This window comes from Coturnix japonica, chromosome 32, assembly GCF_054131305.1.
Source record: "Coturnix japonica strain WE chromosome 32, WE-NBRP24, whole genome shotgun sequence".
Lineage (NCBI taxonomy): Eukaryota > Metazoa > Chordata > Aves > Galliformes > Phasianidae > Coturnix > Coturnix japonica.
This window is the reverse complement of record NC_140694.1, coordinates 4388811-4458907: the sequence shown is the minus strand read 5'-3', so window position 1 is coordinate 4458907 and position 70097 is coordinate 4388811. Positions and strand designations below refer to the sequence as shown.

Genomic DNA, 70097 nt, shown 5'->3' with positions numbered 1-70097 from the left:
CGAGCCTCTCCTGCGAGCACATCCACCATGTGGGCAGCCAGCTGGGTGCTGTGGAGGCTCGGTGCTTTCATGCTCTCAATGGCTGTGAGTAAAATGTTGACCTTTTCAGGGTACAGGAGGTATTTCAGAAGGACCTGTGGGAGGGAGGAGAGGAGGGATGACTTATCCTCTGCTTGGCTGCTCAGCTGTGCAGGTGTCCCAGGAGAACTGGGAGCAGAGGCTGTGCTGGGTGATGCCAGGGATATGAAGCGTGAGGGCCCCAAAGGCACCAGGGCTGCTCGGGGACAGTGCGTGCACTCTTCCTGACACTGCAGGCCTGGGTTCTCCTGTGGGCTCAGGGTTTGCTCTTTGTACCTCGAAGATATTTCTGGCTCTGTCCTCACGGGAAACCTCCTGGTGGAGCGAAGTTTGGCTGTCCCAGAGCTGTGGTACTGTGCGCTCCTCCGGTTGCCATGGCAGTCCTGGACAGGAGCACACACGGTGTCAGTGAGGGGTCTGGGCATCTGGAGGGACCTAGCCCAACACAACTCCTCTCACTTGGGGCAGCGATGAAGATGAAAAGCTGATGAACAGCATTAATCGCCTCATCTCTGGTCCTGTCATCCGTGGAAGTGCAGGACAGGATGAGGTGTCCGACCAGCTTTCCCAGCACGGGGAAGCGTTGGTTCTCCTGGCACTTGTGCTGGAACACCGCGGTTCCAACGAAGCAGGTGCACAGCTGGGGAGAGAGGCAGCACGGCTGAGTGGGCAGCAGGGCCCAGCCCAGGCTCTGTGCAAGCCTGGACACAGGTGGGCTCTGGCTGGGGAGCCAGGATGTGGTCCCAGAGCTGAGCGCGCCGGGACTCCCTACCTCAGGCAAGACGCAGGTGTTGCTGAAGGTGAGCAGCCTGGCAATGCACACCACAGCCCTCTCCTCCACGGCCGCCAGCTGGCACGTGGTGAAGGGCAGCAGGAGCTGTGGAGAGAAAAGTTGCTGTTGTGCCCACAGCACGGGGCACTCGTCCTTCCCCTTGCTCCCCAGCTGCAGCGGGGTGGGTGGTTGCGTCCCTGTCCTGCTGCAGCCCTGCCATCTTCCCGCTGCTCCCCACCCATCCCTCTAACACCACACGGGCTAGTTTTGGGCCAGCACCCCCTGCCCGCAGCAGGCCCTGGGGGGACCTCGTGTGGATCCCTCCTTTGTGGCCTTGAACCATCCCCGCAAACCCCAGCGTTGCCACATCCAAACCTCCATGATGTTCTGCAGCTCCACGAGGACAAAGCGGCCAGCGCTGCTCACCAGCACCTGCAGCAGGTGGTGCAGGGCTTCCATGGTCTGCAAAGGAGGACAGGGGTCAGGGCGGCCTGCCCTGCTGCGTCCTGCTGGCAGCAGAGGGGCATCCCGGGTGCTGGTGCCCAGGAAGCGTCCCCAGGGCTCAGCTGATGCACACCTCCACGTAGAGTGCCGCATCCAGGTCCGCGTCGTCCTCGTAGCGAGGGAGGTGGAGGACGCTGCCGAGGCAGGCACGCAGGAGACCGTTCTTCTCCTCTGGAAGCAGCCATGCTCCACTGCGAGGGGAGAGAGGGCAGAGGTGTGATGCTCCGCTCAGCACCCTGTGCCCTGCAGCCTGTCCCGCTCAGGGCCCCGGCTGGGACCAATGCCTCCACGCTGGCAAAGCCGTGCTGGGGCAGTACCTCATGGCGGCGATGGTGCTCATGGCCTGCTGCCGGAGCTCCGTGTCCAGGTGCTCGGCGGGCTCCTCCTGCAGCAGCGCCTGTGGGCACAGCGGGATGGGATGGGATGGGATGGGATGGGATGGGATGGGATGGGATGGGATGGGATGGGATGGGATGGGATGGGATGGGATGGTGCAGTGTGCCCTGCTTTGTGTGCAGAGCCCAAGCACCCCATCCAGGCCCCCAGTCCTGGCCCTCGTTCAGGGCTCCCCAGTGACCCTGCAGTGGAAGGGCTGTGCCCTCAGCCCAGCCCTGCAGTGCTCCATTACCTCAATGCACAGCACCACCTTCAGCACGTAGTCACACAGCTGGCTGTGGACCACGCTGTCTGTGATGGCAGCTGTGCAGGCAGTGCGGACGCAGGCCAGAAAGCGCAGCTTCTGTTCCTGTGTCTGAGACAGGAGGGGAGTTACAGGGGTTGGCATCGGGGGACCCCGGCACCCTCTGGGCACAGCCGGGCAGGGGCAGCCATGGAAGCACAGAGTGCACACTACCTGCGGTCTGCATGCACAGCAGGCGTCGATGTAGCTCAGGGGATCCTCGTCCTGAGGTGACACGACGGAGGCAAAAGGATCCTCAGCTGAGCCCACGGGCCCCTGCTGGGGCTGCACCCCATGCACCTCGCCGGGCCCCTGCGGGGCCGTGGGGGTGCGGGATGCTCCGCGCCTCTCTGGCCAAGCCTCTCGAACTCGGAGTGGGGGTCTCTGCTCCATCTCGCAGCGAGGAACAGCGGCGAATGAGCCTCGTGTTCCAGCTCTGCCTCCTGGTGGTCAAAGCCCATTGTAACGGGGCTGTGATCTCACCCCGTTCCATCCGCCTCCACATAGAACCCCTCCTCTTGCCCTGGGCTCGCCCCAGAGCCCCACAGCCGTCCCTGTCCTTGGGCAGGTTCGGTCTGGAAGGAGCCCTTGTATTCACTGTGTGTGTTTGCCACAGCTGCAGTGTTGGGATCCGGGAGTCCTTCTTCAGTCCATCCCCGCATCCCCCCCTGTCAAATTAAACCATGTTCTGGTCTCCATTGGGACGGAGTTGATTTTCCCTTCTTGACATCTGGTGCTCTGTTTCGGCTTTAGGAGAAAAACAGTGTTGGTAACGCAGCAGTGTTTCTAGCTGTTGCTGAGCTAGATGGGATGGGATGGGATGCGATGGGATGGGATGGGATGGGATGGGATGGGATGAGATGGGATGGGATGGGATGGGATGGGATGGGATGGTGCAGTGTGCCCTGCTTGGTGTGCAGAGCCCAAGCACCCCATCCAGGCCCCCAGTCCTGGCCCTCGTTCAGGGCTCCCCAGTGACCTTGCAGTGGAAGGGCTGTGCCCTCAGCCCAGCCCTGCAGTGCTCCATCCCTGCAGGCATTCAAAGGCAGGCTGGATGTGGCTCTGGGCAGCCTGGTCTGGTGGTTGGCGACCCTGCACATAGCAGGGGGTTGGAACTGGATGATCTTTGAGATCCTTTTCAACCCAGGCCATTCTATGGCTGTACAGTTCCATACTGGAACAAATATAAAATGCTAACTATGTAAAACATGGAGTCAAACCTGTGTGATTTGTCCACACCAGGAGGTGATTAGAAAACAATTTGTAAGCTACAAAGCTGCTTGCATGAAAGGAAAAGAAAATAAAACTACAAGAATAAGGGAAAACCTTTCTTCCTGAAAATAGGAAGAATAATGGACCTGACATGAAATTTGGGTGAAGCTGCCTGATTTTATGAAGCTATTCCCATTATTTTCTTGGTGCTGTGTTTCCCAAATGAGTGGTTTCTGGCTGTGCTGCAGCACCAGTCTGCATGTGAACATCAACTCTATTCACAATCTGGGAAGATTAGGACTTCCCTTCTCCCACCAGCACCACTGAATTACAGTTACTCAGTGGTTAAACAAAGGAATCCTTAAAGAAGGGTTTACAGCTGTCGTGTTATCTGAAGTGCTTGGGGCATTCTGATGCTATTAAGCTCTATGTATTAACAAGTTCAAAAAGAAAAGGTAGGCATCTGATTGTTGTGACAGTTTCTAAGTTATTTGGAAAGCTGTACCACCCAACCACTCCTTCTGTTTGATGGAGGTGACAAAGCTCAGTTTAATTTCTGACTGCTGTTTAAATCCTGAAGCTGGAGCTGGTTCCTGGAGCAGAAAAAGCTCGGAAGCTGTCCCTCCTACAAGCAGGCACCTCTGAGCAAAATATGACATCTCGATTTCTGATGGTAAGGTCAGGAGATCTGATTCCAGCGTCTAGCTTTCGGATTCATGCTATGTTAGTGGGACCTTTGGCATCTAGCACTGACCAACAGCAACTGACAGGCTGGTAACAGTGCACCCCAAAACAGTTACGTTTCTATTTATGTTATGAGGGAAAATTGTATCGCATTGAGATTTCCAGTTTTTACTCTTTGCAGATCTAACTCGATGCTGGAAGAATCCTGTACGTCATGTTCACACCATTTTCAATGAGCTGGATGAGTCTGTTGTTGGCATTTTAATACCACTGACCAGGCAGGCAATATGTATGGAGTATTTGGCTCTCTCTACAGTCATGAATGTTTGAGTATCTTCAACATGTGGCTCATTGCTTCCATTTCAGGCTGCCCAGAGAAGCTGTGGGTGCCTGTCCTTGGTGTTGAAGGCGAGGTTGGATGGGTGATGGGCAGCCTGAGCTGGTTAGTGGGCAGCCAGCCCATGGCAGGGTGTTTAGAACTGGATGATCTTGAAGGTTTCTTCCAATCCAAGCCCTCCCGTGATCCTATGATTCTGTGATTTCATTCAGGTTTATTGAGATGAGATGAGTTCTCCTAAATGTGCTGTTCTCCATATGATGATAATTGGAGTCTAGATGGATGACTTAAACCAGACACCAAACTTTCTGATGGCCAAAATGAAATGAACTCAATCCTTTACTGTGTCAGTAGTCTGTAACTAGAGCCCATCAGGTAATTCCCAGCCTCCTGCCTGTATCAGTGGCTGCACACAGTGAAAAAGTCTGATGGGATTTTAACCTCTAAAATGTTCAGAATCAGCCAGAGGGTGAATATATTCACTATGCAAATACCTGCAGGAATAAGCTTGTCATGTATGTCCTCAGGTACCACAGTAGTTAATGGTGGGACTCAGTAGGTCATGCTGAAAGTTGAGTCTGCTGATCTTGAAGGCCTTTTCCAGCCTAAATGACCTTATGCTAATATTTCTGTATTTATTTCTGTTCAGCTCCCAGAAAACCTCCCACCCAGCCCCCAGCTGACTCCGTGGTGAAAAATAAAACAGAAACGTCAGTGACGCTGGCACGGTCCCCTCCGAAGATGCAACGCCCCATTCCAATCGATGGCTACATTGTGGAAGGCAATAAACTAACTGGCTTCACGTGGGTGAGGTGCCACGAGTCTCATGTCCCTGTCCCAGAGTTCACGGTGAGCAATCTGTCTGAAGAGGCTGATGATCAGTTCCGAGTGTCTGCAGTCAATGCACATGGACAGAGCCCGTCTCTGGAATTCCCAGGGAGCGTGCACCTTGGTAAGCACAAAAACCCCAATGGAAATGGGTCAGTGTGAGCTGAGCAGCTGTGTTGGTTCCCTAAAGATGTTTCCTTTGACTTTAAGGATAGTAGTGCATTAACACACCAAAGGCTTTCCCTTCTTCCTAGTTCTCCTATCAACCTCCAGCTACCACTAAAGTGATACAAGTTCTGTTTCTGTGACAGAGACATGAATATCCTTATCTTTTGATATCTCACATATGCAAGAGGCAGAACTTTCTGTAACAGATTTGAAGCATAGAAGTTCTTCTTCCAGCACTCATGCAAAGGGAGAAGAAGAAATGTCCCTATGATTTAAACTTCCATCTCTAAATGAGATCCCAGACTTGCATCTAAAGAGCATGAAGACATCCATGTTGTTCTTCCTCAGAACCAGTCCTGGCTGTGAAATCCCCCCTAACAACTGGTGAAGCTGTACCTGGAGGGGACGCCATGTTTACTATTGACCTTATAACAACGTGTTGCAGCACTTGGTACCTCTATGGTAAAGTCTTACAAGAAAGTGAGACCTGCATCATCAAGAGAACCCAAACTACTCACAGCCTAATGATAAAGAACGTCACCAAGAACGATGATGGAGCAGAAGTGAAATTTGTTGCCGAAAATGTTGATGTCAGCAGCAAGATGAGAGTGAGAGGTATTTGCTTTGATCCTTCTCCTTTCATCTTACAGTCAAGGCATAGTTGCTGTGATCTGATGATTAGAACTGGGGCTGCAGGCATTCACTGACTGTACCAAATACCTGAAATTGCATCCCATGGACTGACGTGAGTCCTGGTAATGACCTAAACATGATAGCACTGAGTGTAGGGTAAGCCAGTCTACCCAGCTGCTTGGTATCTGAACCAGATTGCTTCATGCCAGCTGATGAATGTCTGCAGTTCACAGCTATTGGACAGTGCATTCAGTCAGCAGGTTTACCACTGCATCACCATAGAGCAGTACTTTCAGCTCCAGGTTCAGACAGCCTTTCTGATTGCACTGGAATAGTTTAGAAGTAGGGGAGCAATCATTCCAATAATATCTCTATCAATCAGCTTTGCATGACAAAATAGAACAAATAAACATTCATGATGGGAGGACCTGTTTGTCATTGGGTGGAAACCTCTGCAGAAGCATGTTTAGAGCATTCTTAATCAGTAGAAGGAGATGTTTGGTTGATTTTTACTTAGTAAATCCGGCAAGAAGACCAAATGAAATATCTTGAATTGCTCAGCAGTGACACAATGATGAGTGCAGGAACAGAAGGTGATACTTTTTCAGAGATGTTGAAGGAAACATTGACCACGTTAGCCTGATATCAATTGAAATAACGAGGCCTTTGCTCCTTACAGGTGCTGCAGTGAGATTTACCAATAAGAGCAAAGATGTAGAAAAGATCTCCGCTCGGCTGCATGAGGAAGCCAAATTGCAGGCTGAGCTTTCAGACACAGGCGCTACTGTGGAGTGGATGAAGGATGGGAAGGAGCTCAAGGCCAGTGAAAATTATGAACTGCAAATTGTGGGGAAGAAACACACCCTGAAAATTCACAGCGTCTCAATGGATGATGCTGGAAGTTGTCAGTGCATCTGTGAGGGGGATAAAATGCTCTATCAGCTTTCAGTGAAAGGTATGTGACAGTCTGGGCTGTCCTCTTCCTGCCCAGGGCCAGCAGACTGCATTCACCTGACTCCCCGACAGTCCAGCTGTTGTCAGACAGCATGTGGGGTGTTTTCAGTGGCTGTTTTGACTTGAACTGGCCAATCTGCTTTGTAGAGCCATTTGATTTCTGTGTTCTGTCCTGTGATTCGTCCCTAAGATATAGAGGAAATCAAGGGAAAGATAGGAAAAAGAGCATCCCAGCCTTCCTGCTCTTCTCTCAGGTTGGCCACGAGAGATGATGTCAACTGCTCTTTTTGTAGCAGTGATCCCAAGTGTAGAAGAGACCTGTGAAGAGTCACAGGGATGTTTACTTAGCTGTCATTCCATGGTGGGATTTTTCTTACACAGATGTAGAGAGAAACTGAACTTTCCCACGCAGGTCTCTGTTTTGCTGCAGGGTGTAGGTCTGATCTCTGAGATCCACACGCTGGGCCTTGATTGCAATAAATGAGAGCCCTTTGTTTGCTCCAGTGGAAGACTTTCTATTTCTGCAGTACCCTCTGCAGATGACACAAATGCAAATGCACCTTCTTCCCAGCAACAATTGCCTTTTTTTTTTTTTTACACTGAGTATGCATGAGGCTCTTCATCATATTCTGCTGGCTTGTCACCCTTGTTGATCCATGGAGAGACGAGAAAGCCCTAGAGTAGTGTATGCACTTTGGCATTGGAGAGCTTACTTAATTGCTTCTTCTCAAAGAACAAACTCCAGAGAGGCATGGAGACAGCTCCAAAGAGAATTGAATAATGGGTATAAATTTAAGGAGAGCAAAACCCCCTGCCAAGGCTTGTCAGCTAGTCTTAATTTTGCTTTTCTTCTCTTTCTTTGTCACGATAGCATAATATTTCATACTGGCAGTTCTGCCCACAGAATTAACTGGCACAGGCTGCCCGGGGAGGTGGTGGGATCCCTGGAGGTGTTCAGGACCAGTTCTTGGGACCAGTGCTTTTTTACATGGTTATCAGTGACACCAATGATGCAATGGAGTGCACCCTCTGCTGTTTGCTGAGTGGTGCGGCTGATGCAGTGGAAGGAAGGGATGCCATTCAGAGGGAGCTCAACCGAGAGGTTGGCCTAGGTGAATCTAATGAGGTGGAACACAGCAAAGTGCAAGTTTTGCACTTGGGCTGGAGGAATCCCAGGCATTTCTACAGCCTGGGAGGAGCAGTCCTTAAGAGAAGCCCCGCAGAGAAGGACCTGGGGGTCCTGGTGGATGAAAAACAGAACGTGAGCCATCAGCGTGCTCTTGCAGCTCAGAGAGCAAATGGTCCCCTGGGCTCCATCAGAAGAGGGGATGGCCAGCAGGGACAGGGAGGTGATTGATCTTCATGATCCTTGAGGTCCCTTCCAACCCGGGCCATTCTATGTTTCTGTGATTACACTCGCTGTCAGAAATAACGGCAGCTGTACAGAAGCTGGATATATTGTGGGACAGTTCTTGTAACCAGCTGATTTTAAGACCCTGCCAGAGTTGAGAGTCTAAATTGCATGTCAGAAGAAAACTGGGAAAGTGGTTATTGCTCATTCTTTCTCATTTGCTGATTCTTTCTTTAGTGTTCCTTTTCCATAGGAGATTCTCGTGATGGAAGCAATTGAAGAAAGAACAAAAGCAGCTCTTGCCAAGAGTGCTTGAAGTCCCTGTGGAGAGAAGCAAAGAACTTGGGCTTCCTCTGGGATGCTCCCCACCATGTCTCAGGAAGGAGACAACTGCTGTTCCACTTTCTGCTCTGTGTGTGGAAAGGTACGTCTGGGTTTCTTCTGCTTGTTTTTTCTTTCTTTTTCTGGCTTTGAAGGAGAAGGGGTGGAGCAAGGGGAGACCCACTGGTCATTTGTTACCTCAAGAACAGGATGGATTCTGCATTGACTGTGAAAAACCTGGGCTAGTAGCATGGGCATGTTTCAGGCTGGACTCTTCTTTGGCTGCTTGGTTTCCTTTTGGCTACAGGGAGACAGCTGTCTAAAGGTGTGTTTTCAAACCCACTCTCCAAAACCATGTTTCACTGTTGCAGGTGGTTCAGTGAGCTCTTGCAGTGCAGATGCTGTAGTTTGCTGTAGAATCTGAATGGTTTCTGTTCCTAGGGGAGGACTGGGAGGAGGTAGTGAGAAGAGAATTCAATGCCTAAGGGGAGGGGAGATCGGGGATTGGTGGGAGAGGGAGCCAATAGGAGGGAGAGAGAAGTTGGGCGCAGGGTGATGGTAACATCCCTTTGTGACGTCATAATGCTCCTTTGTGACATCATAATGCTCCTTTGTGACGTCATAATGCCCCTTTGTGACATCATAATGCCCCGTTGTGACATCACAATGCCCCTTTGTGGCGTCACAATGCCCCTTTGTGACATCATAATGCTTCTTTGTGACATCACAATGCTTCTTTGTGATGTCATAATGCTCCTTTGTGATATCACAATGCCCCTTTGTGATGACATAATGTCTCCCCTTTGTGACGTCACAATGCCCCTTTGTGACATCATAATGCTTCTTTGTGATGTCATAATGCCCTTTGTGATGTCATAATGCTCCTTTGTGATATCACAATGCCCCTTTATGACGTCACAATACCCCTTTGTGATGTCATAATGCCTCTTCGTGACATCATAACTATCCTTTGTGACGTCATAATACCCCTTTGTGACGTCATAATGCTTATTTGTGATGTCATAATGCCCCTTTTTGACATCATAATGCCCCTTTGTTACATCATAATGCCCCTTTGTGACATCATAATGCTTATTTGTGACATCATAATGCCCCTTTGTGACATCATATCACCCCTTTGTGATGTCATACTACCCCATATGAAGTCCAGGCAGAGTCAAAACTTATGGACCTGCACGAGGATCACTTTCAAGACAGTGGCTCTGTTGCTTCAAGCTTATTTGCTTCGTCCTGCCGCCACTCTATTACCAAGTATCAGCAACCTCTTGCATGATTCAACTTGCAAACGTTTGACACTAACCCTTGTGTTTCTGTGCCTTCCTAGATAATTCGAGCCCTTGTCAACCCCAAAGATCCAAACCAAGTAGTGATGTGCAGTGTGTTTCCATCAATGGAGAGTTCTTATTAAGCACAAATCGCTGCAATTCGGATGACAGCCTTCCACATGGTAACAGTGATGGACACAAGGGGCTCATCCACGTTCATGCTCTCATATCTCCTGGCTCTGCTGAAGCTCCTGACCTGAGCCTGCCAGACACCACAGTCACCTGCCTGGATTGTGACCCAGCGCCTTTGCAGTGCTGCCCATCCCAAGCACAGCCCGAGTGCCCCAACAGCAGCACCACCATGCAGGAGCAGGGCAGCATCAGTGAGGTGAAGCTGAGCATCTTAGATGGGGACTTAGAGTCAGGCTGCCAGTCCCAGGCACCAGGCAGCAGCACCAGCTCTGAGCCACTCACATCTTGACAAGAGGAGTCCTATCTTCACCCTTGACCTCTCAAGTCCTCCTGTCTTTTATTGAATAAAGTCACTCTCATGCTCAATCATCGCCTTGGCTGCATTCCGAGTCTTCATTCACAGGGATTGGGATGAATGCAACAAACAGCAAGGCAGCTCAGCTTGCAATGCTATGGCTGTGGGGTTCGTGCAGGCAGAGCTCTGGGTTCCCATTTTGCCTGGCTTTAGGATGTCTGCAGCATTTTGTATGGGAGCAAATAATCTCTAGCATCCAGGTTGCTGCTCATGATAATCCCAGTCTTCCTGGCTGTCGCTTTGTGATACCTTTCAAAGCCTTTTGATACTCTTTGATGCCTTGGCTGCTCCCTAACACCTCTGTCCTCCTGCCATGTTGACTCATGTCTCCCACTTTGAAGCTGGCTTTGCAGATCATCTCCAGCCCTGTCATCATCACGCTGCAGCAGGAGGTGCTCACCTGGCCCAGTGTCTGGCAGTGCTGCTTGTTCTGCAGATGAGCAGCTGCCTCCTCATCTCTTCAGCTACAGTAGTTTTTCTCAGGGCAGTTAGATGCAGTCATGCTCCTCTGGATTTGGTGTGTTAAATCCATGCTGCATGGCAGCAGTCAGTGCAATACAAAGGTGTTCTGTGTGCCACAGCAATTCTCCAGGGGCTGCCAAAGGTAGAAGCACAACACAGCACCATCCTTCTGACAGTAATGTCTGTGAGTGTTAGACATGTGAGCACTGCATCATCCCCAGCGTGTCAGTGCTTTTCCACACCAACCTGACTCTCACACTCTGCACTGAATGTAACTCTGCTCTTGTGGAGACAAATGCTTTCTGTCACATCCTCCATCCCTGCAACCATTTGCCGGTAGGCAGCTCTTGCAGAAGAATCAAGCAGCAGAACCTTTTGCTCACCCTACAGCATGCAAATGCTATGAAAGCAGAAATAACCTGGCGTGCTCTGGGTCTGCAAGGCTGCACAGATGGGAGAGGTAGATTGTGTTTTTGCAGTGGAAGTTTCCAGTATTTTCAGTACATAGTGTAGGCCCTAACTGAATGTATAACCCTCTTGTAAAACAGCTGTATAAGTAGTTTTTCCATCAAGAAAGTTGCTGAACAGAGTTAAGTTCAGACTGGGGGCATTCTGACATGGGTAGAATTGAGACAAGCACAAGATAAATACACAGGGTGGGTAGAGCCCAGCACAGCACAGAATGAATGTACTGACTGTTGGAAACATTGCCCTTCTCTCTCCGCAGAAAAGTACAAGGCAGACCTAAAAACAAGAGGTTGGTAATTGACCTTCTATGGAAATGAATCCTAGCAACAGTCTGGAGGAGACTGTGAGCCTGAGATGCTCAACCAATGAGAGCCATGAGAGCATCACCTGCATTGGGTTTAGGGCATAGAACAGAATTGATTTCACTGACTGGTGTGCAGTTTCTCCCTTGCCAACAGGGGATGTGTGCGCAGTATTGCAATAATGAATAAGCACTGCTGCTATCGCTGCCATCTTTGCCTAACTAGAAATCTTTGACTTTGAGAGTTTCTCACACAAGGGGAGAGGGTAAGAAAGTAACGAGGCACAGAAAACTAAGGGAAACTGCTCTTCTTTATCTTATCTATAAAAATTGATACAATTGATGCTGTCGTGCATTTTTTTATTATTTTTAATTTTTTGCCAATGTCAGTTAGATTGTTTTAAAATATCCACACACCAAAATCTGACTACCAAGCAGATTTAATGAAAATGAAATGAAGGTGATTTAGCGGAAAGCACAAGGCCATATTATATCAGGCTCTAGCAAATTTACAGGCAGTCACTGCACGAAGAGGTAGATTTGAGTTGCACATTATATGATTCCCACAAAGATTAATGAAATCTGAAGCTTTCAATATATTTCCCCTATAATCAAAAGAGAATGGATCCCCAGGGTCTGTCCCGCAGACGTTCTTTCCGTGGTCTCTGCTGCCACCTGCTGGCCAATACTCGGAACTGCCACTGTTGGGCGTTTGGTGCCGCAGGAAGCACAACGCAGATCTGAGTTCTGACCGGTCTACGCAGCAAATCCGCCAATCTTTATTGCGATAAGCCCTCCACATGGCATTGCACACGCACTCGAACACGCAACAGGCATAGATTTCTCCTAACTCCTCGAGGAGCAGGCAAGCAGAACAACTGAGCGCAGCACTGCTTGTGATTGGGCCACCCCCATCATAGAGATGTGTGTTAGATCTTTTACCCACCCCTGGCTTTTTTGGCTACAAGGGCACACTGCTGGCTCATGGTCAATCTGTCGTCCACCAGGACGCCCAGGTCCCTCTCAGCAGAGCTCCTCTCCAGCAGCTCTTCTTTCTGCTTACACAAGGAAGATAGTCTTGTCAATGCAGAGAAATGAATCACAGAATCACAGAATGACCCGGGTTGGAAGGGACCCCAAGGATCATGAAGCTCCAGCCCCCCTGCCTGGAAGGGCCACCAAACTTCCATGTTTACTAATGAAATAAATGAAATAAATGACAAAATTTCCTTTCAGAGAGTTGCATTCACACCTTGACTTAGGTTTGTACAGCTTGGGCATTTGGTCAGACGTGTACTGAAGTCAGGTTTTTCTTCGATTGAGAAAGCATTGAACTAGTTCCTCATTGATGTACAGTTCCTTAGAAATGGAGTAGTCCCCACTTCAGACCAGCTCCTACTGGATCCCATTTCCTGAGAGTCCCACAAGAAATTCTGGAGGAATCAGTTTGCTTTCTAATCTACCAACTGTCTGATACTTTCAACACCTTGAATAAATTGCCAGTTGCTGACTTGTTTCTTTTTGTAAATCTGTTGATGCACGCACAAAAAATGGATCAGAGCACGGGGTCTTATCTGGAGATGGGAAAACAATTGGATAAACAGAAAATTGTTATTTGCAAGTTTTGCAGATCTGTAAGTGGCTTTTCAAGAGATTGTACCACTTCTGCACATTGATTGTCTGACAGTTTCCCTATGATTTTACTTAAAAATGAAGAAGCAATGAAAAGCTCTGTGCTCTGTGGGTGTGCATGGCTGGCTCTGCCCTTCTCATAGAGGAGAAAATCAACATTTTCACCCCTGGTTCCTACACTTAGATAAAATCCCCTCCACTTACCTGCAATTTTCCTATGTGTGGAAACAGCCTGACCTCAGATGGGGTGAAGCAGCTTCTATTTGTCCTTTCCCATTATTGAGGGAATAATCTGTATTCTTTTATCGTAAGAAGAAAGGAAATTTTGGATGAGGGAAGTACCTACAACATGTAGAGACTCTTAGGAAACAGAAAAATAAAAATAATAAAAAAATAAAAACAGTATCACAAAGAAAATCTTGAAAAGAGCCAGATAATAAGGGAAAATAGCTGACTGCTGCAGGTGCACTTTGAAGACCCACAACAGAGGAAGCTGAGGTCTCTCCTTGTCCCTTCACTGTTTCTCAGTGTGCCTCATTGTGCCCAGGCGATGGCTTTTTTTATTATTTTACTTCTGTTATTACAGCAATTCACCTGCCAAAGAATTTAATTTGCTATGGAACTATATAGAATATCAGAGGAAAGACAGTGACAGTGCATGGACCCCCTTCTCTCTCCTCCTGGTATCTACATGTGCTGGAGAACTTCGCTTTTACCATAATATGCTTTGAAAGTGTTTGCAGCCTCATGATCTTTCTGGCTCTGCACAAACCTGCCTTCTCCAAGAGATTTTACTTTGAGATGTTGATGGCAGCTTGTAGTTTCTCCTTTTGGGAACCCTACTTGTCCTGGGCATCCTGATGTCTGAGTGGAGTCAGTCCTTGCTCTACAGCATCTTTCAACACCAAATATGCTGACCCCACTGCCAAGAGAACATTTCCTTGTAAAAAGCAACACAAAGAATTGAAGTCAGGGGTCATATTTGATATGGTCAATAAATCCATCCCTGGCTGACTTTCTTTATTAAGTTTCAGACATTTTTAATGAAAGAGCTATAATCCCTGTAATAAATTTTCTCTTGGTTTTCTATGTATTCAGATCTTAGTCTATGAAGAAGTAAAAGTGAATACAACTGAATTTACCATTGAATTGTAATATTTATTTCTTCTTCTGGTAGTATGTAGCAAATCATCTGTGCCTTACTGACTTCCCTTACTGACTGTGTTGCTAAATATCCTAATGGAAATCTCTTTTATTTGTATTTCTTTCTCCTTTCCCCTGTTAAGGATTTCATGGCTGCTCTCAGGTCACCGTGGAGCCTTTTGTACTCCAGGCTGAACAGTCCCAGCTCTTTCAGCCTGTCCTCATAGGAGAGGTGTTCCAGCCCTTGAATCAGTTCTATGGCATGTATCAGTGACCTGTACATGCTCCAACAGGTCCATGTCTCTCCTGTACTGAGGACTCTGCATCTGGATGCAGTACTCCAGATGAGGCCTCATCAGCACAGAGTAGAGGGGCAGGATCGCCTCCTTTGCCCTGCTGGCCGTGCTTCTTTTGATGCAGCCCAGGATATGGTTAACTTTCTGTGCTGTGAGAGCACACTGCTGGCTCATGTTCAGCTTCCCACCAACAGGAACCCCAGGTATTTTTCGCCAGGACTTTGCTCAATCCTTTCAGGCATTTCCCTTCCACTGAAAGCTTGATCCAGGATCTTGCCTTGTTCATGTGCACGGTGCTTTCTCACTTCATTGTGTGCACGGTGATTTCCCAAATAAGTCCAGATTTGCAGCATTTCCTTTCCAAAAAGAACTGAAGGTTGGGAATAAAGTGGGGAGGAGAGAGATAGATTCCAGCTGTATCTGCTGATCCATCTTTGCCTCATAGCAGGAAATAATCAAACACCTGTCTTAGTTCCTGGTGCTGTTCAAAGAGGAACTCCTCATGAAAGATGAATTTCTTCCTCAAGTTCTATTGATCACAGTACCGGTCTGTTTATCAGTGTTCTGTTTTGGACCCCTCACTATAAGAAAGATATTGAGGCCCTAAATCTTGTCCAGTGAAAGGCAACAAAGCAGTGAAGGATCTGGAGCAAAATTAAGCTGGGCTGTTCTTTTTTTTTTTTTTTTTGAGAACCAAAGCAATAATATTTTTATTTTATTTCTTTATTTATTGCTTACATCCCACTGAATGCAGCAAGAATATTCAGAAATATAAGTGTGAGGTGCCACTTCTCTCTTGCTGGTGCAAAAGCAGATCAAACCTCTGCACATCAGGAGCAAAAAGAGACAGATTTTGCAGAGCACTCCATAGCTGGGACTGCAGGAGGGCTCAGCCTGCTGTGCATAGCAAAGTTTCTCTTGTGTCCCTTGTCTCACTGCAGCTTTAAGGAATTCCCGAGGGGAGCTGCCTTAATAGCAAGTTGTACCACTTTTAAAGCTACATTTGTATCGCTCACACAGCAAGAGCTCTTGTCACATGGAAGCCATCGAATGAAAACACTGACGTGGCAAGAGAATAAGGCAAGATAATGAGAAATTAAGAGCATGAAAAGTAAATGCTCTAGAAAAGCTGACACTTCATAACACTTCAAGTGAACACTTGCCTGAATTTCAAAGTCGACCGATAAAAAATTATTTGCTTTTCTTATGTAACAGAAATAGATAAAGAATTCTGTTTGGATAGGAAAAGATTCCACTAGGCTGCAATTTATGTATGGATGCTCAATATTTAAGGAAATTGATTCTTTTACTTTGTAAAAGTGCTGTGCGTCACAGGGCAACCATGGGTCCTGTGATCCATCCTGCCCAGCCCCACAGCACGGGGCTCAGCTGTGACCCAGGAGCAGCCACCATCCTGTCCATGGCAGGGTGACCCTGCGCATGCCATCGTGCCCTCCACCAGGCCATGGAAACTGCATTTTCTTCTTCCCCCCCCCATCCCCAGAATGATAAAAGACAGACTCCATCAAGTCAATAGAGATGCTCCTGTTTCAAGGTGTGCAGAAATTCCCACCCTGCAGTGGTTTGAACAAGGACTGGTGACACGAAACAAACGGGGCTGCAGAAAGCAGAAAGAAATTGGTCTGTGCTTTATGGGGCACATCCTGGAGCTCCTCTGAGATCCGAGTTCAGCACCAATGGGATCATGCAGAGAAATCCTTAAGTCCGAGTTCAAAAGTCGTTTCTTCAGTGACCAAAGGGAAGTGAGAGCGCATAAGGAGAGAATACCACTCCCAGGGCTCAACGCAGCCATTCCCCTGCAGCATTTGAAGCACGGACTCAGATGTGAATGATCCAAATCCTTTATTACAAGTTCTCACATCCATTATAAACCTTCACAAGTTTTTTTTTTTCTAACATATCCAATCAGAGCCGTGAGTCCCTTCTTCTCCTTCCAGAGGTGTCCTTGGTTCTCATGCTGTTGATCTGGCTCCACAGCTGCTGCTCTGAACAGCTTTTCTTGTATTCCCACATTCCCCCACGAGCCCAGCGCGGGGCAGGGCAGGATGGAGCAGGGGATGCTCCAAGGGACCACAGGAGAGGTAGAAGAAAGCTCCAGTGTGAGACCAGGGCCTTGTCGGCCCCCTGAGCAGAGAAACATGAGCAGGGCAGCTGGAGAGGCTGCGTCCTCATTGACACTCCTGGGCTGAGCCTTCAGCCTTCTGAAGGGCTCCAGCCATGCACCATCGTTCTCTGTAGGATTGTCCTTCAGGTGTGCAGCCGTGGGGGAGTCGTGCAGGATCAGGGTCCAACCCGTCCACACTCCGCTCCTGGCACAACCATCTCCATCCTCACCCATCTGCAGCCCTTCCCCACCCCACTGCAGAGCAAAGTGGGTACCCAGGGAAGAGCAGAGGGTCAGCAGACGTTGCAGTTGGGATTCAGAGATCTTTGCAGGGAAGCTCAGGGTGAGCCAGGTCAGATGCGCAGCTCCGGCTGCTGCACAAACAAAAGAGAGTGGATTTCAGAGTCTTGCTGCCAAAATGCTCCCCAAGAACAGCAGGGGATGCCCAGCGCCAGGGAAGAGGGGACCCTGCATGGGGATATCCCAGAGAGCGGGCAGGGGACAGACTAAGACAGCAAGGTGAGAGGAAGGCACTGAGGGACCAGAAAGCTGCAAGATCCCCTCTGCCCTCTTCGCCCTCCAGGCTCCTGGCCCCACTCAGTGCAAACCCACCCAGGCCCAGGGATGACAAGTCAACACAGGGCACTCTCACCTCCTGCAGGATCTGGGGAGCACCAAGCCCGAGGCTCACCTGGAGGCAGTGAAGATGTGCTTGGAGTTGGTGCAGATGGCGTTGATGGGGCTGCCCTTTGATCTCCCCAACTGGGCCGAAGTTATCCATGTTCCAGACTTTGATCACGCCTCCTTGGTACGCACTCAACAACATGGGGCAGCCAGGGATGAAGGCCAGGGTACAGACCCAATCTTTGTGTGCTCTTGGGATTTGCTGTAGGTACATGGCAGAGCAGAGATCACAATCAGCCTCATGCACTCAGCTGCAGGGCTGCAGATCATCCACTGCTGCCCCAGAGTCAATCCAAATCACCAAGCTGGACGCAAGACTTGGGGCCTGAATCCTCTTCTCAGAGAGTAACATAGCAACTGATGCTCCAAGCCTATGTCCCAAGGGGAAGTGGCAGTTCTGGGTGCCCTTCAGTACACACCCATAGGCACACAGAGCCACTTGGCACACACACTGCCAGATCCCCAGGCTGCCTTTCCAGGATAGCAGGACCTAGACCAGGTCCCTCAGCCTTCCTCCTTCCACACTTCCACATACCCTCGATCACAATTCCACATACCCTCTATTACACTTCCACATACCCTCAGTTACACTTTCTTATACCATCAGAACAGTTTGTCCCATTCAAACACCTTTAATACCATATAACGTTCCCTTAGCAATCCGTATTGTTCAGTTATAAACAAAAAGTTACTTTCTCTTTAACCCTTTTTCCTTTGTACATGATTCCACTATTTATACCCTCAATTAATGATTCATACTGCATGTGATGTTATGATGTGGAATATGGACAGCAACAGCACAAAACCATGACACAGTGTTACTGACCCAACAGGCTCCGACCTTAGAGCCGCTCAGGGCTTTGCTAGCAGATCTCAGCAAGGAGGCTCCCACCTCCATCTTCGGCACTCCATGGGAAGATTGTCGGGGTCACTGAGCTGCAGCAATACAACAGGGCTGGCAAAAATGTTCTTGGTTGGTGTGAGAGAACCTGAGCTGGGGCTCATCCAAGGAGATTCAGCGATCACAGCTTCTAGTCCTGCACTTCACACATAGCTCCAGGCAACAGCAAATTAACTGTCCCTAAACACTGCAAAAAGAGGATGGATCCAATTGGATGGCCCCTGAGATAGACAAAACTCAACACCCAACACAAAACACAGTCCTTTCACCTGCTGGTCAGCAAACAACAGAGCACAACACACACCAGCATCCAGGACTCGTGCAAAAAAAAAAGAAAAAGAAATTGCTAGATGGTGTTTCTCAGAAACACAGAAGCACAAGCCAACTGGAAGATAGCTGCAATTATTCTTGAAAACAATGTCCTTTGTTATCTTGATGTGGCCAGTGTTGAGCGAAGCAAACAAAGTCAACCCGATTTTCTTACATTCAGATTAATCTGCAAGGCACAAAGTAATAAAGGTATCATTTTTATTAATAAACTGAGTGTTAGCAGCTGTCAGAAGAATGAATGTGTCACACACAGAGGTAAACTCCCACAGCAAAACTAGATGTAACATTTCCTATCTGTGTTTCATCCTCACAGGAAAAGCCTTTCTTCGCAAGATCTCCTGGAAGAGAGATGGTAAGAGACATGAAAACTGAAGGATCCGAGCACAGCTCTCCAGTAGCTCCCTCTGTACGTAGATGGTCGCAGAGACAAAAGGTCAAGTCCACTTTTGGAGGGAGCTTGGTGATGTTTACCACTAACGTTACACCACCTTCAGGTAAGTCTGCTCGCTTTCACATCCTTACAAAAGTGCATGAAATGGATCAGCATCCGCTTCTTTGGTTGACTGTTGCTTTTACTCTGAGGTCAAGTGATACAGGCTTTGCTGGTGATCTTCTCTACTCTATTGCTGTGGGTTTTTAAAATTACTATTTTTCCGCTTCAAAACATGCAACTTTGGCACTGTTTTCCCATTTCCAACAATGCAGTGAAATCCCGGTCTCATTTGGATGACAATAAGATGAACCACACTGCATTCTGAAGAGTACAAAACATGCTTGCTCTCTCCTTGGTTCTTGTGCACGGGGACACTAACACCAATTCAGTTCAAAGGAGAAATTTCCTCCAGTGACTCTTGTCCCCATGTCTTCCTTCATCTTCCATTATTTTGTTGTTGTGTTGCTGTTATTAGTAGTATTAGAAACAGTATTGTTGTTAATGAAGAGTCTAATGTCATCAAAGAAAGTTTGCAGAATCCTTTCTAATCCGGTTTTGAATTGCAAACTCAAAAGCAAAGATCTTGAATTCTGGATTCCTGGCTCTCCAAGACATAGGCAAAGAAAATGTGTTTCTTTGTCTTTTTCCACATGACACTTATGTCCAGGCACACAGCACTATAAGCAAGCAGGAGCTTTGCTGCCCAGCATTCCGGCTTTGCAAAAGCTAGAATAAACCACAACTTTTCTGCTTGCTTGTTTAAGTTCCAAGAACTCATATGAGGAGTTACAATTTAGTCAGTGTAATTATGATCAGTTCTGCATCTGTGTGCATACGTGCTGCTCTCTAGTGGTCATATTCTCCAGATCTTCCTTCCAAAGGCTTTCAATTGTGCTTTTCAATTTAATTAATCGCTAACTACAGACCCAGTTCTAACCAGCTTGGTTCCTGTTCTTTCTTCCAAGATGTCTGCCTCCAAGGCTCCCGCTGTTGTTCAGGGGGTCTGTCTTGCGTGACAGGAACACATGTCCCAGCAACGTTGCTGTACAGGTGTCCTAGCAACGTTAATGAACAAGAATTATCCCTCAGAAGGCTACGCAGGACCAGCGGAAAAGTGCTGGGAGCCTTCTCCGTGCTGGTGCCGCCTTCTGCCTTTGGTGTCTCAGCTTCTGGATGGTCTCAGATGCCATAGAACAGACTGTCAGATGGGGGTCATCTTCCAAAGGCTGAAGGGCTGCAACAGAAGGAAACAGAGCAGAGATGGGACCCCCAGTCTACAGAGAGCCACCAGCTTCCACTCTGGGCCTTGCCAGCCCCACTCCTTCCTTTTCCTGGCCAGGAGGAGCACAGGAGACTGACGGGTCAGTGGAAGACACTGCTCAGGACTGCCATGAATGCTCCTCTGCCCCTGCAGCATTTCCTTGCAGCAGGGCAAAGCACAGCTGCATGCTGCCCAGCTCTGCCCCCAGCCCCAACACACACAGCACTGCCCTCACTCACCACTGCAGAGTTCATTCAGCATCTCCTCACTCTGCTCCCTGGCGTGCTTCCCAATCAGCCCTAGGGAAAGAGCTCTGTCAGACACCCACTCCCCAACATGCTGCCAGAAGCTCAGACCCCAACCCCGCCAGCCCAGCTGCTTCCCCTTCCATGCTGCAGGCAGGGACGGCACCTGAGGGGGGACCTGAGCAAGGCACCCACTGTGGCTACCGGCATGGGCAGGCTGTACCTGGGGGCTTCAGGGCTGTGCCTTCCTGCCAGGGCAGGGCCCAAAGAGGGACGCAGGGGTTGGGCTCACCAATGAATCTGACAGCCTCGCATCGCAAGGAGGCCTGAGAATCCTCCAGGTATGGCAGGCTCTGCTGCAGGTACCCTTCCACTCCCTTTCTGTCCTGCTGCAGCTGAAGAAGAGAACAAGAGCATGGGGCTTGCAGAGCAGCCACAGCTGCTGCTGCAACCCCTCCTCCAGCATCCCCTTTCCCCCAGCAAAAAGGTGGGGGCTGTGAGATTGTCCTCACCAAACACTTCATGATCCCCACTGTGTTCTTCTGCTGGGTCTGCTGCTTGAGCTCCTTCCACTTCAGGAACTTTGCACAGGACACAAGGGCTTCCCCAGATGCCTGCAGAACAACAGATGCAGGGACATGGCACCACACACACAGACACACATCCCAGTGTCTGAATGCTTGCTGAACTTGCTCTCAATTGCACATCACAGCTGAACTGTCAGCACACCACTGCCTGCACACTGCTCAGCTCTGAAATTCGTACCTGTGCTACGCTCAGGGTCTCGTCACTCATGTGAAAGAGCAGAGGGTGCAGGGCCCTGCGCACGATCTTCTTCATGCTTCCCTTCTGAGACCACAGCACAGCATCCATCACATCCATGAAGAGGCGGATGGAACCTTCTCGCACTTCAGATGATGCCTGAGGGAGAACAGGAGGACCTCAGACCTCAGCAGCACACTGTCACTGCCCATGGTGAGCATGAGTGTAGGCTGAGCCCCAGCACAGGGGCCTGACATCACCAAGAACAACCAAGCTGCACTAGCAGGGACACGGCCAGCAGTGCTACAGAGCCCACAGGACATGTCATTCCTGAGAGCCCAGAGAAGGAAAGAAAGGAGAAGACGCTCCTGTCAAGCACCCACCCGCAGAGCTCAGCCTCCCACAACAGACTTACGTGATTAAAAAGAGGCAGGATCTTCTCAGCCAGCTCCAGAGCAAACGGACTGGCACGCCTCTTCCCCAGATGGTGCATTGCATTCCTGAAGATATTCAGCACCTTCACAGTAATGGCTGTGTTGGCAAACAGCAGGTTCTCCATGACGCCTGGAAGCAGGGCCCGGATTTCAATTGCCTGTACAAAACACACAATTTCCTTTCCATCAGGAGGACAGATGCCAAGGCACAGTGTTGCCCATTGCCCCAGCGCCAGGCTGTCAACATGAGGCCTTCGTTTGACAAGGTCCTGCTCACCGTCTCAGGTCTATCAGACAGCAGCACGAGACGTCTGAGCACCAGCCAGAGCACTGGCAGGCTTTCCACATTCAGAAGCTTCTGGAGCAGTGCTGGCTTACACAGCTCCTTCACCAGCTCTTCAGTGGGAGGCATCGCCTGAAACCAACACAGCAGTGAGAGGCAGGCAGAGGCAGCAGGACATCCTGCACCCTGCAGCTCCTGGCTGCTCTGGCAGCTCAAGGCAGGGCACTAGGGAGACACAGCCCAGCCTGAGCTACCAGTGCTCTGTAGGAGAGCACGGTGCATTGTCCAGTAACTCACAGTCAAGCGAAGGAGGCCCAACTCCTCTGTGCTGATGCTCAATATCTCACACAGCTGTTGGTCCTGTAGAACACTGCTGAGCTCATCCCAGATCCGCTTGGATGCTTCCAGCAGGGTCAGCACACTCTTCAGTATGTCCAGGGTAGTGCTATAAACAGAGAGCAATGCTGCGTCAGCAGGGCTGCCTTAGCCACAGCACCATGGCTCAGGCAGGAGCCTGATGGGGGGCTCTGGGCTGCCATGGTTGGTATTGGCTGCTGCAGCCCTGAGCTTCCCACCAGCACTGGAAAGCACAGTGGGATGGAGGGCCTGCTCCTTGGGATGTCCTGCAGCTTTCCTTGGCTCTGGCAGCCAGACCATTTCTGAGCCCTGCTCTTCACATGGAACAAATGTGTGGGGCTGTCTGGGCTGATAACCTGTCATTCTGTGGGAGGTCGGTCAACACACTCCTCAGCACATCCCTGGGAAACTGGACGGTCAGCATATCCAGCACTGAGAGCAGGATCTGCTGAACTGATGTGCTCTGGATCTTCAGGTTGGCGTGGATGAATCCCAGAATCTCTGGCACCTGTTGTGAGAACACAGGGAGACTGCTGCTGCCACTGGACTGCAGCCATTTGCCTCCCAGGCTGTGTTATTACTGCCCTTCCCACAGCTCATTGCTGCCTTCAAATGGCTTCAGTTCCCAAGAGCTGTGGCGGGCAGGGTTGCCTCACTCTGCTTACATCCATCAGCCAGGTGCCAGGGTTTCTCCGAAGCACATCCAGCATAGTCTCAGCCCACTTCTTCTCATCAAAACCATAGTCCCCAATGATCTTCTCCAGGGTTACAAGGGCAATGTCTGTCCTCTGAGAAGGGGCAAGGTTTTTTCCAAGGGGCTGCAGTAAGAAGGAAAAAAGGAGGGAAGGCATGTTAAACAGAATGAGAGAATAGCATCTGGAGCAGGATGAGCACAGGCAAAAGGAAGGATAAAGACCCTCCCTTCATGTCAAAAGCATTCTGAGGGTTCACACCTGAGCCGCAGCTTTTCTCACAGGTACACAATTTTCATGTCTCCTTACCTGCTGCCAGAAACTGCTGGTCATGAAGCCACTAAGCTTCGAGATGCGCCCCAAAGCCCTCTCACACACAGCCTGTGTCTTGGAGATGCTGAAAGGCAGCAGCACCTGTGAGGAGAGGAGCTGCTGGTTAGCCTGGGAGCTGCTGATGCCCACTGCAGGTCTGCTGAGCTCCTAGCTGGAATCACAGCATCCATCCAGGCTTCCCCTGAGCTTAAGCCAAGCCCATCATGGGGCTACTGCCGCCAGGGTCCCTTGCTGGCTCCAACTACTGCCAGTGCCGTTTCCATGGAGTGGGATAAACTACTAGAAGGGAGCTGTGGGGGCAGAACTTCACAATAGACAGACCTCCAAGATTCCCTGCAGCCGACTCTTGACACTGGCAATGGGACAGACATCTAGCACAATCTGCAGCATGTCGTCCATAGCTTCCAGGGTCTGTAAAGAGAACAGTGGGTTGTGGAAGTCTTTCAGGGTTCCCTTTCATACCCAGTAGACTGCTGTGAACCCCTCTGGCTGCCAAGGAAGGATACCCACAGATCTGTGCACAGGGGCACCCTGCAAGGCTGCTGCACTCAGAGCAGGCTACAACACAGGGTGTTTGCCAAGCCCAAGGCAAGAGTGAGAGGGGTGAGGGCAAGCAAGGCTGCTACCTTGTCCCACAAACATCTTGACAGATCTCTGGACACAAGTAATGCAAGCGGCAGCCCAGAGGCATGGGGTCAACAGTAGACTGCCCAGTACATACCTGGTTGTAGAGGGAAATGTTCAAGGCCCTGGCTGGAGGAAGATAGAAGACGATGCTGCAGCACACCTTGAAGAGATGGAGTATTTCTTCCTCTGTAACTGCATTAACTGTGCTGCAATTAGAGAGACACTGATGCTAGGAGCGGTGCCTGGGTGCTGAGGCAGGGCTGGAACAGGTCCTCCCCTGGGCAAGGCTCCCTGAGAGGGATGGGGAGCCCTGCCAGGAGGTGCCTCCTCCCCTACGGGGCTGCTCTGTGTCAGAGGACAGTCCTGATGTCACCAGCTTTGGGGCGAGGGCCAAGACTTAGTGGGGAGCTGCATCAGGGCTACCAGGATGGTGCCTGGGGGATGTGCTGGCAAAAGCAGGGGCTGGGCAGGTACCTCAAGGCAGCAATGGTGTTCATGCAGCAGTATCTCAGGCCGGTGCTCAGCTGCTCCATGGGCTCCTCACGCAACAGAACCTGCAAAGCACAATCAGGATGGCACCTGGCAGCTGCCAGCACCCAGCAACAGCAAACCTGCCACCGGCCGCTAGGGCCTGAGTCGCCCCAGTGGCCCTTGACAAACACTGGCACACTGGTGCTGCTGTCCACCTCCACTGCTGAGCTCTCAGCAGCACCTGGAGTCCCATCTGGAGCACTTGGGTGTCTGTGCATCATTTCCCTGCCTCCCTCTCTCCCTGTCCTGTCCTTCTCACAGGGTGCAGCTACCTGGGTGCCATGTCCCCTCACCTCAATCTTCTTGCACTGATTTTTCAGCAAGCAGAAGATATCATGGCTCAGTGTGAGGCTCGTCTGTCCAGCCATGCTGCACAGTATACAAATGGAATTGAGGAACTGCAGCTTCTGCACCAGATCCTGGCAAGCACACAGAGACCGAGGAGTGTGAGTGGGGACAGCCATGGCCAGGGGGACCAGGCGTTGAGGGGTGTGGAGCAGCACAGGACAGCTGCAGGACAGCAGCAGCTCTGCCCGGCCATCAGCCCTCCTGCAGCCTGAAGGCAGAGCCAGAGGGACCGTCTGGAGATGCAGGTATAGCCACGATGGAGATGGCTGCTCTTACCATTTCCATGCTGATGGTGTTGGCTTGGATGAAGTCCACTGCCTCCTGTTCCACATCAGACAGAGGCAGCAATTCAGCATCTGAGCAAGGAGAGAGAGCAGTGCTATAGAGGGGCCAAAGGCAGGCGGGAGCAGAAGGAGCTCTGCCCTCTCCGGCCCTGGGCTCGCTCCCCTGGCACAGTCTGCCCGTGACAAGGGTTCCTGGTGTGGAGCAGGGGGCACTCGCTGCCCCAGCCCTGCCCACCCCGCTTTAGAACCTCACTCACCAGCATGCAGAGGCATCACCTCCATAACTTGGTAGGGCTCCGCTGCAGATCTTCTGTCCTGGGGAGCCCCACTCTCCTCCCCGGCCATGCACGCGACGCCCATCACAGCAGCTGTGACGTGCTGGAACAGAACGGAAACACATTTCTGTTTTCTGTATTCACACAGCACAGTATGGGTACAATTCGTCAGAACTACCCTCGCATACCCTGCGGCAAAACCATGTGCAGGGACAAAACGTGGCACGTACCTGGCAATGAGATCACTTCAAGCTATCTGCAGCAGTTCCTTGTCGCTTTGCTCAGATGGAATGAGAGCAAAAGCTGCACCGAGGCAGTGGGCGGAGGGTGAGGAGAGGAGAGAGAAAGAGCAGGTCAGTGAGCAGGGCTAAGACATCCATGGAATAACACACACAGCACAACCGTCCCATCCACTTGCTGCAAGACATGCTGAGTCTCAGGCTACGTGATGCCTGTCCACCCAGCAACTTCACGATGCTTCCAAAATTGAGCAAAGAAGACAATGGAAGAAGCACGGGACAGGTGCCACCTTTACAGATACCCCCTTTGGAACGTGTGTACTGAGGGAAAATTACGTCTGATGGTCAAGAGTAAGCAATACGGTGCTGTGAGCTCCGACAGCCAGCAGTTCTCAACACCTCACTGCCCACCCATCCATCCCATGCTGGTTCAGCTTACCTACAAGCTGCTGCGCACGACGTTGTGAAGAAAAAGGCACAAAAGTCACTAACTAAAGTCACTAACTAACTAAAGTCACTAACTAACTAAAGTCACTAACTAACTAACGACTCTAAGTAATGACACTAACTAACGGCACTAACTAAAAGCACTAACTAACAGCACTAAAGGCACAAGAACAACAAGACAACCAACCACTCCGACCACTAGCTCACCCACAAGGGAACACAGAATGCACCGCTCCTCCCCTCATTCCAGACGCTTATGACATCACCAACGGCCAACAGCCTGGTCCACCATGACCCCCCACAAGGCGGGGAGCCAAGACCACGTGGTCACATCTGATTCCAACACGGCACCACAACATTCCAGGACTCAGTGTGGGCTTGGAATTCTATCCTGGTGTGGCAGCGCAATGGGAGGTGTTAGGGCACAGCTGAAGAGCTGACAGACAACGGACGTTTCCAAAGGAGGGTGCCAGATTAACTCTCAGCATTCTCTTGCGGGGCTCTTAGGAATGCTTCAAACCCATTTTCACTGCCTAGCTCATTTCTAGAAAGTCCAGTTGAGAAATGCTCACTTTGTCTGGGGAACGCCTCAATGCATCATGAATTAAAAATAAAATAAAATGGGCACGCGACCCTATGAAACTTACCTCTCTGCTCTTGTTGTCAGCCAGACACCTCAGATGAGCATGACGTGTCCCTGCTCCTGAATGAAGATCCACCCAAGTCTGTGTTCCTCTCTGCTCCATCTCTGGGTCTAAAAGAAACACAGACAGAGATGATTGCAAGATCCTTTGTGCAGACGAAAGACACGGGTGCACACGAATTCTGATTAGCAAGAAATACTACAGTCCCAATGGACTGCTGTGGTAGTACTTGAATCCTCCTTTGGGGCTGGAGCTCAACAGGTCACACATCAGAAATAACACAAAGTGCATCTGGAAGACGTGTCTCAAAGCCCAGAAAATCCAACACGGGAGAGGGCTGGACAGTGGACCACAAGTGTCCATTTCCATTGCAGCTCCCTGTAGAGAACAGCACCAATCAGCAGGTGTGAGTCAATTCATTCACAAGCTGCACAATGATTCTGTTCTTTAAATGATAAAAATAACACACAAATCCTGACCAAAAAGTTGGGAGTTAATAACGACCAAAGAGGTTCCTGTTCCTACGCCTAATCCTCTCACCCCAACTCCTGGGTGATGCCCACAGGCTTCAAGACAGCTCTCAAATCCATTGAACTCCAGTCACAGAACTCCATCAAAAAGGATGTCACACATGTGACACTTACATACATTTTGCATCAGAAACAGTGACGCCAGCAGGGGCAGAGAGGTGACTGTCCCCCTGTACTCAGCACTGGTGAGGCCACAACTCGAATTCTCTGTCCAGTTTGTGGCCCCTCACTGCAAAAAAGACACTGAGGCATTGGAACGTGTTCAAAGAAGGGCAACAAAGCTGGTGAGGGGTCTGGAGCACAATGTGGCCATATGAGGAGAGGCTGCAGGAGATGGGAATGTACAGCCTGGAGAAGAGATGGCTCAGGGGAGACCTCATTGCTCTCTATAACTTCCTGAAGGGAGGTTGCAGTGAGCTGGGGGTCGACCTCTTCTCTCGTGTCATTACTGATAGAACTAGAGGGAATGGTTTCAAGCTGCGGCAGGAGAGGTTCAGGCTGGACATTAGGAAATATTACTTCTCAGAAAGGGTGGCCAGGCACTGGAATGGACTGCCCAGGGAGGTGGTGGAGTCACCCACCCTGGGGGTGTTCAAGGAACGTCTGCAGAAATCCCTGCTGAAATCCTGACCTCTGCCACAGGTGGCTGAGTGACACAAAAGCTGTGTCCTTGGTTCCCGGCCTTACCTTCTCATGCCGTTCATCTTGCTCTGCAGCTCCTGTTCTGAATAGTCTTCTTATATTCCCATGTGATGTACCCTGAAATACATCATTTAGTGAGTCTGAACAAAACATAAAACATTAATTGGAACTGTGAAGAAATGTTTTTTGCACTTTACTTGGAGGATGTTACATGCTATACCTTCTTTTCTCAATTGTAACACATGATTTTTTATAAAAAGAAACATAGCAAGTCAGCTCTTCAGTGTGCATATTGATGAAACTTGGTGAAATACAACTTTAGAAAAAGGTAATTTGAAAATTTAAATATTCTTATCAGAATCTCTGCTGTTAGTTACCGTTCCAATGTTCTGATTTGATGATGATTCTCTCAGAGCTGTTTTGTCACTCCCCCCCTCAAATGCACTTCAAGTGCTTTAGGAGCATCACTGGAATTTTGAATAAACTCGATATATTTTAGCAAAGCTGCTACAGATGCATGACTGAAGTACTTTGGAAAAATATAATCTTGATTGAATGCTGAACAGTGTTATTTAATTATAATCCAGGTAATTAAATTAATTAAACCAAGGGAATCACCTCCCAGTCAGTCAGCTCCCACCAGGGAAATCGCTTCCCTGCCAAGCAGATGCAACCAACACAAGCTGCTACATCACTCTAGGGCCCCACTGAGTCTTCCCAAGGGGTCTCCAAAGGCTTCCCTGTTGACTTCTGGGAACCTGAGAACACTCACATGGAAGCCAGTGCCCCCTAATGTGCCCCAGAGGTTTCTCAGGGCCCCGCAATTAGCTCTACAGACATCCAGACATGCCCCAGAGCAAGTATGTGTGCTGTAGGGAGCCCAAGAGACATTCCAGAGCACCCTAGTACTCCTCAGTGCGCTCAAGGGTTCTTCACCTGTCTCTAAATATGCCCTACTGGACTTCGTTGGTTATCAGCCCTCCTTGGTTATCAGCTTTGCTTTCTCATGCCATTTATCTCACTCCACAGCTTTTGCTCAGAATATTCTTTCTTGCATTCCCACATTCCAACAGAATCACAGAATTGTAGGGGTTGGAAGGGACCTCTAGAGATCATCGAGTCCAACCCCCCTGCCAAAGCAGGTTCCCTACACCACGTTGCACAGGTAGGTGTTCAGGCGGGTCTTGAATATCTCCAGAGAAGGAGACTCCACCACCTCCCTGGGCAGCCTGTTCCAGTGCTCCGTCACCCTCACCATAAAGAAGTTATAGTGCACATTCATGTGGAACTTCCTATGCACAAGTTTCAGCCCATTACCCCTAGTCCTGTCCCCACGCACTACTGAAAAGAGACCAGCCGTGCCACTATGGCCCCCACACCTCAGGTATTTATAAACCTGGATCAAATCCCCTCTCAGCACCACCAATGACAACCCTCTGCACTCTGCCAGTCAGACAGTTCACGACCCACTTCACTGTCCACTCATCTATCCCATACTTCCTCAGCTTTGTTATAAGGATGTCATGGGGGACAGTATCAAAAACCTTTCTGAAATCAAGGTAGACTACATCTACCACTCTAGCCCCGTCCACCCAGCCAGTGACATCTTCATAAAAGGCCACCAGGTTGGTCAAGCACGACCTCCCCTTGGTGAACCCATGCTGAGTACTCCTGATAACCTCCTTATCACCCAGTTCTCTGGAGATGGCATCCAGCACAAGCTGTTCCATCACCTTCCCTGGGACAGAGGTGAGGCTGACTGGCCTATAATTACCAGGCTCTTCCTTCTTGCCCTTTTTGAAGACTGCAGTGACATTGGCCATCCTCCAGTCTTCAGGCACCTCCCCAGTTCTCCAAGACCTCTGAAAGATTACAGAGAGGGGCTCAGCAATGACCTCCACCAGTTCTCTCAGCACCCGTGGATGCACCCCATGCACCCATCCCATGTATTTATGGACATTAATGTTTCCTAGGAAATCACAGACCACCTCTTCCCTGACTAAAGAGAAATCTCCTATTGTCCAGACTCTCTCATTAACCTCCAGGGTCTGGGATTTCTGAGGGAGAGCCTTTTCACTAAAGACAGAAGCAAAGAAGGCATTCAGTGTTTCTGCCTTCTCAGCATCCTCTGTTATCAGAACGCCTTCCTCCCCCCCTTGTTTTTTGTTTATTAGCAAACTATTAATATACTACAAAATAATAGCACTAATTACCAAGTAACATCACCATGCCAGCATACCGACCACCTGCTTTAGAGATTTATCCTTCATTTTGTGTAACACTTCAAACACTGCAAAGAAACAAAGCAAGTGCAGAACCAGGACGCCACTTCCCTCAGGATTTTACAGCCTCATTCATGTCTGACAGATGGAGGCCCTGACAACAAGAGCTGTGTCTGTCCATAACAAGGACTCACCTCTGCAGGTGCAGGGGCAGCTCTCAGAGAAGCCTTCTTCATTTCTGCTTTCTTCTCTTTTTGTCTTTTGACTGGGAGGTGGTGTTGATCTGCCTGAGGGAAGGGAGGCCCCTTCAGAGGGATCTAGATAAGCTGGATCAACCTCACTGGGCTGAGGTGAATGGGATGTGGTACACCCAGGCCAAGTGCCAGGTCCTGCACTTTGGCCACAATAACCCCATGCAGCGCTATAGGCCTGGGGCTGAGTGGCTGCAGGGCTGTGCAGAGGAAATAGACCTGGGGGTGTTAGTCGATGCTCAGCTGAACATGAGCCAACAGTGTGCCCAGGTGGCCAAGAAGGCCAACGGCATCCTGGCCTGTCTAAGAAATAGTGTGGCCAGCAGGAGCAGAGAGGTAATCATCCCCTTGGACTCAACACTGGGGAGGCTGCGCCTCAAGTCTTATATTCAGTTTGGGGTTCCTCGCTACAAGAAAGTCATTGAGGCACTGGAACTTGTACATGGAAGTCTGTCCCTCGAGCAGCTCCCATTCATCATCAGCTCCCATTATGAACCCCACTATGCAAAACAGCAAAACTTCTACTGCAGATGGCTGCAGTCACCAAAGCTCAGCCCACGATCCAGGTATCAGCCTTCTCCCTTCTGTTTTCCATCTTAGCCCATAGTTTTGCTTCCAGAAATGGAACTCCTCTTTAACAGCCAAAACACAAACTAATACATCACTTTCACTGCTCCTTCCCGCACCCCCATAGGAATGGTTACCTGACATCCCCTACAGCACAGCACCTGCTCACAAGTATCATTCAAACTCTATTCTTTCATACTTCTTGAGAGAGGACGGTAAAAACTCCCTTCTGCATGGCGGTAAGGACAGTCTGTCCCCATCACATCACTCTGTGTGCTGAAAGCTGCCATTGGATCTCTTGCAGCCTGCTGGCTGCTGCTCACAAACACTGGGAACTGTACCACACTGATTCTAAAGAGAGAAAGGAAGAAACGCTGGTGGGAATGAGCACCCAAGGTTTGCAGAGATGCTCCAGATTGTGCCAGAGATGGAATATCACAGTGCTGGGACATGATTGATCACTAAGGAAAACACTTGGAAGCACATTCAATCTGCAGAAGCTGTAATTACTGGGCACAGTCAGCTTTCCTATGGCTCAGCTGGAGAAGGCGGGTGCTCTCAGACATCTGCTCAGGGGCTTCAGCTGAGACACTTGCACAATGCTGGGATCATTCTGATGGAAACTATGTCTTCTGATACCATGGTTAAATCCATCCAAAATGATCAAGCGGAGCCTTAGCTCTTGAGCAGCACTTCTTCCCCACCCTTCACTACTCCAAGCAGCTCCAACAAACTTCTCAGAAGAAATCCAGGCCAGCACAGACCTGGAAGACCAGAACCAAGTGCAGCTGGTGGGACGGCAGTGCCCACTCCTTGCTTCCACCCTGCTCCAGCAGGTTAAGGAGTCTGAGCCTCACTGGCCTTTGACAGCTCAAGACTTTCAGCACCTCATGCCTACATTTCTCACTAAGATACACCTCAGGCATTGAATTCTCTTCTCACTACCTCCTCCCAGTCCTCCCCTAGGAACAGAAACCATTCAGATTCTACAGCAAACTACAGCATCTGCACTGCAAGAGCACACTGAACCACCTGCAACAGTGAAACATGGTTTTGGAGAGTGGGTTTGAAAACACACTTTTAGACAGCTGTCTCCCTGTAGCCAAAAGGAAACCAAGCAGCAAAAGAAGAGTCCAGCCTGAAACATGCCCATGCTACTAGCCCAGGTTTTTCACAGTGAATGCAGAATTCATCCTGTTCTTGAGGTAACAAATGACCAGTGGGTCTCCCCTTGCTCCACCCCTTCTCCTTCAAAGCCAGAAAAAGAAAGAAAAAACAAGCAGAAGAAACCCAGACGTACCTTTCCACACACAGAGCAGAAAGTGGAACAGCAGTTGTCTCCTTCCTGAGACATGGTGGGGAGCATGCCAGAGGAAGCCCAAGTTCTTTGCTTCTCTCCACAGGGACTTCAAGCACTCTTGGCAAGAGCTGCTTTGGTTCTTTCTTCAACTGCTTTCATCACCAGAATCTCCTTTGGAAAAGGAACCCGAAAGAAAGAATCAGCAAATGAAAAAGAATGAGCAATAACCACTTTCCCAGCTTTCTTCTGACATGCAATTTAGACTCTCGACTCGGGCAAGGTCTTAAAATCAGCTGGTTACAAGAACTGTCCCCAAATATATCCAGCTTCTGTACAGCTGCCGTTATTTCTGACAGCGAGTGTAATCATAGAATCATAGAATGGCCCGGGTTGGAAAGGACCTCAAGGATCATGAAGATCAATCACCTCCCTGTCCCTGCTGGCCATCCCCTCTTCTGATGGAGCCCAGGGGACCATTTGCTCTCTGAGCTGCAAGAGCACGCTGATGGCTCACGTTCTGTTTTTCATCCACCAGGACCCCCAGGTCCTTCTCTGGGGGTCTTCTCTTAAGGACTGCTCCTCCCAGGCTGTAGAAATCCCTGGGATTCCTCCAGCCCAAGTGCAAAATTTGCACTTTGCTGTGTTGAACCTCATTAGATTCACCTAGGCCAACCTCTCGGTTGAGCTCCCTCTGAATGGCATCCCTTCCTTCCACTGCATCAGCCGCACCACTCAGCAAACAGCAGAGGGTGCACTCCATTGCATCATTGGTGTCACTGATAACCATGTAAAAAAGCACTGGTCCCAAGAACTGGTCCTGAACACCTCCAGGGATCCCACCACCTCCCCGGGCAGCCTGTGCCAGTTAATTCTGTGGGCAGAACTGCCAGTATGAAATATTATGCTATCGTGACAAAGAAAGAGAAGAAAAGCAAAATTAAGACTAGCTGACAAGCCTTGGCAGGGTGTTTTGCTCTCCTTAAATTTATACCCATTATTCAATTCTCTTTGGAGCTGTTTCCATGCCTCTCTGGAGTTTGTTCTTTGAGAAGAAGCAATTAAGTAAGCTCTCCAATGCCGAAGTGCATACACTACTCTAGGGCTTTCTCGTCTCTCCATGGATCAACAAGGGTGACAAGCCTACAGAATATGATGAAGAGCCTCATGCATACTCAGTGTAAAAAAAAAAAGGCAATTGTTGCTGGGAAGAAGGTTCATTTGCATTTGTGTCATCTGCAGAGGGTACTGCAGAAATGGAAAGTCTTCCACTGGAGCAAACAAAGGGTTCTCATTTATTGCAATCAAGGCCCAGCGTGTGGATCTCAGAGATAAGACCTACATCCTGCAGCAAAGCAGAGATCTTTTCTACATCTTTGCTCTTATTGGTAAATCTCACTGCAGCACCTGTCAGGAGCAAAGGCCTCGTTATTTCAATTTAGATCAGGCTAATGTGGTCAATGTTTGCTGCAAGATCTCTGAAAAAGTATCACCTTATGTTCCTGCACTCATCATTGTGTCAGTGCTGAGCAATTCAAGATATTTCATTTGGTCTTCTTGCCTGATTTACTAAGTAAAAAACAACCAAACATCTCCTTCTACTGATTAAGAATGCTCTAAACATGCTTCTGCAGAGGTTTCCACCCAGTGACAAACAGCTCCTCCCATCACGAATGTTTATTTGTTATATTTGGTCATGCAAAGCTGATTGATAGAGATACTATTGGAATGATTGCTCCCCTACTTCTAAACTATTCCAGTGCAATCAGAAAGGCTGTCTGAACCTGGAGCTGAAAGTTCTGCTCTATGGTGATGCAGTGGTAAACCTGCTGACTGAATGCACTGGCCAATAGCTGTGAACTGCAGACATTCATCAGCTGGCATGAAGCAATCTGGTTCAGATACCAAGCAGCTGGGTAGACTGGCTTACCCTACACTCAGTGCTATCATGTTTAGGGCAAAACCAGGACTCACATCAGTCCATGGGATGCAATTTCATGTATTTGGTACAGTCAGTGAATGCCTGCAGCCCCAGTTCTAATCATCAGATCACAGCAACTATGCCTTGACTGTAAGAGGAAAGGAGAAGGATCAAAGCAAATACCTCTCACTCTCATCTTGGTGCTGACATCAACATTTTAGGCAACAAATTTCACTTCTGCTCCATCATCGTTCTTGGTGACGTTCTTTATCATTAGGCTGTGAGTAGTTTGGGTTCTCTTGATGATGCAGGTCTCGCTTTCCTGTAAGACTTTACCACTGAGGTACCAAGTGCTGCAACACATTGTTGTAAGATCAGTAGTAAACATGGCATCCCCTCCAGGTACAGCTTCACCAGTTGTTAGTGGGGATTTCACAGCCAGGACTGGTTCTGAGGAAGAACAACATGGATGTCTTCATGCTCTTTAGATGCAAGTCTGGTATCTCATTTAGAGATGGATGATTTAATCATAGGCACATTTCTACTTCTCCTTTTGCATGAGTGCTGGAAGAAGCACTTCTATGCTTCAGATCTGTTACAGAAAGTTCTGCTTCTTGCACATGTGTGATATCAAAAGATAAGGATATTCATGTCTCTGTCACAGAAACAGAACTTGTATCACTTTAGTGGTAGCTGGAGGTTGATAGGAGATAGGAGAACTAGGAATAAAGGAAAGCCTTTGGTGTGTTAATGCACTACTATCCTTAAGGTCAAAGGAAACATCTTTAGGGAACCAACACAGCTGCTCAGCACACACTGACCCATTTCCATTGGGGTTTTTGTGCTTACCAAGGTGCACGCTCCCTGGGAATTCCAGAGACGGGCTCTGTCCATGCGCACTGACTGCAGACACTCGGAACCGATCATCAGCCTCTTCAGACAGATTGCTCACCGTGAACTCTGGGACGGGGACATGAGACTCGTGGCACCTCACCCACGTGAAGCCAGTTAGTTTATTGGGTTCCACAATGTAGCCATCGATTGGAATGGGGCGGTGTGTCTTCGGAGGGGACCATGCCATCATCACTGAGGTTTCTGTTTTATTTTTCACCACGGGGTCAGCTGGGGGCTGGGTGGGAAGTTTTCTGGGAGCTGAACAGAAATAAATACAGAAATATTAGCATAAGGTCATGTAGGCTGGAAAAGACCTTCAAGATCAGCAGACTCAACTTTCAGCATGACCTACTGAGTCCCACCATTAACTACTGTGGTACCTGAGGACATACATGACAAGCTTATTCCTGCAGGTATTTGCATAGGGAATATATTCACCCTCTGGTTGCTTCGGAACATTTTAGAGGTTAAAATCCCATCAGACCTTTTCACTGTTTGCAGCCACTGATACAAGCAGGAGGCTGGGAATTACCTGATGGGCTCTAGTTACAGACTACTGACACAGTAAAGGATTGATTTCATTTCATTTTGGCCATCAGAAAGTTTGGTGTCTGGTTTAAGTCACCCAATTATAATTTAAGACTCCAATTACAATCATATAGAGAACAGCGCATTTAGGAGAACTCATCTCATCTTAATAAACCTGAATGAAATCACAGAATCATAGGATCACGGGAGGGCTTGGGTTGGAAGAAACCATCAAGGTCATTAAGTTCTAAACACCCTGCCATGGGCTGGCTGCACACTAACAAGCTCAGGCTGCCCATCACCCATCCAACCTCGCCTTCAACACCAAGGACAGGCATCCACAGCTTCTCTGGGCAGCCTGAAATGGAAGCAATGAGCCACATGTTGAAGATACTCAAACATTCATGACTGTAGAGAGAGCCAAATACTCCATACATATTGCCTGCCTGGTCAATGGTATTAAAATGCCAACAACAGACTCATCCAGCTCATGGAAAATGGTGTGAACATGGCGTACAGGATTATTCCAGCAGCTAGTTAGATCTGAAAAGAGTAAAAATAGGAATTCTTAATGCGATACAGTTTTCCCTCATAACATAAATAGACGCATAACTGTTTTGGGGTGCACTGTTACCAGCCTGTCAGTTGCTGTTGGTCAGTGCTAGATGCCAAAGGTCCCACTAACACAGCATGAAGCCGAAAGCTAGACGCTGGAATCAGATCTCCTGACCTTACCATCAGAAATTGAGATGTCATATTTTGCTCAGAGGTGCCTGCTTGGAGGAGGGACAGTTTCCGAGCTTTTTCTACTCCAGGATCCAGCTCAAGATTCAGAATTTAAACAGCAGTCAGAAATTAAACTGAGCTTTGTCACCTCCATCAAATAGAAGGAGTGGTTGGGTGGTACAGCTTTCCAAATCACTTAGAAACTGGCACAACAATCAGATGCCTACCTTTTCTTTTTGAACTTGTTAATACATAGAGCTTAATAGCATCAGAATGCCCCAAGCACTTCAGATAACACGACAGCTGTAAACCCTTCTTTAAGGATTCCTTTGTTTAACCACTGAGTAACTGTAATTCAGTGGTGCTGGTGGGAGAAGGGAAGTCCTAATCTTCCCAGATGGTGAATAGAGTTGATGTTCACATGCAGACTGGTGCTGCAGCACAGCCAGAAACCACTCATTTGGGAAACACAGCACCAAGAAAATAACAGGAATAGCTTCATAAAATCAGGCAGCTTCACCCAAATTTCCGTCTGATCATCACAGTGGCCCTCCTTTGGACCCACCCCAACAGCTCCACATCCTTCCCAGGCCTGGACACAGTGCTGCAAATAGGGCCTCACAAGAGCTGAGCAGGAGGGGACAATCACCTCCCTCTCCTGCTGGCCACCCCTTTTTCAGTGCAGCCCAGAACACACATGGATCTATCTTTTTCATATGGATATTCCCATAGATGTACATATATATACCACACCTACACCCCCTTAATCTGCTACAACTCCATTCTCCTGCTCCTGGGATAACGCAGAAGGGCTGAGACCTTCCAGCTGCTTCCACCCAGGGTCACACAGCAAAGCCGACCCTGCAGGAGTCTGCATCATTCTTTGCATGGCACTGCTAAGAGGAAGATCCCCCCCCTACCCTTGGCTCTACACTCCAGGTGCTGTCTGCCATCTGTAAAGCCACCACAGCTCTCCTACTGGAGTTCCCATCTGCACAGTGACAGCTTGGTTTCTTCTTACTGTCCAAACAGCCACAGCCTCAGTGCTTCTCAAATCTCCCCTTTTCAGCTGATTTCCTCTTTCTAGTGGCTGGGCAATTCCTCCCTCTCACAGTCATCCCTCTGCCCCACTCTATGCCCACAGACCCACAGAGGGCACACAGAGCCAGCCCTGTCCCAGCTGCTGCTGCTTCACATCTGACAGTCTCAGGAGCTGAGATCAAGGCCGAGACAGCACTGCCCAGACATGGTTTGTAGGACGTTTGTGAGAGGAAATAGAGACTCCCTAGAGACCCCCACAGCCCCTGCACAGCTCTATAGAACAGTCTGATAGAACTACCTCTAGTAGAAGCAATCTCCACACAGAGATCCTTTCCCAGTGGCACTCAGCCCTTCAGTGGGGTCTAAGAGAGCTGCAGCCAGACTCAAACACAACTGCTCACACAGCTCAGCTGCCTTCACCTGTGCTCCTGACGCTGACACATTGCAGCCCCACATCCCCCTCTGCCCCCCCACACCCCCCTGTCCTCCCCGCACTCCCCATCAGCCCATCCCACCTCAGTGCTGCCTCTGTCTCTTCTCTCCTCTCCCCGTCCCAGCGCCGGCCTCCCCCGGCCTCCCATTGGGCAGCGGCAGCTCTGCCGGCTCCGATTGGCTGAGCCGCAGTGCACGGGAGTGGCCGTTGTGGGGGGGGCAGAGGGGGATGTGGGGCTGCAATGTGTCAGCGTCAGGAGCACAGGTGAAGGCAGCTGAGCTGTGTGAGCAGTTGTGTTTGAGTCTGGCTGCAGCTCTCTTAGACCCCACTGAAGGGCTGAGTGCCACTGGGAAAGGATCTCGGTGTGGAGATTGCTTCTACTAGAGGTAGTTCTATCAGACTGTTCTATAGAGCTGTGCAGGGCCTGTAAAAGGAGCTGAGGGGGACTGTAGGGGGGATATGGGGCTGTGGTGGGCCATAGGAGGACTAGGGGCTCTAGGGGGCTGTGAGGGTGTGTAGGGGTTGTGGGGAGCTATTGGAGGATATGGGCAGGTATGGGGCTTTAAGGGGTGGTGTATGGAGAGATAGAGGGTTGTGGGGGCCTTAGGGTGATATGGGGCTACTGGGGGCTATCGGGGACTGTGGGGAGGAATATGAAGTTGTAGCAGATTGTGGGGGTGTAGGTGTGGTATATATATGTACATCTATGGGAATATACATATGAAAAAGATAGATCCATGTGTATTCTGGGCTGCACTGAAAAAGGGGTGGCCAGCAGGAGAGGGAGGTGATTGTCCCCTCCTGCTCAGCTCTTGTGAGGCCCTATTTGCAGCACTGTGTCCAGGCCTGGGAAGGATGTGGAGCTGTTGGGGTGGGTCCAAAGGAGGGCCACTGTGATGATCAGAGGGAAATTTGGGTGAAGCTGCCTGATTTTATGAAGCTATTCCTGTTATTTTCTTGGTGCTGTGTTTCCCAAATGAGTGGTTTCTGGCTGTGCTGCAGCACCAGTCTGCATGTGAACATCAACTCTATTCACCATCGGGGAAGATCAGGACTTCCCTTCTCCCACCAGCACCACTGAATTACAGTTACTCTAAGGAATCCTTAAAGAAGGGTTTATAGCTGTCATGTTATCTGAAGTGCTTGGGGCATTCTGATGCTATTAAGCTCTATGTATTAACAAGTTCAAAAAGAAAAGGTAGGCATCTGATTGTTGTGCCAGTTTCTAAGTTATTTGGAAAGCTGTACCACCCAACCACTCCTTCTATTTGATGGAGGTGACAAAGCTCAGTTTAATTTCTGACTGCTGTTTAAATTCTGGAGCTCAAGCTGGTTCCTGGAGCAGAAAAAGCTCGGTAGCTGTCCCTCCTAAAAGCAGGCACCTCTGAGCAAAATATGACATCTCAATTTCTGATGGTAAGGTCAGGAGATCTGATTCCAGCGTCTAGCTTTCGGCTTCATGCTATGTTAGTGGGACCTTTGGCATCTAGCACTGACTAACAGCAACTGACAGGCTGGTAACAGTGCACATCAAAGCAGTTATGTGTCAGGATGGGTCAGGAAAATTGTATGGCATTGAGATTTCCTGTCTTTGCTCTTTTCAGATCTAACTAGCTGCTGGAAGAATCCTGTACGCCATGTTCACACCATTTTCAATGAGCTGGATGAGTCTGTTGTTGGCATTTTAATGCAATTGACCAGGCAGGCAATATGTATGGAGTATTTGGCTCTCTCTACAGTAATGAATATTTCAGTGTCTTCAACGTGTGGCTCATTGCTTCCATTTCAGGCTGCCCAGAGAAGCTGTGGGTGCCTGTCCTTGGTGTTGAAGGCGAGGTTGGATGGGTGATGGGCAGCCTGAGCGGGTTAGTGGGCAGCCAGCCCATGGCAGGGTGTTTAGAACTTAATGATCTTGAAGGTTTCTTCCAACCCAAGCCCTCCCGTGATCCTATGATTCTGTGATTTCATTCAGGTTTATTGAGATGAGATGAGTTCTCCTAAATGCGCTGTTCTCCATATGATTATAATTGGAGTCTTAAATTATAATTGGGTGACTTAAAGCAGACACCATACCTTCTGATGGCCAAAATGAAATGAAATCAATCCTTTACTGTGTCAGTAGTCTGAAACTAGAGCCCATCAGGTAATTCCCAGCCTCCTGCCTGTATCAGTGGCTGCACACAATGAAAACGTCTGATGGGAATTTAACCTCTAAAATGTTCAGAAGCAACCAGAGGGTGAATATATTCCCTATGCAAATACCTGCAGGAATAAGCTTGTCATGTATGTCCTCAGGTACCACGGTAGTTAATGGTGGGACTCAGTAGGTCATGCTGAAAGTTGAGTCTGCTGATCTTGAAGGTCTTTTCCAGCCTACATGACCTTATGCTAATATTTCTGTATTTATTTCTGTTCAGCTCCCCGAAAACCTCCCACCCAGCCCCCAGCTGACCCCGTGGTGAAAAATAAAACAGAAACCTCAGTGACGCTGGCATGGTCCCCTCCGAAGATGCAACCCCCATTCCAATCGATGGCTACATTGTGGAACCCAATAAACTAACTGGCTTCACCTGGGTGAGGTGCCACGAGTCTCATGTCCCCGTCCCAGAGTTCATGGTGAGCAATCTTTCTGAAGAGGCTGATGATCAGTTCCGAGTGTCTGCATTCAATGCGCATGGACAGAGCCCGTCTCTGGAATTCCCAGGGAGCGTGCACCTTGGTAAGCACAAAAGCCCCAATGGAAATGGGTCAGTGTGTGCTGAGCATTTGTGTTTGTTCCCTAAAGTTGTTTTCTTTGACTTGAAGGATAGTAGTGCATTAACACACCAAAGGCTTTCCTTTATTCCTAGTTCTCCTATCTCCTATCAACCTCCAGCTACCACTAAAGTGATACAAGTTCTGTTTCTGTGACAGAGACATGAATATCCTTATCTTTTGATATCTCACATGTGCAAGAAGCAGAACTTTCTGTAACAGATCTGAAGCATAGAAGTGCTTCTTCCAGCACTCATGCAAAAGGAGAAGTAGAAATGTGCCTATGATTAAATCTTCCATCCATAAATGAGATACCAGACTTGCATCTAAAGAGCATGAAGACATCCATGTTGTTCTTCCTCAGAACCAGTCCTGGCTGTGAAATCCCCCCTAACAACTGGTGAAGCTGTACCTGGAGGGGATGCCATGTTTACTATTGACCTTACAACAACGTGTTGCGGCACTTGGTACATCAATGGTAAAGTCTTACAGGAAAGCGAGACCTGCATCATCAAGAGAACCCAAACTACTCACAGCCTAATGATAAAGAACGTCACCAAGAACGATGATGGAGCAGAAGTGAAATTTGTTGCCAAAAATGTTGATGTCAGCACCAAGATGAGAGTGAGAGGTATTTGCTTTGATCCTTCTCCTTTCCTCTTACAGTCAAGGCATAGTTGCTGTGATCTGCTGATTAGAACTGGGGCTGCAGGCATTCACTGACTGTACCAAATACCTGAAATTGCATCCCATGGACTGATGTGAGTCCTGGTTTTGCCCTAAACATGATAGCACTGAGTGTAGGGTAAGCCAGTCTACCCAGCTGCTTGGTATCTGAACCAGATTGCTTCATGCCAGCTGATGAATGTCTGCAGTTCACAGCTATTGGCCAGTGCATTCAGTCAGCAGGTTTACCACTGCATCACCATAGAGCAGTACTTTCAGCTCCAGGTTCAGACAGCCTTTTTGATTGCACTGGAATAGTTTAGAAGTAGGGAAGCAATCATTCCAATAATATCTCTATCAATCAGCTTTGCATGACCAAATATAACAAATAAACATTCGTGATGGGAGGAGCTGTTTGTCACTGGGTGGAAACCTCTGCAGAAGCATGTTTAGAGCATTCTTAATCAGTAGCAGGAGATGTTTGGTTGATTTTTACTTAGTAAATCTGGCAAGAAGACCAAATTAAATATCTTGAATTGCTCAGCACTGACATGTAGAAGAGACCTGTGACGAGTCACAGGGATGTTTACTTAGCTGTCATTCCACGGTGGGCTTTTTTTTTACACAGATGTAGGGAGAAACTGAACTTTCCCACGCAGGTCTCTGTTTTGCTGCAGGGTTTAGGTCTGATCTCTGAGATCCACACGCTGGGCCTTGATTGCAATAAATGAGAGCCCTTTGTTTGCTCCAGTGGAAGACTTTCCATTTCTGCAGTACCCTCTGCAGAAGACACAAATGCAAATGCACCTTCTTCCCAGCAACAATTGCCTTTTTCTTTTTTACACTGAGTATGCATGAGGCTCTTCATCATATTCTTCTGGCTTGTCACCCTTGTTGATCCATGGAGAAACAACAAAGCCCTAGAGTAGTGTATGCACTTTGGCATTGGAGAGCTTACTTAATTGCTTCTTCTCAATGAACAAACTCCAGAGAGGCATGGAGACAGCTCCAAACAGAATTGAATAACGGGACTAAACTTATGGAGAGCAGAACTTCCTGCCAAGGCTTGTCAGCTAGTCTTAATTTTGCTTTTCTTCTCCCTCTTTGTCACGTTAGCATAATATTTCATACTGGCAGGTCTGCCCTCAGAATTAACTGGCACAGGCTACCCAGGAAGGTGGTGGGATCCCTGGAGGTGTTCAGGAACTGTGGAGATGTGGCCCTGATGGATGTTATCAGGGGGCATGGTGGGGTGGGTTGGGGTTGGAATCAAAGGAGGACCCCCATGTATTTCAGCAGGAAGCACTACTGGTAATAAGACTTTTGGAGCAAATCCTGGTAGGGCCACGCTCAGCTGGTTCAGTCCGGAGGCTGTTCCTCCTTCCTGCAGTATCTGCAGTGAAAACCAGCAGCTGCTTTTGTGTGGCTGGGCTCACATCCAGCAGTGGTGAGGTGACTACAATTATTCCACTGTGTGTTAATAGAGGCCAGTTTCATCATCTAACTTTTGCGCTCCAATTAACTTCCATAAAGGAATTCTGTTTTTCTTTTCAGTCCTAAGTGTTGTCTCCATCTTTTAGGCTCGATTTGTTTTCCAGGGGGTTACAATGCAGTAATAGAACACCCTCCATTTATTTCCTTCTAGTTTGCTTGTTCCAATTCTTTCCTCAGTTTTCCGAGTTTAGACATTTTCTTTAAGCCCTGGGCTTCTTCCTTTGGCTCTGTCCCCTGTACAGTGTATGTCTTTCAACTTGTGGAGATAAGGTAATCTGGTACGTGGTTTATAAAAGCTGCCAATTTGCCAGCTTCTGAATTAGAATCTAGCAATTAGAACTAGGATTAAACGTGTATGTTTGGCCTTATGATAAATGAATGCCTCATGGTCAGCAATGTCCCTGCAGTTCTTTACCATCGTACATATTTTGTGTGCCCATATTTTGTTTCAGCACTGGCAAACTTCATAAACAAAGAGACAACTGGAGTCACGACTTGAGCCCTGACATCTGGGCTTCATTCTTCTAGTTCATGAATTGCCTCAGCACTTACATCATCTTTAAACCTATGACTGAAACGGTCCTAAGTTCTTAGCATGGGAATCCAGTCTCCTCTTTTGACAAATTAAACTCCACATTTGGAGAGTTGAGTGTCTCCTGCTGTACCCGAAGGACGTTGTGATCTCTGAGGTGTCTCCCTGAGGTGCTGTAAGCACAGCCATTAGCTCATAGTGCAAGTAAAGCACTGTCAGGTCAAGCCTGGAGGAGTAATGCTTGTCACTGACATGTTCCTGTTCAGGGTGGAGCTGGAGGATAAAATAACACAAGAAATTGTCATTGAAAGTCAATATCTGTGAAATTCAACTGGCTGCATTCACAGAACCTGGCGTTAAGATCTGGTTTCTGGTTTCTATCTTGAACCTCTTTTCCATAACCCAGTCCTCATTTATGAACTGAAGCTCTACTGAAAGCCTTTTGCTGTGTATGCTCATGCTGCAGTACAGCGCTTGTGACCTTTAACAGCACATTCACATTCCTCTGATCACAGGCTCCTTAAGGTTGATTAATACCCTCTAGTCCAACTGCTCACCCATCACCACCATTATGCTCACCATCAGACGGCTAAAAACTCAGCAGAGATGATAGATCAAGCACAACACTGGATTTGGGATGGCTAGAGATTCCTAAGATATTGAAGGGTTGCTTGCAGGTGGTGTTGGCTCAGGTATTCACCCTGCATCCCACCTCCCGTTCTGTTTGGTTGAGAATCATGCATTCTGCAATTTCACTTTGTAATTCAAAGCCCCTTTCTTTATCTGTTGAAAAACTGATCTAAAACAAGCCAAGAAGACTCCGTTGGAACTGGTGGATGCAGAACAAAGGCATCCCCAAAGGACAAGTTGCACTGTTTGATGAACATTATTGGATGAGAGTTAAGCTAAGATTTAAAAAGTTCTGGGGCTGTCTCTGAGCATCAAATACAGAGGAAGCCTGCATGATTCCCTGAGAATGGATACCTCCTACTTTGGTGTAGGGTGAAGGGAACACTAGCAGTAACTCCTATCACAAAATGTCACGTGGCTCAGACAAAAATGCCATCAAGAGGGGGCTTAATTAGGAGCAACAAATGGTCACAAGATGGTCTTAGGGCAGGGAAGTAATCTACGTATGTGACATTGATTGATGCTATTAGTTCTTAACAGCTTGACTCTAGAGGGGCTGTTCTTCTTTGGTGACCTAGTTTTAAAAGAATAGATGGCTCCTGTCTATTACAGTTTTTAATGCATTATTTGTTCACTGATGCCATAAATGTGCCTGGCATAGCAATTGGCCTTGGTATATCCAGTGACTGAAAGCAACAGTTGTTGCTGTAAGAAATGCAGTACTAAGCTTGGTCTGCCTGTAGCTGACAGCCATCAGCTTGCTCCTCAGGCAGGTTCTGTCTGGATGGAATGAAGGGCATGAAATACTGATGTGCTCATCAAACGCTGCTTGTTAGCTTAGAGACAAGGTGTTGAATAGGTTTGTTCATGCATTGAAAACACGTTACTTAGCTGCCTTCATTTTAGCTTCAGAAGAACACGTGCAGAATACAGAATTGATTAAAAGAAATAAGAACTGTCTGCATAGAACTTACTCTTTCCTTACACAGGAGAATCAAGCACACGTTTGTATGTGAGTACCTCTAGAGGTGAAACTCGATCACCCAAATGTAATGAGCAGAGACATTACAATCAGTTCTAACTGTATCTTCATGCTGTGCTGAATAAGCCTGAGTCAGGATGTAAACCACTTTCTCTTTTTTTCTTCAGATGAAGCCATTAATGTTGTCAACAAGCCCAAAATGGCTCCAGAAATATCAGTCAGTCCTTCTGAAGACCTGGAGCTAGTGTGTGAGGTGTCAGCTGCAAGCGGAGCTGTCGTATGGAAGAAAGATCAAACAGAGGTGAAGCAGGACCAGAAGACAACCATCATCTCCCAGGGGACGCACCGCAAGCTCATGGTCAAAAATGTGACCCTGAAAGACCAAGGGAGCTACAGCTGTGAAACAAAAGATGACAAAGCAACATTCCAAGTGAAAGTCAGAGGTGAGAAAATGCTTGGAATCCCAGAGATAAAGGAACGCTTCATTTGGTGTGTCTTGCATTTGGAGGATCAACTGACAGCCTCTCTGGTGCAAAACATTTTGGCTCTAGGACTTTCTTTGTCATCTAGTCTCATAGCAACAGTTTTCTACATGTGCTTTTCCATCCAGGAATGAATTACTGCAACAAACCATAGGCAAGGAGGGTAACTTGTGCAGCTCTTGTAGTCAGCTGGTGTCTGCAGGGTTACAGTGCAAGAGCACACCAGGCATGCAAGGAGTGAGAAAAGGGGAGGTGTTTGAAGAGATCTGGTTACAAAATTTGAATGACACAATGAGGTGGAAAATGCCACTAATCAGACTCATAAATGGCCTGGGTTGCAAAGGCCCACAGTGCTCATCCAGTTCCAACCCCCTTCTTTCTATGTGCAGGGTTGCCAACCAGCAGCCCAGGCTACCCAGAACCACATCCAGCCTGGCCTTGAATGCCTGCAGGGATGGAGCATCCACAGTCTCCTTGGGCAACCTGTTCTAGAGGGCCGTTCCCTTCTGATTTACTGGAAATGTAGAGAGACATCAGAAGAAAAAAAGATAAGATAGGAGGTTCAGCAGTGCATGCAGGTGTTCTAAATCTCATGTCCAAATCTGCTATCAGACTGCAAAATGTTTAGCTTTGTGATATGATGTGATATGATATGATATGACATGAAATGATATGTCTATCATTTCCCAAGGCAAAATAGAGGGGAAAGTATTTTCCTGTCTTAGTGAGGCATCACGATGCTCCCTGTGAAGTGCAAGTATAATGAAAACGGGCAACTGGAGTAAGCTCTGCAGCAGACTACAGCAAAACTGTGTGACTCTTGTGATGTCCCTGCAGAGAAAGAAGACGTGTTTACAGAGAAAGACAAGATACAAAAGGAGATGAAGGCTGCACCAACAGAAAATGCCACGCTGAGCTGCGAGGTGGCCCAGGAGAAGATGGAGGTGAAGTGGTACAAGGAGGGGAAACTGATCACCTGGAGCAAGAAGTTCAAGGTGGAGTCAGAGGGCAAACAGCGTCGGCTGGTGGTGAGCCAGGTGGAGAAGAAAGATGCAGGGGAGTACAGCTGCGAGGCTGCTGGCCAGAAACTCACCTTCAAGATTCATGTCACAGGTGAGACAGGTGTTGTCTGAAATACAGCAGAGAACAGTAAAGTAAAATCTAGTTTCTATTATACAGTGATCCAGTTGCAGTAGTCTGTGCTGAGGTTTTTTCCCTAGACTTGATTGCCTGGGTTTGTAGAAAGTATTTGGTTTTAGTATGGCACAAAGACCTGTTTCAGTCTGTCTGTAGAATAATAATTACTGATATATGTACAATGGAAGCAATATTCAAGATATTATTCAAATCTCTCCTGTGCCTGAGATCCCGAACTGTAATTCTTGTTCACCGAAACATTTGACTAAGATAAGTATGTGCAGTGAGGCTGGAGTGCATGTTCTACGTGCAGCCTTTTGTGGCAGGAGAAGCAGGAACTTCTCCTAGTAGTACACTGCCTTTTTACTATGCCTTTATGTTGGAGGCTGCATCTGGATAGGTGAGTCTGCTACTCACAGTAAGAGACCTGGTAGAGCTGACTATTCCCAGAGCTCAAAGTAAAATAGATATCTGGAAATCACACACAAAGAACAAAGGACTGCATTGGTGAGCATATTTCCTTTGTGCCTTTGACAGTCACAGTTGTGGCAATGGTAGATGCCATGAGGAGTCTGTTCAGGAAGCCAGGAGTACTGTTCTGGGTCATGAAAAGGCAGCCAGTGGTTTGACTATCACACGTTTATGTGTTTTGATGTTTCACAGTGGGTCTGAAGTAAAAGGAACTCAGGTTTTGGTTGCCTGCAGGACAGATGTTCTTTTGGGTTCAATATGTTTGCATAGTGACTTGCAACCATGGGACTGGTGTTCAAGGACCCTCTTGGTTCCTTCAGTTCCTAGGTTCTTTCTTGCCTAGATTTGACACTTAGTTTCAACAGAAGAGCTGATATTCTCTAGTGAAGGCTATTAGTTTGGGCACAAGTGGTAACCTAAACCTGTTCCAAGCTGTACATACAAACCTGCAAGATGGTCTCATTTCAGTCCCTCAGTCAATACTTTTTCTTTTCTTCCCTCAGAGCCAAAACCTGTGTTTATAAACCAGGAGAAGGTGCAGAAAGAGCTGAGTGCTGCCCTGGCAGCAAGTGCCTCCCTCAGCTGTGAAGTAGCACAGGATCCAATCTAAGTAAAATGATCCAAGGATGGAAGACTGCTTGCCTCCTCCAGAAAGTTCAGAATGGAATCTGTGGGCAAAACACGGTGTCTGGTTGTGGAGCAGCTGGAGAAGAAAGATGCTGGAGAATACATCTGCGAGGCTGCTGGCCAGAAGATGACCTTCAAGTTGGAAACAACTGGTGAGCATTTGCTTTGGGAACACTAAGCAGCTTTGGTGGGATGTGGATGTGGGGGAATGGGTGGTTTCATTGACATGAGAGAACAGGCAGTGATGCTGTGAAACCAGATGGATGATGCTCAGCCTGGCCATGTGCCTCAGAGCTGTTTGCTCAAGGAAGCCAAGTGTAGTTGTGGGTTTGCTCTCAAGAGCACAGTTTGGTAGGGATGAGTTGGCGGTTGGACTAGATGACCTTAGTGGTCTTTTCCAGCCTTAGTGACTCTGTGGTTCTCTGCTTCAGGAAAGACCTACTCGCTGACTTACACACGTGTCCAAGTCAAGGATGCCGCAGAAATAAAATCTGTAGCAGAAAAGGCAGAATCTCGTGCCCATCTTACAGTGAAAGGTAATTATGCTTCTGATGATGATTTTGCTTAAATTATCTTATGTTATAAACCAGCTAACATCCTTTGCTTTAATGTCAAGGAAGTTAAACACCACCATGACCTTTCACAGAAATAAAAGCTCCAACCTACCTGCCTTTCTGCCCACAAAATATCCAGCTTGTCTTTTGGGATTTACTTTGCTAAGTAAAACAGGCGATTTTCTTAGGAAGTTGATTTTCTACCTTTAGACTTCAGATTTGTGTTTGAACGTTGAGGGATAAAAACATAGCTTGAATTTTTCTTCATCTTCTCTGTATGTTTGAAATGAGCACAGGTTGTGTTTTTTTTTTAATATATACAATGTTAGGGTATATATATGATGTTAAGTGTGGTAAAGAAAAGGGAGACATTTGAGTTAGCACAGTACTCAAGAGTTCAGTCCCCAGCTTTGCCACTGTTACAATTATAAGGGCAAGAACATCCTGGAAAATGAATTTCTCCTAAGTAGAGTCATTACATTTGAGCTACAGAGACCTTTACTAGGAGAAAACTCGTTGTTCAGAGCTACGTTGCTGTATTTAACCAAAGTAATTATCAATGTCTGTGTTTCACTGATCCTCTATTCCATTTCGTAATGCGAGGAGTTTGATATCGAGATGGGAAGGTCATGATTTGATTTGGATGTTGGACTGGGAATCAGAAGATCTGGGCTCTCTTCAGGTTGTCAGTCTTATTGTCTGACTTCTTAACAACTTTCCTTTCTTTCTACTACTTTTTTAATGATGTTTTAAGGCATTTTGAGCTGATAGGTGTAGTGTTCATGTGCAGTAATGCTGACATGAGTAAGTAGGGTGATAATGTATGGGTTTTTTATATTCCTTCTAAATCTCTGCTTTCTCTTGTTCCATCCTTCTTAAAGAGCAATCCATTAATCTAGTAAAGGAGCTGTGTGATGAGGATGTGACTGAGCCTGAAGAAGCCAAATTTGAATGCGAGATATCCATTCCTTCTATGAAACCTCCCAAGTGGTATCTGCGTGAAGAAATCTTACAGGCTGGCAGAAACTTGATTATGCAGCAAGAAGGCACCATCCACCGGCTGACCATACCGAAAACCACCACTGATATGACAGGCACCATTCAGTTCTCAATTGGCAAATCCAAATCCACAGCCAATCTGCTCATCAGAGGTAACGTATCCTGGCTTGATTTACATCATGAAGATGAAGAATTAATTAACGTACAGTCTTCCTTCACTGGAGTCTTTGAAATATTGTGTGTTTTCTGGAGGGTCTGCTCCATTTCCTTTTAAAAGTCGTTGGACACTAAATAAGACAGCTGCATCTCAGTAAAAGATCTGTTTGAATAGTTGTGATGTGCTTACTATTCAGACCTACAGAGCTGAGGTTTTGTCCTTGGCTATACCAAAGAAGTCATATCAGGTGGAATTAATTGTATTTCTGAACTAGACAAGTTTAAGTTTGGTAGCACCTAAATTTGATGCAGTTTGTCATTGATTTCATCTGAAGGAAACTTCCAGGCTTCTTATCTGCTGTTGTCCCCAGCGTAAGAGTCTCCATTCACATCCTAAAGTACTTGTTATATTTTCAACTCACTCTTATTTGAAAAAAAGCCTCAACTGGGAGCAATTTAATAAGCACAGAACAAGAGCTGGACCTTGCATTTAGTAGATAATATACAGTATTACTTTATAGAAATGTAGTCAATGGCATTCCCTATAGGCAATCGTTTGTTTTATCTTTAGAGTGGTTCAAAGAACAATTGTGAACATGGAATTAATTGGAATGGAATACACGCAAGAGACTTTCCTCTTCTTCCAATTGTCCTCATCCTTTCTTCTCTTCCACCCCTGTTTTGCAGATTACCATTTACAAATCACCAGGAAGTTGGAGGACAAGACAGCTTTGGAACGTCATTCTGTCATCCTGTCCTGTGACTTCAGGCCTTCTCCAAAGGTTGTGAAATGGTTCAAGGGCCACACACCCATCGAGCCCTCTGAGAAGTACAAGATCAAGAGGGATAAGCATTCAGCAGAGCTCAAGATTCTGAAGCTGAAGCCCGATGATGCTGGTGTGTACAAGTGCAAGGCAGAAATTGCAGAGACTGAGGCCACGCTGACAGCTGAAGGTATGAGCATGGAGGGTGGCCTCTTCCATGTCCTATTTCACCTCAGATTTCTCTTCTTAAGGTTCTTATTTTTGTAACAGTTCACCTTGTTTACCCACAGCTCGCAATGTAGAAGTGACGAAGCACCTGCATGATGTGGAAACTGAAGAAGAGAGCTCTGCTGTCTTCTCCTGCGAGCTGTCCCATGATGATGAGGACGTGGAATGGTTCCTGAATGGCAACCTCCTTTACACCAACAATTACAATGACATCAAGAACGTTGGCAGTTGCTGCACACTGACAATGAGTCAGGTTAAGCCTGAAGATGCTGGCACAGTGACAGTGAAGTCAGACAAGGTGTCAGAAAGCGCGCGCCTGAAGGTGATAGGTGGGTCTGGTCACAACCCTCCTGGATGTAAGAGATGCTAAGGAGCTCCAGTTCATTCTATTGTGAAGCAATCCTGCTTCTAAAGCTCACCTCTCTGGGGTGACAAGTTATCAGGGGCTTTCTTCCAGTGGAAGGTTCCATTGCAGCAGATATCAACGAAGGAGGATGGTTTTGGTGTCCTGCCAAAGCATTCCATTGCTTTTTATCATCATTTTACTTAACACAAGAAGAGTTACAGGAGCAATTTTTTTACTGCTTCAGTGCCATGCAGTGTCAATGCTGTTGTCTCCAAGGATTTATGACTGCAGGGAGAGATCAGCTTATCCTCTTAATCCTGTGGCCTGCTGTATGAGCTCTGCTCCATGTGAGGGCAATGCCAGCTCTCCAGCTTTAAAAGAGCTGCATCCCAATAACTTCATATGATATCAGTCCCACCCACAGCAATGCAGGCTGTCCCTCCTGTTCCCTGTATTCTCCTACTGATTAGTTCAGAATTCCTTAAAGCGCATTCTGTCAAGAGACATGAAACCGCTTTAGGTTCTATATTGGTGTTGTCAGTACTGGTAAAGATTTATTGATCTCTCCTTAAAAAGCTGAAAGCAACTGGAAATGTCTCAACTTCTGTATCACGTTGTTCTGTTTTGCCTGTTTAATTGCAGAGAAGCCTGCTGTCTTCATGAAGTCCTTGGATGATGTTTTTGGTGAGGAGCGGGGTGTGATTAAATTGGAATGTGAAGTCTCTAAAGAGAAGGTCAAACCAGTGAGGAAAATGGACGGTGATGTGCTCACTTCTGGCAACAAGTATGAGCTGGTACAGTCTGGGAAGACCCTATGTCTCCTTCTCCATGACCTCGAGAAGCCAGATGCAGGTTTCTATACCTGTGATATTGGCACTGATGTTGCCAAGTCAAATGTCGGCGTTCAGGGTAAGTACTGTGGAAAGTGAAGGAGTGCTAAAAGCACATTCAGTGTGGTCACTATGTCTTACACCTATTCCCCCACGAGCCTTAATAGTTTCTACAATAGAACAGTATTTCTGCAATTTAGCGCAGTGATGTCTGGAAAATTCCCATTGCTTTTGAAGTAAATGTATCTCCTTTTGCCATGAAAATCACAAAAAACGTCAAGAATGTCCTGGAAATGTTTCCTTTCTAAACATCCCTAAAATGGAGAAATGGTTTGAACACCAGTAGGGGTAGGATGGTAACAAATTAGCTAATAGAAACATTTAATGTCTTGTCGTAGGCAAAACCCTTTTTCTCACGCAGCATCCTAGAGTTGTCCTCTCTGTTAGGTTTTTCCCTCTGTAGCTCATTGAATCTTCATTGTGCTCCATGGACTGAGCTGCTCTCCTTGTAGTTCTTCCAGAGCAAAGCCAAGAGATTCACGTCTCTTTTTTTTTATAGCTTTCTGGTAATTCTGAGAGGAGAATGTCTTAGAGAATACATCAGTGAGGAACGCAGCCATGATCTGCAAATCCTGAGTTCAAACACCAGTACTGCTACTCACATTGGTCACGAATGCCTTTTCTCCATCTAAACCTCATACTAACCTATCTCTTATCTTCCAGAGCTGAATATTGGCATTAGCAAACGGCTGAAAAACACTGAAATCCAGGAGGTAGAAGATTGCACTTTTGAATGCATTCTGTTCCATGAAAGCATTGATGAGTTCAAGTGGACACTGAATGGAAGCAGAGTGGAAAGTGGTGGGCGATTTAAAGCTTCTAACGTGGGTTGGTAAGAGACTCTCCTTATCAAAAGTGTGACTCCTACTGACTCTGGGGAAGTCGTTTTTATTGCCCGTGGTCTAACCTCCAAAGCCTCTCTGTCTGTGAAAGGTAATGAGATGGGAGAGAATCTGGGGTCTGATTCCTTCAACTGTCTTCTGATAAGATTGTCATGAGAGCTAACTCATAATATGGTTAAAGTGAATAGCAACCTTCTACTTGAACCTTGAAGCACTGAGAATTTCTCTTAAAAATAAGTAAAAGGAGGAAACATTTTACACAAATGTGAGAACTACCCAAAGCACTGGGGTAGTGTTGGCAATGAGCATCTCACTACAGCTTGTTCCATTACCAGTAAATCAGGAATGATCTGTTGAGGCAACTGTGGGAGCAAATATCCTCTAAGTATAAGCTGAAGGGATGGCCTTCACATCATCTAGCTGTACAACAAATTCCTATCTAGAACATGTGCATCTGAGAGCATCATCTGAGGCTCCCAGTGTGATCAGTGGAGAGAAGGAAGAGGCAGTTTTCAGACATGGTTCATCATCCTCAATGGGGTAGATTTAAGAGAGAATTAATGGTGCCTGGAATTCTATTGTCTGTACTTTACAGATTACTGCTGGCTGTAGGATGGCGTCTGTTGCAAGTGCCTCTCTAACTTATCTCCAGCATGTAGATGCGTGTATTTTGAGAGAGGCATCCTACCCTAAGTGTATGTTACTCAAAAAGCATGTTTTCTTTCAGAAAAACCTACTGAGGTAACAAAACAGCTGGAGGATAAGACAGCAGCAGCAGGGCAGGACATCAGCCTGAGCCGTGAGCTGTCGAAACCAGATGTGAACATCAGGTGGTACAAGGATGGCAAAGCAATCAGAAAAAGCCAGAAGTACGACTTGCAGCAGGAGGGAACTGGGGCCATTCTGATCATCCATGACTCTACCGCCAAGGACAGCGGGGAGTACACCTGTGAGACAGAGGACTCTGAAACAAAAGCCAGGGTCACTGTGCAAGGTGAGTTGAAAAGCACACTGGGGATGGCATGTAGAGAAGTCGAGGTAAATATCTGCAGCCTGTGGGTGATGTTTTTCTCTTCTGTTTCCTTGAGCGGGATCAATTCTTAGTTTTCAGAAAATATGGTGGATTAAAATATTTTAGTTAAAATAATCTCTAAACTGAATGATAAATGGCATGAGAAAGCAAAGCTGAGAACTAAGCTCCAGAAGAGAAAACAAAGTCCAGTATGGCATATTTAGAGACAGGTGAAGAACCCTTGAGCGCACTGAGGAGTACTAGGATACTCTGGAATGTCTCTTGGGCTCCCTACAGCACACATACTTGCTCTGGGGCATGTCTGGATGTCTGTAGAGCTAATTGCGGGGCCCTGAGAAACCTCTGGGGCACATTAGGGGGCACTGGTTTCCATGTGAGTGTTTCCAGGTTCCCAGAAGTCAACAGGGAAGCCTTTGGAGACCCCTTGGGAAGACTCAGTGGGGCCCTAGAGTGATGTAGCAGCTTGTGTTGGTTGCATCTGCTTGGCAGGGAAGCGAGTTCCCTGGTGGGAGCTGACTGACTGGGAGGTGATTCCCTTGGTTTAATTAATTTAATTACCTGGATTATAATTAAATAACACTGTTCAGCGTTCAATCAAGATTATATTTTTCCAAAGTACTGCAGTCGTGCATCTGTAGCAGCTTTCCTAAAATATATCGAGTTTATTCAAAATTCCAGTGATGCTCCTAAAGCACTTGAAGTGCATTTGAGGTGGCGAGTGACAAAACAGCTCTGAGAGAATCATCATCAAATCAGAACATTGGAACGGTAACTAATAGCAGAGATTCTGATAAGAATATTTAAATTTTCAAATTGCCTTTTTCTATAGTTGTATTTCACCAAGTTTCATCAATATGCACACTGAAGAGCTGACTTGCTATGTTTCTTTTTATAAAAAATCATGTGTTACAATTGAGAAAAGAAGGTATAGCATGTAACATCCTCCAAGTAAAGTGCAAAAAACATTTCTTCACAGTTCCAATTAATGTCTTATGTTTTGTTCAGACTCACTAAATGATGTATTTCAGGGTACATCACATGGGAATATAAGAAGATTATTCAGAACAGGAGCTGCAGAGCAAGATGAACAGCATGTGAAGGTAAGGCCGGGAACCAAGGACACAGCTTTTGTGTCACTCAGCCACCTGTGGCAGAGGTCAGGATTTCAGCAGGGATTTCTGCAGACGTTCCTTGAACACCCCCAGGGTGGGTGACTCCACCACCTCCCTGGGCAGTCCATTCCAGTGCCTGGCCACCCTTTCTGAGAAGTAATATTTCCTAATGTCCAGCCTGAACCTCTCCTGCCGCAGCTTGAAAACATTCCCTCTAGTTCTATCAGTAATGACACGAGAGAAGAGGCCGACCCCCAGCTCACTGCAACCTCCCTTCAGGAAGTTATAGAGAGCAATGAGGTCTCCCCTGAGCCACCTTTTCTCCAGGCTGGACATTCCCATCTCCGGCAGCCTCTCCTCATATGGCCCCATTGTGCTCCAGACCCCTCACCAGCTTTGTTGCCCTTCTTTGAACACGTTCCAATGCCTCAGTGTCTTTTTCTCAGTGAGGGGCCACAAACTGGACACAGAATTCGAGTTGTGGCCTCACCAGTGCTGAGTACAGGGGGACAGTCACCTCTCTGCTCCTGCTGGCGTCACTGTTTCTGATGCAAAATGTATGTAAGTGTCACATGTGTGACATCCTTTTTGATGGAGTTCTGTGACTGGAGTTCAATGGATTTGAGAGCTGACTTGAAGCCTGTGGGCATCACCCAGGAGTTGGGGTGAGAGGATGAGGCGTAGGAACAGGAACCTCTTTGGTCGTTATTAACTCCCAACTTTTTGGTCAGGAATCTCTGTGTGTTTCTTTATCATGTAAAGAACAGAGTCATGGTGCAGCTTGTGAATGAATTGATTCACGCCTGCTGATTGGTGCTGTTCTCTACAGGGAGCTGTAATGGAAATGGACACTTGTTGTCCACTGTCCAGCCCCGTCCCGTGTTGGATTTTCTGGGCTTTGAGACACGTCTTCCAGATGCACTTTGTGTTATTTCTGATGTGTTGACCTGTTGAGCTCCAGCCCCAAAGGAGGATTCAAGTACTACCATTGGGAATGTAGTATTTCTTGCTAAACAGAATTCGTGTGCACCCTTGTCTTTCGTCTGCACAAAGGATCTTGTAATCATCTCTGTCTGTGTTTCTCTTAGACCCAGAGATGGAGCAGAGAGGAACACAGACTTGGGTGAATCTTCATTCAGGAGCAGGGACACGTCATGCTCATCTGAGGTGTCTGGCTGACAGCAAGAGCAGAGAGGTAAGTTTCATAGGGTCGCGTGCCCATTTTATTTTATTTTTCATTCATGATGCATAGAGGCGTTCCCCAGACAAAGTGAGCATTTCTCAACTGGACTTTCTAGAAATGAGCTAGGCAGTGAAAATGGGTTTGAAGCATTCCTAAGAGCCCCGCAAGAGAATGCTGAGAGTTAATCTGGCACCCTCCTTTGGAAACATCCATTGTCTGTCAGCTCTTCAGCTGTGCCCTAACACCTCCCATTGCGCTGCCACACCAGGATAGAATTCCAAGCCCACACTGAGTCCTGGAATGTTGTGGTGCCGTGTTGGAATCAGACGTGACCACGTGGTCTTGGCTCCCCGCCTTGTGGGGGGTCATGGTGGACCAGGCTGTTGGCCGTTGGTGATGTCATAAGCGGCTGGAATGAGGGGAGGAGCGGTGCGTTCTGTGTTCCTTTGTGGGTGAGCTAGTGGTCGGAGTGGTTGGTTGTCTTGTTGTTCTTGTGCCTTTTGTGCCGTTAGTTAGTTAGTTTTGTTAGTTAGTTAGTGTTGTTAGTTAGCGTTGTTAGTTAGTTAGCGTTGTTAGTTAGTTACTGTTGTTAGTTAGTGCCGTTAGTTAGTTAGTTCCGTTAGTTAGTTAGTGCCTTTAGTTAGTTAGTGCCGTTAGTTAGTTAGTGCCTTTATTTAGTGGCTTTAGTTAGTATCTTTAGTGCTTTTTCTTCTCACCGTCGTGTGCAGCAGCTTGTAGGTAAGCTGAGCTGACGTGGGATGGATGGGTGGGCAGTGAGGTGTTGAGAACTGCTGGCTGTTTGAGCTCACAGCACCGTATTGCTTACTCTTGACCATCAGACGTAATTTTCCCAGGTACACACGTTCCAAAGGGGGTATCAGTAAAGTTGGCACCTGTCCCGTGCTTCTTCCATTGTCTTTGCTCAGTAGTGGAAGCATTGTAAAGTTGCTGGGCGGACAGGCATCACGTAGCCTGAGACTCAGCATGTCTTGCAGCAAGTGGGTGGGACAGTTGTGCTGTGTGTGTTATTCCATGACAGTCTTAGCCCTGCTCACTGACCTGCTCTTTCTCTCTCCTCTCCTCACCCTCCGCCCACTGCCTCGGTGCAGCTTTTGCTCTCATTTCATCCGAGCAAAGCGACAAGGAACTGCTGCAGATAGCTTGAAGTGATCTCACTGCCAGGTACGTGCCATTTTTTGTCCCCCCGCATGGTTTTGCCGCAGGGTATGCGCGGGTAGCTCTGAAGAAGTCTGTCCATACTGTGCTGTGTGAATAGAGAAAACAGAAGTGTGTTTCTGCTCTGTTCCAGCTGTTCACACTTGCTGTGATGGGTGCTGCGTGCAGTGGGATCAGCCGTGAGCCTGAGTTGGCGGCAACAGAGGTACAGTATGAAGCTCTGGCCGGTCTTTTTTCCCTGTGTTGAGCCATTAGAAGGAGCTGCAGGTGTACTCTCCTGCAGGAAAGAATGGGCCAAAAAGGGCCTGGCCACTTGTCTGTGCCAGTGCCATTGCTGATTAGTCTGGGTAGAGAGAGATGCATCTTTGCATGGCCTGGCAATGCACGCCAGAAAGGGAAATAACTGTGATGAGACGTGCAGCTCCTTCTGAAGTGCTCCTGATAAGGACGGAGCGCATTTGCTGCAGCTTTCTTTGCAGATGTGCTCCTCACTTTGAAATCCTCCTGGTTTGTCCTCATCTTCTGACAACGGCCTGTGCTCTGTTTTGCAGGCTGATAACATGCGGGAGCCGCAGCTGGTGCGTGCTATGTCATCTTTAAACGTACCAGCAATTGCGGCAGCCCATGTTATTAGGAGCCACGTCGCCCAGAGGCCGGATGAGCTCTCTCTGGAGGTAAGCAGTTCCAGGCGTTCCTTGTTGTTGTGCACAGATGTAGTATAGAGTGTGAACGCCTCGGGAATACTCTCATATTTTGTGTCGTAGAAGAAGGCTTTTGTTTTAGCTGTGCTGAAGCTGGGATTGATGTTTCAATCTTTTGCAGGTTGGAGACATCGTGTGCATTGTTGATATGCCACCAAAGGAGATGAGCCCCTTTTGGAGAGGCAAGCGTGGCTTTGAGGTAGGCACACATTTTTGACTAGAGAGCACAGCTTCAGTAGAGTCGGGAATCTCCGGTTGGAGCTGCTCTGCCTGCACAGGATGGCTTCTGGATGCAAACAGTTGCCCTGTGTCGGTGTCAGAGGACCTTCCCTTTGGCTCTGGGCTTGGGCTAATGCCCACCTGTCTTTTTGTTCTTATTACAGGTTGGTTTTTTCCCTGGTGAGTGCGTGGAACTCATCAGGGGAAAACTGCCCGAGTCCATCCTACATTCATTGCCAAAGCCAGGTGCGTATTTTACATTTGACAATGCGGGTTAGTAAAATGGGGTCTGAAGGTGGCTTTCAGGGGGTTCATTAATGCCCGAGTTGAGCAAGCTTAGAAAGAGAACTGCATTAAGCTCCTTGGGCACCTCCAGGGATGGGGAAAATCCGTTCTTGCGTGTCTTTGTTGGGAACATGCTTTCTGTTGTTACGTGTTCTGTTGAATGTGTTGCACTCGGCCTCGTCCAACCGAGCCAGGGCTGAAATGAACTTGTTTTTTTGTTTTGTTGCGCAGAGCCAAAGAAACGGGGCAAGTTCATCTCCTGCCTTCGTTCCCTGTTGAAGGCCTGCCCCAGGAGAGCGAAGCAGCCTGAGCCTCCAACATTCTCGGGATCCATGTCCCTGCTTGACATCGTTGAGAGGTATTTAGCCAACAGGAATTGAGGGCTGAGCTGTAGGAATGGAAGCATCCTCTGCTGTTTGAAACAGAGCGCTTTTCTAAGCTGTGTTTCAGCAGAAACCAGGCATTGCCAGGAACAGGCAACTATTGGCAAGGGTTCGGTGCAGCTCTTCCCTCACCCTGCACCACGACTGACAGCATGCTCTGTTTTCTCTGCAGAATGAGTTCTCCCAGTAAGAGGGCAGAGTCAGCAGCTTGCAGTTGGCGTTCCTGCTTCTGCCTGGGCAAACCATCCCCTGTGGCCAAACGCCAACTGCAGAGCAGTGCCAGGGAGCCCTCTGAAGCTGAAGTCTTGGTCCTGGCAGGTAAGCATGCAAATCCAGCTTTCAAAACACTGCTTGTCAGCAACACAGGTAGAATTCATGCTTTCAGTGGGCTTGTACATCCTTCTGGCATTCAAGCCTGTGCCTGACATCTTCAGTTGACCCCTGTCTTTCCCAAATGAGTCTCTTGTCAACACAAGAGCTGGACCTGCACGAGGATCACTTTCAAGACAGTGACACTGTTGCTAGAAGCCTATTTGCTTCTGCCCACCATCACTGCATAGCCAAATGTCAAGAACCTGTTTCATGATTCATCTTGTGAAACTTTGACACTAACTGCTGTGCGTCTACTCCTTCCTAGGTGACCCGAGCCCTTGTATATCTCCAAGACGCCAGGCATGTTACGATGCAGCATCCTGTGATTCCATCAATGAAGAACTGTTACTAAGCACAGGATGCTGCAGTTCAGATGAAAGCCTTCCGTATAACATCAGTTATAAAGAGAAGAATGCCATCATCGTTGAAGCTCTTGTTCATCCCATACCTGTTGAAGCTGCTGACCTGAGCCTGCCAGACTCCTCAGGCACCAGCCTGAACCGAGTGCCTTTCGAGGACAGCCCAGCCCAAGCACAGCACGAGTGCCCCGACAGCAGCACAACCATGCAGGCTCAGGTCAGCATTACAGAGGAGAAGCCAAACATCTTGGAGGGGGAGGTAGAATCAGGCCAAGAGTCCCAGGCTCCGGGCAACAGCACGACTTCTGAGACACTCTCGTCAGACAACAGAGAATGAGTCCCATCTTTCCTCCAGACCTCACACCCCCTCCTTTTTCCTATTGAATAAAGGCACGCTCGTGCTCAATCAACGCCTTGACTGAATTCTGAGTTTTCATTCGCAGAGATTGGGATGAGTACAAGAAACAGCAAGACAGCTCAGCTTGCAACGCTCTGGCTGTGGGGTGCGTGCAGGGACACTGTAACCATACAGGGAAAGGCTTCCACTGCTTCCTCAAGCTGTAGTCCAGCCCTGCTACTGCTCTGTGGCACAAAGCCCTGAGGGATGTTCCATATTGTTAACCTAAGTGAAGCCAGCTTCATGCACTGTGTTTTGTTGTTGCTGGGTGAGAGGGGGATGCACGTTGGTGAGAAGATGAGCATTGCTGGATCTGCCACGAGTGTCCCTTCTGCCTCTAAGAATACGTCCTAAGTAGGATGTGAACACTGCTGGCACTTCCTCATTGCACGTGCTTGGAGGATCTTCAGTTCTTGCACATTTCAGGATGTCTGTCAGTGACTACGAGGAAATTCTCAAGTACTAGGAATTCCATGAAACAGTTGGAACGGGTAAGTGTCATCTTTGTACAGAAACAGCACGCCTAACAGTCTGTCTCACCACTCTAGAATTAATCTGAGAATAGATTAACAGCTCTTGTCAGTTCTCTAAGTCAGGTTTCATTTGTATAAATTTGAAATTTGTTTTTTAAACCAGTTGGAAATTGTAATGTTATATTAGAGAAGAATTCACACTCAACTTTAAGCATCTGTGTTTTGATTTGTAGGTGGTTTTGCCAAGGTAAAACTCGGGCGGCATCTTCTTACTGGTGAAAAAGTTGCACTAAAAATCATGGAGAAAGTTACTGTAGTGGTAAGCCAAAAGGCATTTAAATATGATAATATCTTCTGTTGGAGTTGTGGAGTTCTCAAGAACACGGGGGCAGGTGGGATGGTACATACGAATGCAGCCTACTGGTCCCATTGCCTTTTGAAAGATGCTGTAGAGCTGGAAAAAGTTTAACAGAGCACCACAAATCTTGTTGCTGGTTGTTCAGAGGGCAGAATTCTCTGGCTTTAAAATGGAGGAAGTTATTACATCATTACATTACATTACATTATTGTTACATTATTACAGCAACTTTACCAAAATGCCAATGAAAATGCTGAATGTTTTACTTTTCATTTTTCACAGCTCTGTTTCAGAATTTCTATGGGAGTGATGTCAGTCATTGCTGAGTTGATGTTGAATTGTGTACTGTCCCATATGTGCTTGTTCTGTTCCACAGCAGTCAGATGTGGTACCTGGTATGTCACAGTAGTTAGCGATTTCATCGCTTGCTTTTATGGTCTCTTAAGGATGACTTGCCTCATGCTAAAACAGAAATTGATGCCATGAAGAACTGAAGTCATCAACATGTTTGCCCATTGGATCACGTAAGAGAGACATCAAAGAAATATTTATAGTCATAGAGGTAAGAAATAGTTTCTGCTTTCTGTGCTGTCTTTCTTACTTATCTTTCTCTGATACTCTCTAAATGCATTTTCAGATAACCTTATCTTACAGGGAAGCTGTTTGATTGCATTGTTTCTAAGGACCGCCTTTTGGAAGAGGAAGCTCCAGTCTTTTTTTGACAGACTGTTTCAGCAATTGCTTCTGTTCACAGTCAGGGTTATGCCCAGAGACCTCAAACCAGTGAGCCTGAACTGCAGTCAGTCTTCCATAAATAATAATGAATGTGTTTTTATTTTTCTGTTGGCAGAGAGAGTTACAGTACTCCACTCCATTCCAGTGGATTGCAGGAGAGAACTGAAGGGGGGAGAAGTAACACAAAGTAGAACACATGGGTTGAGATAGAATTATGTACTGAGATAGAGAAAAGGATAATAGTTATGATGAATGCAAAAGCAATTGCTCACCACCTACCAATCAGTGTCCAGTTAGCCTCCTAGTAGTGGAAGAGATTTACATGAAGTTCTACCCCCTTCAAAACTCCTTCCACAATATGTCATATAGTATGGAATATCCTTTGGCCAGTTTAAGTCAGCTGTCCTAGTTCTGTTCCTTCTCACTTCCTTGGGCTCTCAGCTGAGATTGACTGTGGCTCTGTACAACGCTGCCTGGCAGCAACTGTAAGCATCACTGCGCTATCTCCATTGCTTCTCTAGAATGAAAACGTAGTATTATATCAGACACTGAAGAAGATAATTCAGTCCCAGCTGAAACTCAGACAATAACTTGTGCTTAGGATTCTTTCCCTACAGGAAATGTTAGATATTTATTGCTATGTGGTACTGTGTTCTGTAGCTGAGCTGGATTTTGTTATCCTTGAAGAAGTATCTTCCTCTGAAAGGGGAGTAAAACATGATGCTCCTAATGAGCGGAGCAGAGACACAGATCTGATCTGAGTGTTGGTTTCACATTTTTGTGATGCTCTTTGCTGCAGTTTGTATCTCGAGAGAAGCCCTTGTGGTGTCAGTCTGTTGTGTAACCTGCTCTAGTTTTGTGCCTCAAGGAAGAGTGATCCTTTAAACAAATGGTGGCTATACAGAGGGTATGGGGTGAGATGCATTCCTCTGGCCCCATCCAATGGATTTTCTGTCACTGAAGTCTTGAAGCACAGGTTAGGTACTGGAAGGCTTGAATATTTCCTCACCAATAGGTTAGAGCTTGGCATTTTGTAAGCTGCTGGTATCACTCAGTAAAGCAAATCATTACAGCACGAGCATTTTCCTAGGCATCTTATGAAATCCCTCTATCTAAGGAACCTTTCCCCTCTGAAAAATGAATCATTGTCTGCATGTTTTAGAAGCAACTGGCTTCCAGCTGAGAAGCTGATGGATTTATGGGCTTGGACAGGAACTGGGTGTGGAGGTGACTTGTAGAGATTTGTGCCTGAACCTGCTGCTCTGGGAATCGTGAGACCAAGTTTCTCAAGAGCTTTTCCCACTCTCATCATCACTTTCTGCGAGGGATGAGGCTGCATGTTCTCTCTGGGTAATATGTTCAGTGCTTGGAAAGCTATTTCCTTCTATCTAGTCTGCTGTTTAGGTGTATGACTGTTTCCTGTCACAATCCCATCGTGACCTGCTGGCCAGAGCCTCAGTCAATCTTCATACGCACCCCCTCTCCCCACCCCGTAGGCATTGAGAAGCTGCCATGAGGTTCCTCTGCACCCTGAACAAACATCTTTCTCCCCAGCTTCTCTTCTCTGAGTGGGAGCTTCAGCCCCCTGCACAGGCTGGATGTCATCCACAGAGTTTGTTTCAGGTTGTTATCCTTCCTGGCCAAAAACCAGATACAGTATTGTAGATGTGGTGCAATGAGTGTTGAAGCAGGAATGACTTGTCCTGGTCTGGTTGTGCTGCTTTTTAATGCAGCTGATGATCTTGTTGTACTTCTTTTCTGTCAGAGCACACTGCTGGCTTGCATTCAGCCTGTGGTCTCTCACCACTTGTCCTCCTAGTCCCCAGGTCCTTTCCAACAGATACAAGCTAGTATTTCCCACCTGGGATATTGGAAGATGGGAACTTGCCAGCAGTCAGTGAAGACCTCTGAGACAGCGAGAGCGAGCGAGTTTTGAGTAGACTGGGAACCACTGTCCACAGCAGGAAAGAAGAGAAGAGAAAAGATGTTTCCTTGGGCATTTGGGTGGAAATCATTCCTGACTGCTTTCTCATCCACCGGGAAAATCTGCTGATTGACAATTTGAAGCTGATAGACTTTGGACTCTGTGCAAAGCCAAAGGTAAGAGGATGTGTTAAATCAAATACAATGTGCCCCCAAGTAATGCATGTTTGACCACCGTATGCAACAGGGGCTTGTCCAAACAAACTCCTTAAAATCAAGCTGTTTCTGTGGCTGACATGTCATTGCATCTTGTTTGGATTGGCCTGAACTGTATGAGAGTGGTTAACAGATTGCTCAGAAGCACAGGTAGATTATTTTCTCTAGCTAGACTCCCTGTTTTCATAGTCTAAGCTGTAGATAATCTTGTAGGTATATCACCTGTCTTATGCAAGGGTCTGTAATAGGAGCATGGGGTTGGTGTGCCTAAGGAACCCTCTAAGGAACTGCATGTAGGATGAGATTGTGGATAGAATAAAATGACTTTTGCAGGTGACGTACAAATCCTGTGATTGCATATGCTTGAACTGAATTGTTTCTTGATCTTCAAACTGATTTCCAGAATCCTTTATTAACATGTAAGATGGGTGCTGGTAAGAAAGAATGGGAAGACTGCCTTACTGATTCCAAGAGAATTACTTGTCCTCAAATGATTTTTCCTGGCCAAAGTTAGAGCCTCTCACAGGTAATCGAGACCAACAGGCTGTTGTTGCACAATCAACAGGCACAATCTAGATGATCAGCTGAGGAAAATAAAGCATCATGCCAAGGGTACTAGATAAGTGAGCAGCTTGAGATCTGCACACTTATGTGATACTCATGGTCTTAGACAATATTTGTTTAGTGAGGTCACATTGAATGAAAACAAAATCTAAGATTAATGAAAATATACAAAGGAGAAGAAGCCTCTGAGGCTTCTGAAGTGTTATGACCAGAAGACATAAACTCTGTTTTTGAAAGAGCAATTTGCTCTGTTAATTATCCATCATTTTTGTGCAGTCTGTTTTGTCAGACTTGTCTTTAGCTTCCAAGTTGTATGTGAAGACTTGTTTGCACTGTAATGCACAATGTACGAAAAATTGAGAGATGAAAATGTGAAGAGTTTTTCTATCTTTGATTTCATGTCTGGAATTTTGGAACCCACTACTTGCAGTTGTTAATCTGTCCAAACTGGTCTGGTTTGCAATGCCCTCATACTTCTTGAAAAGCTCTGCTGTTAAAGGCAGAACAATTCCTACAAGTGCCATGGCCCCACTGTTGTTCTAATTCTTGTTTCTTTGTTTTCCACACGCTGCTTTTCAAGCCTCCTTTTTCTTTACAGTCCAAGTGAGAATTGCACTGTGAGGTGTCTGAACCTTGTTGTGCCTCTACATAAAGAGAACAGCAGCAAAGCCTGACAGGTGACTGTGCTGACAGCTCTCGTAGCCAGTAACACGTAACTGTGCTAAATCCCTTGTGATGGCTTTGATTTAATTTTTGCCAGTGAAATCCTTGTAAAAGGAACTGCAGCAGTGTGATGAGCTAAGGTGAAGATGCTGGTTTTAGTAGTGCTCTAAGCTGAGTGGAAGGGCAATTGAATGAGGGTTATATGCTTTCTGTGGACAATAAGGTTGTGGTGCTGTTGGGGTGGGTCCAGAGGAGGGGCCACTGTGATGATCAGAGGGTTGGAGCAGCTCTCCTATGAGGAAAGGCTGGATTGTGGCTCTGGGCAGCCTGGTCTGGTGGTTGGCGACCCTGCACATAGCAGGGGGTTGGAACTGGATGATCTTTGAGATCCTTTTCAACCCAGGCCATTCTATGGCTGTACAGTTCCATACTGGAACAAATATAAAATGCTAACTATGTAAAACATGGAGTCAAACCTGTGTGATTTGTCCACACCAGGAGGTGATTAGAAAACAATTTTTTAAGCTACAAAGCTGCTTGCATGAAAGGAAAAGAAAATAAAACTACAAGAAAAAGGGAAAACCATTCTTCCTGAAAATAGGAAGAATAATGGACCTGACATGAAATTTGGGTGAAGCTGCCTGATTTTATGAAGCTATTCCCATTATTTTCTTGGTGCTGTGTTTCCCAAATGAGTGGTTTCTGGCTGTGCTGCAGCACCAGTCTGCATGTGAACATCAGCTCTATTCACCATCTGGGAAGATTAGGACTTCCCTTCTCCCAGCAGCACCACTGAATTACAGTTACTCAGTGGTTAAACAAAGGAATCCTTAAAGAAGGGTTTACAGCTGTCGTGTTATCTGAAGTGCTTGGGGCATTCTGATGCTATTAAGCTCTATGTATTAACAAGTTCAAAAAGAAAAGGTAGGCATCTGATTGTTGTGACAGTTTCTAAGTGATTTGGAAAGCTGTACCACCCAACCACTCCTTCTATTTGATGGAGGTGACAAAGCTCAGTTTAATTTCTGACTGCTGTTTAAATCCTGAAGCTGGAGCTGGTTCCTGGAGCAGAAAAAGCTCAGAAGCTGTCCCTCCTACAAGCAGGCACCTCTGAGCAAAATATGACATCTCGATTTCTGATGGTAAGGTCTGGAGATCTGATTCCAGCGTCTAGCTTTCGGCTTCATGCTATGTTAGTGGGACCTTTGGCATCTAGCACTAACCAACAGCAACTGACAGGCTGGTAACAGTGCACCCCAAAACAGTTATGTGTCTATTTATGTTATGAGGGAAAATTGCATTGCATTGAGATTTCCTATTTTTACACTTTGCAGATCTAACTCGCTGCTGGAAGAATACTGTACGCCTTGTTCACACCATTTTCAATGAGCTGGATGAGTCTGTTGTTGGCATTTTAATACCATTGACCAGGCAGGCAATATGTATGGAGTATTTGGCTCTCTCTACAGTCATGAATGTTTGAGTATCTTCAACGTGTGGCTCATTGCTTCCATTTCAGGCTGCCCAGAGAAGCTGTGGGTGCCTGTCCTTGGTGTTGAAGGCGAGGTTGGATGGGTGATGGGCAGCCTGAGCTGGTTAGTGGGCAGCCAGCCCATGGCAGGGTGTTTAGAACTGGATGATCTTGAAGGTTTCTTCCAACCCAAGCCCTCCCGTGATCCTATGATTCTGTGATTTCATTCAGGTTTATTAAGATGAGATGAGTTCTCCTAAATGCGCTGTTCTCCATATGATTATAATTGGAGTCTAGATGGATGACTTAAACCAGACTCCAAACTTTTTGATGGCCAAAATGAAATGAAATCAATCCTTTACTGTGTCAGTAGTCTGTAACTAGAGCCCATCAGGTAATTCCCAGCCTCCTGCCTGTATCAGTGGCTGCACACAGTGAAAAAGTCTGATGGGATTTTAACCTCTAAAATGTTCCAAAGCAACCAGAGGGTGAATATATTCACTATGCAAATACCTGCAGGAATAAGCTTGTCATGTATGTCCTCAGGTACCACAGTAGTTAATGGTGGGACTCAGTAGGTCATGCTGAAAGTTGAGTCTGCTGATCTTGAAGGTCTTTTCCAGCCTACATGACCTTATGCTAATATTTCTGTATTTATTTCTGTTCAGCTCCCAGAAAACCTCCCACCCAGCCCCCAGCTGACCCCGTGGTGAAAAATAAAACAGAAACCTCAGTGACACTGGCATGGTCCCCTCCGAAGATGCAACGCCCCATTCCAATCGATGGCTACATTGTGGAAGGCAATAAACTAACTGGCTTCACGTGGGTGAGGTGCCACGAGTCTCATGTCCCCGTCCCAGAGTTCACGGTGAGCAATCTGTCTGAAGAGGCTGATGATCAGTTCCGAGTGTCTGCAGTCAATGCGCATGGACAGAGCCCGTCTCTGGAATTCCCAGGGAGCGTGCACCTTGGTAAGCACAAAAACCCCAATGGAAATGGGTCAGTGTGAGCTGAGCAGCTGTGTTGGTTCCCTAAAGATGTTTCATTTGACTTTAAGGATAGTAGTGCATTAACACACCAAAGGCTTTCCTTTATTACTAGTTCTCCTGTCAACCTCCAGCTACCACTAAAGTGATACAAGTTCTGTTTCTGTGAGAGAGACATGAATATCCTTATCTTTTGATATCTCACATGTGCAAGAGGCAGAACTTTCAGTAACAGATCTTAAGCATAGAAGTGCTTCTTCCAGCACTCATGCAAAGGGAGAAGTAGAAATGTACCTATGATTTAATCTTCCATCTCTAAATGAGATACCAGACTTGCATCTAAAGAGCATTAAGACATCCATGTTGTTCTTCCTCAGAACCAGTCCTGGCTGTGAAATCCTTCCTAACAGCTGGTGAAGCTGTACCTGGAGGGGATGCCATGTTTACTACTGATCTTACAACAATGTGTTGCAGCACTTGGTACCTCAGTGGTAAAGTCTTACAGGAAAGCGAGACCTGCATCATCAAGAGAACCCAAACTACTCACAGCCTAATCATAAAGAACATCACCAAGAATGATGGTGGAGCAGAAGTGAAATTTGTTGCCGAAAATGTTGATGTCAGCACCAAGATGAGAGTGAGAGGTATTTTCTTTGATCCTTCTCCTTTCCTCTTACAGTCAAGGCATAGTTGCTGTGATCTGATGATTAGAACTGGGGCTGCAGGCATTCACTGCCTGTACCAAATACCTGAAATTGCATCCCATGGACTGATGTGAGTCCTGGTAATGACCTATACATGATAGCACTGAGTGTAGGGTAAGCCAGTCTACCCAGCTGCTTGGTATCTGAACCAGATTGCTTCATGCCAGCTGATGAATGTCTGCAGTTCACAGCTATTGGCCAGTGCATTCAGTCACCAGGTTTACCACTGCATCACCATAGAGCAGTACTTTCAGCTCCAGGTTCAGACAGCCTTTCTGATTGCACTGGAATAGTTTAGAAGTAGGGGAGCAATCATTCCAATAATATCTCTATCAATCAGCTTTGCATGACAAAATAGAACAAATAAACATTCATGATGGGAGGACCTGTTTTTCATTGGGTGGAAACCTCTGCAGAAGCATGTTTAGAGCATTATTAATCAGTAGAAGGAGATGTTTGGTTGATTTTTACTTAGTAAATCCGGCAAGAAGACCAAATGAAATATCTTGAATTGCTCAGCAGTGACACAATGATGAGTGCAGGAACAGAAGGTGATACTTTTTCAGAGATGTTGCAGCAAACATTGACCACGTTAGCCTGATATCAATTGAACTAACGAGGCCTTTGCTCCTGACAGGTGCTGCAGTGAGATTTACCAATAAGAGCAAAGATGTAGAAAAGATCTCCGCTCGGCTGCGTGAGGAAGCCAAACTGCAGGCTGAGCTTTCAGACACAGGCGCTACTGTGGAGTGGATGAAGGATGGGAAGGAGCTCAAGGCCAGTGAAAAATAGGAACTGCACATTGTGGGGAAGAAACACACCCTGAAAATTCACAACGTCTCAATGGATGATGCTGTAAGTTGTCAGTGCATCTGTGAGGGGGATAAAATGCATGAGTTTTCATGATGAGGCTCTTCATCATCTTCTGCTGGCTTGTCACCCTTGTTGATCCATGGAGAAACAAGAAAGGCCTAGAGTAGTGTATGCACTTTGGCATTGGAGAGCTTACTTAATTGCTTCTTCTCAAAGAACAAACTCCAGAGAGTCATGGAGACATCTCCAAACAGAATTGAATAATGGGACTAAATTGATGGAGAGCAGAACTTCCTGCCACGGCTTGTCAGCTAGTCTTAATTTTGCTTTTCTTCTCTCTGTCATGTTAGCATAATATTTCATACTGGCAGGTCTGCCCAAAGAATTAAATGAATTAGCTGATGGACGTTTCCATGTGCTTTGCACTGTAATGTGACTATCAAATGAGTAATCAGTGCTGTTATTTTAAAATCTGTGTTGGCAAGCTGTAAGACAAACAGCTGCTGTTGGTAGCTTGGTTACTGCAGAATCAGCTTTTGTGTATCTCATAGATAGGGAAGAGACCCTTAAGGGTCAGCTAGTTGGACTCCCTTGCAATGAACAGGGGCACCGCAGCTCCATCAGGTGCTCTGAGCCCTGTCCATCCTGACTTTGAACATCCTCAGGCTCACAAATCTTATACCTATGCCACACACTCGCAGTATTTCACCATTCAGCATCACCACTTGTATCTTCTCTTGCTGTAAACCAGAGCTAGCTGGTAAATCATCTGCTGTGCGGATCAGCTGTGTCTCTCCCATGGGCATCACGTGGCTGCTGGGAGGCTCTGAAGAGCTGCAGCCAGAGGTGTGTCACCCGCTGGGCCTCGTGCCTAAAGGAGCCCACAGGAAAGTGTTGTTGCAGTTTGTCATGCACTGCACTGCCATGAGACTTGACGTGACAGACATCCTCTGACACGTGAGCTCCTGCATCCAGGCAGGACATCTGAGACGTCTCCTTCAGCCTGACGTGGCTGCAGTTTCACACTGGTTTTACTAAGGAAGGAGAAGGCACGTGGATGAAACTCTTTTCCTGCTCTTCCTGGCATTAGCTCACAGTACAAGTAGAGCACTGTCAGGTCAAGCCTGGAGGAGTAATGCTTGTCACTGACCTGTTCCTGTTCAGGGTGGAGCTGGAGGGTAAAATAACACAAGAAATTGTCATTGAAATTCAATATCTGTGAAATTCAGCTGGCTGCATTCACAGAACCTGGCGTTAAGATCTGGTTTCTGGTTTCTATCTTGAACCTCTTTTCCATAACCCAGTCCTCATTTATGAACTGAAGCTCTACTGAAAACCTTTTGCTGTGTATGCTCATGCTGCAGTGCAGCGCTTGTGACCTGTAACAGCACATTCACATTCCTCTGATCACAGGCTCCTTAAGGTTGATTAATACCCTCTAGTCCAACTGCTCACCCATCACCACCATGATGCT

At 47.3% G+C, this 70097-nt stretch overlaps 3 protein-coding genes and 1 long non-coding RNA gene across 4 annotated transcripts in view; 2 read left to right on the top strand and 2 right to left on the bottom strand.

Moving 5' to 3' along the window:
* LOC146755532 (maestro heat-like repeat-containing protein family member 7) overlaps nucleotides 1–2426 on the bottom strand; it is a 6607-nt gene extending 4181 nt beyond the window's left edge. Inside the window, exons 1-9 of the mRNA XM_085525484.1 lie at nucleotides 2208–2426; nucleotides 1983–2105; nucleotides 1672–1751; nucleotides 1428–1545; nucleotides 1226–1312; nucleotides 851–955; nucleotides 538–718; nucleotides 355–461; nucleotides 1–134 (exon numbers count right to left, since the gene is read on the bottom strand). The exon at nucleotides 1–134 is cut by the window's left edge and continues 16 nt beyond it. Of these exons, the coding sequence (XP_085381610.1) occupies nucleotides 1–134; nucleotides 355–461; nucleotides 538–718; nucleotides 851–955; nucleotides 1226–1312; nucleotides 1428–1545; nucleotides 1672–1751; nucleotides 1983–2105; nucleotides 2208–2426 (1154 nt within the window). The remainder of the gene's footprint in view (nucleotides 135–354; nucleotides 462–537; nucleotides 719–850; nucleotides 956–1225; nucleotides 1313–1427; nucleotides 1546–1671; nucleotides 1752–1982; nucleotides 2106–2207) is intronic.
* A 14078-nt stretch (nucleotides 2427–16504) lies between these two features.
* Nucleotides 16505–27111, bottom strand: LOC146755531 (uncharacterized). Its single transcript, XM_085525427.1, has 21 exons — nucleotides 26895–27111; nucleotides 25792–25864; nucleotides 25544–25664; nucleotides 25279–25358; nucleotides 24948–25073; nucleotides 24598–24677; nucleotides 24218–24329; nucleotides 23818–23907; nucleotides 23473–23577; nucleotides 23137–23289; nucleotides 22828–22979; nucleotides 22412–22559; nucleotides 22109–22246; nucleotides 21813–21989; nucleotides 21401–21556; nucleotides 21148–21249; nucleotides 20928–21030; nucleotides 20630–20689; nucleotides 18636–20363; nucleotides 18307–18553; nucleotides 16505–17667 (listed from the first exon to the last, which is right to left on the bottom strand). Exons 3-19 carry the CDS (start codon nucleotides 25644–25646, stop codon nucleotides 20215–20217), a joined length of 2034 nt encoding a protein of 677 aa, XP_085381553.1. The 5' UTR covers nucleotides 25647–25664; nucleotides 25792–25864; nucleotides 26895–27111; the 3' UTR covers nucleotides 16505–17667; nucleotides 18307–18553; nucleotides 18636–20214.
* Nucleotides 27112–50023: 22912 nt separating this feature from the next.
* On the top strand, nucleotides 50024–51694 carry LOC146755530 (immunoglobulin superfamily member 22-like). Its single transcript, XM_085525529.1, has 3 exons — nucleotides 50024–50049; nucleotides 50462–50748; nucleotides 51408–51694. The coding sequence occupies exons 1-3, from the start codon at nucleotides 50024–50026 to the stop codon at nucleotides 51692–51694; spliced, it is 600 nt and encodes a 199-aa protein (XP_085381655.1).
* Nucleotides 51695–60422: 8728 nt separating this feature from the next.
* On the top strand, nucleotides 60423–62741 carry LOC146755529 (uncharacterized). The gene is made up of 3 exons (XR_014938022.1): nucleotides 60423–60509; nucleotides 60995–61110; nucleotides 62446–62741. It is a non-coding gene; the product is annotated as an uncharacterized LOC146755529 (long non-coding RNA).
* The last annotated feature ends 7356 nt before the right edge of the window (nucleotides 62742–70097 follow it).

Excerpts from the sequence above, each read along its gene's own strand:
- LOC146755531 (XM_085525427.1), bottom strand. The coding sequence starts at position 25,646 with ATGGGCGTCGCGTGCATGGCCGGGGAGGAGAGTGGGGCTCCCCAGGAC. Across the intron at positions 23,908-24,217 it reads ACATTTCCCTCTACAACCAG|ACCCTGGAAGCTATGGACGA; the intron begins GTATGTACTGGG and ends TTCTCTTTACAG. Across the intron at positions 21,031-21,147 it reads TGGGGATCATGAAGTGTTTG|CTGCAGCAGGACAGAAAGGG; the intron begins GTGAGGACAATC and ends TCTCTTCTTCAG.
- LOC146755530 (XM_085525529.1), top strand. The coding sequence starts at position 50,024 with ATGGAATTAATTGGAATGGAATACAC. Across the intron at positions 50,050-50,461 it reads TTAATTGGAATGGAATACAC|TTCACCTTGTTTACCCACAG; the intron begins GCAAGAGACTTT and ends TTTTTGTAACAG. Across the intron at positions 50,749-51,407 it reads CGCGCGCCTGAAGGTGATAG|AGAAGCCTGCTGTCTTCATG; the intron begins GTGGGTCTGGTC and ends GTTTAATTGCAG.